The sequence below is a fragment of the Cetorhinus maximus genome, unplaced genomic scaffold, assembly GCF_964194155.1.
Source record: "Cetorhinus maximus unplaced genomic scaffold, sCetMax3.hap1.1 HAP1_SCAFFOLD_1661, whole genome shotgun sequence".
NCBI lineage: Eukaryota > Metazoa > Chordata > Chondrichthyes > Lamniformes > Cetorhinidae > Cetorhinus > Cetorhinus maximus.
This window is the reverse complement of record NW_027597601.1, coordinates 1-70,932: the sequence shown is the minus strand read 5'-3', so window position 1 is coordinate 70,932 and position 70,932 is coordinate 1. Positions and strand designations below refer to the sequence as shown.

The 70,932-nt window shown below is 54.6% G+C and overlaps 1 protein-coding gene and 1 non-coding gene across 2 annotated transcripts; both read left to right on the top strand.

Moving 5' to 3' along the window:
- Positions 1-16,558: 16,558 nt before the first annotated feature.
- On the top strand, positions 16,559-16,726 carry LOC144676521 (U1 spliceosomal RNA). The gene has a single exon (XR_013575360.1). It is a non-coding gene; the product is annotated as a U1 spliceosomal RNA (small nuclear RNA).
- Positions 16,727-29,305: 12,579 nt separating this feature from the next.
- Positions 29,306-69,821, top strand: LOC144676520 (kinesin heavy chain-like). Its single transcript, XM_078536917.1, has 15 exons — positions 29,306-29,474; positions 46,693-46,780; positions 47,496-47,569; positions 48,931-49,035; positions 49,132-49,180; positions 50,332-50,387; positions 50,938-51,025; positions 53,075-53,199; positions 55,181-55,285; positions 57,078-57,226; positions 58,335-58,483; positions 63,413-63,573; positions 65,310-65,378; positions 68,151-68,357; positions 69,642-69,821. The coding sequence occupies exons 1-15, from the start codon at positions 29,346-29,348 to the stop codon at positions 69,819-69,821; spliced, it is 1,734 nt and encodes a 577-aa protein (XP_078393043.1). The 5' UTR covers positions 29,306-29,345.
- The last annotated feature ends 1,111 nt before the right edge of the window (positions 69,822-70,932 follow it).

Here is a 70,932-nt window from a genome sequence, read left to right as displayed (position 1 = left end):
ACAACCTCACATTTTGGGTACCACATGTGTAAAGCCTTTTTTGGGTTTGGCCCTTCCCCAGAGCATCTACTCGTCCCAGCGGTGCCAATACACACGTATCTAACGCGTGTTACACCCGACGCGCGGGACTCCAGGGCGGGTCAGGGTGGGGATGACAGGCGAAGATGCGATTCCAGGCTCCCTCGTCAGTGGCCAATCCCGCCTCTTCCAGCACCCAAGGCAGAAACCGATCTCCTCACAGAGAGAGGGAGTCCCGAGCGGGCCGCAAAACTCCGGGGATGAGGGAAGCGGTCGGAAAGCGTCACACGAAACGTCTCACCGTCACGACCCTCACTCAAAACACTTCCTTCTAAATTAATTCTAGGGCGGTGGGCCGCACCGTGGTGGTGGGTGGGTGGGGGGAGGGGGGAGAGTGGGGGACCACCAGCAATTATTGCTCATTCCCCCGATTGCCCATGAGGGGGCGGTGGTGGTGAAGGCAGAGAGAGCAGCGCAAGGTGGGATGGGAACCGGGGAAAAGCCCGGGGGACAACCGTACAGATCTGTGTAGAGGGAGCGAGGCAGGCGGCGAGGGGGCAAGGAAGAAAGAGACAGAGAGCAAGAGCGAGAGAGCGAGGCAGACGGCGAGAGAACGAGCAAGAAAGAGACAAAGAGCAAGAGCGAGAGAACGAGGCAGACGGTGAGAGAACGAGGCAGACGGTGAGAGAACGAGGCAGACGGTGAGAGAACGAGGCAGACGGTGAGAGAACGAGGCAGACGGTGAGAGAACGAGGCAGACGGTGAGAGAGCGAGCAAGAAAGAGACAGAGAGCAAGAGCGAGAGAACGAGGCAGACGGCGAGAGAACGAGGCAGACGGCGAGAGAACGAGGCAGACGGCGAGAGAACGAGGCAGACGGCGAGAGAACGAGGCAGACGGCGAGAGAACGAGGCAGACGGCGAGAGAACGAGGCAGACGGCGAGAGAACGAGGCAGACGGCGAGAGAACGAGGCAGACGGCGAGAGAACGAGGCAGACGGCGAGAGAACGAGGCAGACGGCGAGAGAACGAGGCAGACGGCGAGAGAACGAGGCAGACGGCGAGAGAACGAGGCAGACGGCGAGAGAACGAGGCAGACGGCGAGAGAACGAGGCAGACGGCGAGAGAACGAGGCAGACGGCGAGAGAACGAGGCAGACGGCGAGAGAACGAGGCAGACGGCGAGAGAACGAGGCAGACGGCGAGAGAACGAGGCAGACGGCGAGAGAACGAGGCAGACGGCGAGAGAACGAGGCAGACGGCGAGAGAACGAGGCAGACGGCGAGAGAACGAGGCAGACGGCGAGAGAACGAGGCAGACGGCGAGAGAACGAGGCAGACGGCGAGAGAACGAGGCAGACGGCGAGAGAACGAGGCAGACGGCGAGAGAACGAGGCAGACGGCGAGAGAACGAGGCAGACGGCGAGAGAACGAGGCAGACGGCGAGAGAACGAGGCAGACGGCGAGAGAACGAGGCAGACGGCGAGAGAACGAGGCAGACGGCGAGAGAACGAGGCAGACGGCGAGAGAACGAGGCAGACGGCGAGAGAACGAGGCAGACGGCGAGAGAACGAGGCAGACGGCGAGAGAACGAGGCAGACGGCGAGAGAACGAGGCAGACGGCGAGAGAACGAGGCAGACGGCGAGAGAACGAGGCAGACGGCGAGAGAACGAGGCAGACGGCGAGAGAACGAGGCAGACGGCGAGAGAACGAGGCAGACGGCGAGAGAACGAGGCAGACGGCGAGAGAACGAGGCAGACGGCGAGAGAACGAGGCAGACGGCGAGAGAACGAGGCAGACGGCGAGAGAACGAGGCAGACGGCGAGAGAACGAGGCAGACGGCGAGAGAACGAGGCAGACGGCGAGAGAACGAGGCAGACGGCGAGAGAACGAGGCAGACGGCGAGAGAACGAGGCAGACGGCGAGAGAACGAGGCAGACGGCGAGAGAACGAGGCAGACGGCGAGAGAACGAGGCAGACGGCGAGAGAACGAGGCAGACGGCGAGAGAACGAGGCAGACGGCGAGAGAACGAGGCAGACGGCGAGAGAACGAGGCAGACGGCGAGAGAACGAGGCAGACGGCGAGAGAACAAGGCAGACGGCGAGAGAGCGAGCAAGAAAGAGACAGAGAGCAAGAGCGAGAGAACGAGGCAGACGGCGAGAGAGCGAGCAAGAAAGAGACAGAGAGCAAGAGCGAGAGAACGAGGCAGACGGTGAGAGAGCGAGGCAGACAGCGAGAGAGCGAGCAAGAAAGAGACAAAGAGCAAGAGCGAGAGAACGAGGCAGACGGCGAGAGAACGAGGCAGACGGCGAGAGAGCGAGCAAGAAAGAGACAAAGAGCAAGAGCGAGAGAACGAGGCAGACGGCCAGAGAGCGAGGCAGAAGGCGAGAGAACGAGCAAGAAAGAGACAGAGAGCAAGAGCGAGAGTACGAAGCAGACGGCGAGAGAACGAGGCGGACGGCGAGAGAACGAGGCAGACGGCGAGAGAACGAGGCAGACGGCGAGAGAACGAGGCAGACGGCGAGAGAACGAGGCAGACGGCGAGAGAGCGCGCAAGAAAGAGACAGAGAGCAAGAGCGAGAGAACGAGGCAGACGGCCAGAGAGCGAGGCAGACGGCGAGAGAACGAGCAAGAAAGAGACAGAGAGCAAGAGCGAGAGAACGAAGCAGACGGCGAGAGAACGAGGCAGACGGCGAGAGAACGAGCAAGAAAGAGACAGAGAGCAAGAGCGAGAGAACGAGGCAGACGGCGAGAGAGCGAGCAAGAAAGAGACAGAGAGCAAGAGCGAGAGAACGAGGCAGACGGCGAGAGAGCGAGCAAGAAAGAGACAGAGAGCAAGAGCGAGAGAACGAGGCAGACGGCGAGAGAGCGCGGCAGACGGCGAGAGAACGAGGCAGACGGCGAGAGAGCGAGCAAGAAAGAGACAGAGAGCAAGAGCGAGAGAACGAGGCAGACGGTGAGAGAGCGAGGCAGACGGCGAGAGAGCGAGCAAGAAAGAGACAAAGAGCAAGAGCGAGAGAACGAGGCAGACGGCGAGAGAACGAGCAAGAAAGAGACAGAGAGCAAGAGCGAGAGAACGAGGCAGACGGCGAGAGAGCGAGCAAGAAAGAGACAGAGAGCAAGAGCGAGAGAACGAGGCAGACGGCGAGAGAGCGAGGCAGACGGCGAGAGAACGAGCAAGAAAGAGACAAAGAGCAAGAGCGAGAGAACGAGGCAGACGGCAAGAGAACGAGCAAGAAAGAGACAAAGAGCAAGAGCGAGAGAACGAGGCAGACGTCGAGAGAGCGAGACAGAAAGAGACAGAGAACAAGAGCGAGAGAACGAGGCAGACGGCGAGAGAGCGAGACAGAAAGAGACAGAGAGCAAGAGCGAGAGAGCGAGGCAGACGGTGAGAGAGCGAGACAGAAAGAGACAGAGAGCAAGAGCGAGAGAGCGAGGCAGACGGTGAGAGAGCGAGACAGAGAGCAAGAGCGAGAGAAAGGGGACAGGAAAGGGTCCATAAGGGGAAACGTAGCCAAGTTCGCTCCACCAAACCACCTGAATGGAAAGGGTGTGGATACGCAGAATGAACATGGACACCCAGGAGCGAGTTACAGACTGGAACCTCATCGAGCATTCGGGCGAGCGAGAGGGTTTCGCCTGTGTGTACGTTCAAGGGGGTGGGAGGGGGTCGGTGACATCGAGTTACAGGAAGACTGTACCCACGGAGTGCCGGCATTGCATGGCACCCAGCGGCAGGCCGAAGACTTCCAGAATCATCCACACAGCGCTTCCCCGAACGGTTGGAGGCTGTGATCGGAGGGATCGGGACTCCTCCTCTCCTTGGAGAGGAGGCGGCTAACAGGAGGTCTGATAGAGGTGCTCAAAATCATGAGGGGGCCGGACAGGGTAGATGGGAAGAAGCTGTCCCCGTTCGCAAAAAGGATCGAGAACCAGAGGGATCAGGTTTAAAGGGATTGGAGAAAGAAGCAAATGCAAGGTGAGAAAAAACTGTTTCACACGGCGGGTGGTTAGGGTCTGGAATGCGCTGCCTGAGAGTGTGGGGGAGACAGGGTCAATCGAGGCGTTAGGATCTGGAATGCGCTGCCTGAGAGTGTGGTGGAGACAGGTTCAATCGAGGCGTTAGGGTCTGGAATGCGCTGCCTGAGAGTGTGGTGGAGACAGAGTCAATCGAGGCATTAGGATCTGGAATGCGCTGCCTGAGAGTGTGGTGGAGACAGGGTCAATCGAGGCGTTAGGATCTGGAATGCACTGCCTGAGAGTGTGGGGGAGACAGGGTCAATCGAGGCGTTAGGGTCTGGAATGCGCTGTCTGAGAGTGTGGGGGAGACAGGGTCAATCGAGGCGTTAGGGTCTGGAATGTGCTGCCTGAGAGTGTGGGGGAGACAGGGTCAATCGAGGCGTTAGGATCTGGAATGCGCTGCCTGAGAGTGTGGTGGAGACAGGGTCAATCGAGGCATTAGGGTCTGCAATGCGCTGCCTGAGAGTGTGGTGGAGACAGGGTCAATTGAGGCGTTAGTGTCTGGAATGCGCTGCCTGAGAGTGTGGTGGAGACAGGGTCAATCGAGGCATTAGGGTCTGCAATGCGCTGCCTGAGAGTGTGGTGGAGACAGGGTCAATCGAGGCGTTAGTGTCTGGAATGTGCTGCCTGAGAGTGTGGTGGAGGCAGGTTCAATCGAGGCGTTAGGGTCTGGAATGCGCTGCCTGAGAGTGTGGGGGAGACAGAGTCAATCGAGGCGTTAGGATCTGGAATGCGCTGCCTGAGAGTGTGGTGGAGGCAGGTTCAATCGAGGCGTTAGGGTCTGGAATGCGCTGCCTGAGAGTGTGGTGGAGACAGGGTCAATCGAGGCATTAGGATCTGGAATGCGCTGCCTGAGAGTGTGGGGGAGACAGGTTCAATCGAGGCGTTAGGGTCTGGAATGCGCTGCCTGAGAGTGTGGGGGAGACAGGGTCAATCGAGGCATTAGGATCTGGAATGCGCTGCCTGAGAGTGTGGTGGAGACAGGGTCAATCGAGGCGTTAGGGTCTGGAATGCGCTGCCTGAGAGTGTGGTGGAGACAGGGTCAATCGAGGCGTTAGGATCTGGAATGCGCTGCCTGAGAGTGTGGGGGAGACAGGGTTAATCGAGGCGCTAGGGTCTGGAATGCGCTGCCTGAGAGTGTGGTGGAGGCAGGTTCAATCGAGGCGTTAGGGTCTGGAATGCGCTGCCTGAGAGTGTGGGGGAGACAGGGTCAATCGAGGCGTTCAAGAGGGGCATTGGATGATTATTTGAATAGAAACAATGTGCAGGGGGTACACTGGTGGGGAAGGCAGAGCGATGGCACGAGGTCACAATGCTCATTTGAAGAGCCAGTGCAGACACGATGGGCCGAATGGCCTCTTTCTGTGCCCTTAAAATTCCGTGATTCAATCGGCGGCAGCAGTGAACTGCTTTCGTTCAACGGAGAGAAACCACGCCACGGGGGACCGTCGAAGTTTGCCAGTGCTGCGCGAAACAGAGTTAGACCAGGGCCTGTGCTCGCACAGCATCACGGACCAGACAGAAACTCGACGTGCTGTGTACAGCTCTATAAATAACCTCACAAGGGCCCCGAGGGCCTCACCTGTTTAGCAGAAAGTGGCGTCTGAACGGAAACATTCGCAGAACCTGACAGCGCGGGAGGAGGTCATTCAGCCCATCGTGCCTGTGCCAGCTCATTGAGAGAGCTATCTAACTTAGTCCCCCCCACTCCCAGCTGTTTTGTCACTCCACCCACCCACCCCCACCTCATGAGAAACCTTGAAAAAAACCTCTTCAGCCAGATAAAAGCTCCTTCGTGGGATGTCGTGGGGAGTTACTGGCAAGGACGGCATTTATTGGTTGCCCTCACCCCACTCCGGTTGTCCTGAGGAGGCAGCGGTGGTGCAGCAGGTTTTGATGCATCCACAAGATCCAAATGCTGTTACGTAAACTCCCGATGAGGCAAAAGCTCGATAAATAGATTATGGCCACTATGCTGCCACCCTTTTCCCTCCCTCTCTCTCTCTCCTGACAATCAGGAAGGTCAATAGGAAGCTACAGTCTGCCTTTTTAATGGCATGTTAATTATATTAAGATACGCAGGTGAAGGACATTGTTTAATTAAGTACCTAGAGTACTTGTAAAGAGAGACCGGACCTGCCCCTTTTGCGGTCTTGTGGAGTCCGCGGGCCACGTATATGTAGGGTGTTGTAGGCTGCACTCCCTTTTCAGTTATTTAAAGAACCTTTTACTGATGTTCTGTTTGCACTCCAGCCCCACGCTCCTGATTTACGGACACCCGGTGCGGAGGGGAGCCGGGAGGGAGGAGGACCTCCTGGTGAACCTGCTCCTGGGCCTGGCCAAGTTAGCCATTAACAGGTCCAGGCAGCGGGCGATCGAGGGGGCGTCATCCGACCCGACTGTCTGCCCCTCTTCCGCGGCTATGTTTGCGGCCGGGTGTCCTTGGAGAGGGAGCAGGCAGTGTCTGCCAGCACCGTCGAGGCCTTCCGCGCCCGGTGGGCACCACGGGGACTGGGGTGTTTTATTGACCCCCCGCCTTCATCACATTTTGATTTGATGTTTGTAAGTTCCCTTTCAATTTTGTCTTCGGTTTGGCAGTTCCCTAATTTAAAGGGCTGTGTTTATTTTGTCCCTGATTTTGTTGATTTAGTTTAATTGTCTGACTCCCAAAAGAGTTAGCGAGAGACCGGCCTTGAGGGGTCAGTGTTCCTCGTGCATATGGAATGTGAAAGGTTGTTGCCCCTCTTTCCGCTATTTGAGGGGGCTTTACATTCGTGGGGTGTGGGCTGTCTGCGCTTCAGCCCCTCACTCCTGATCTTTGGCCACCCGGTGCAGAGGTGGGGGCAGATCGGAAGGCCGCCTCATCAGCCTGCTCCCGGGCCTGGCCAAAGTGACCATAAACAGGTCCAGGCAGTGGGCGGCCCACTGCCCCTCTTCCACAGTTACGCCCGGGCTCCCGGGCGTCCACTGACACCCTCGAGGGCTTCCTCGGCCGGTGGACCGCGCAGGGGCTGGATTTCATCGTCGGCACCTCGGGAAGGTTACTTTGAACTCGGTGTAATGTAACTTCTTTTGCAGGTTTGAGTTAAGAGTTAGGGTAACCCTTTAAAGGAGGGGGGGCTGGTTAGCTCAGCTGGCTAGATGGTTAGCGCGTGGTTCAGAATAATGGCAACAAGCGCGGGTTCGATTCCCATGCCGGCTGAGGTAGATTGGAGAGCTCTGCCTCTGCATAATTCAGACTGGGCAGTTAACTGGCCCATTCTGCATTCTCTAAGGCTAGGCTTCCACTAGAGTCCACTTGCCTTCCAGTCAGCACTCTCATCCCATGCAGTATAAATTGTTGCTCCCCCCATCACTGTTTCTAAGTTTTATTTAAACTTTGTCTTTGGTTTTACGGCTATCCTAATTTAGGGGCTGTGTTTATTTTATCCCTCATTTTGTCCATTTTTGACTCCAAGAGAGTTAATTTCTTGCAGGCTATCCTGACGAGTGGTAACATGAGAAGCTTTGATAGCAGATCTCTATTCTCAGCAATATTTCTGATCGCTTCTGGGAATATTTCACCGCATCACAAAACGATTGTGTCATTTTTTTTTTTACACGATACATGAAATGCGCATCAGAAATTTGAGGAACATATTTAACGTGCAGGATGGAGAAATAAGAGTCAGGAAACACGTGCCAGACGTATTAACACTTGAAGATCACCCTCGCTGATGCGCACAGTAAAAGCCACATGAAAGACAAGGACAGGGAGTAGGGTATCTTCTTAGGCACGAGGTTATTGTGCTGCTTCAGTGGTCAGGATCAATGGCTCTTGAATTTCACAAATCATCATCATCAAACAAACAGAATCTCAGGTGGACTGCAATTGGTAACCCAGCAGTGTGAGGGGAGGTCATAGGAACAGGAGGAGGCCATTCAGCCCCCTTCCTCCTCGAGCCTGTTACACAGGAACAGGAGGAGGCCATTCAGCCCCCTCCTCCTCCTCGAGCCTGTTACACAGGAACAAGAGGAGGCCATTCAGCCCCCCTCCTTGAGCTTGTTACACAGGAACAGGAGGAGGCCATTCAGCCCCCTTCCTCCTCGAGCCTGTTACACAGGAACAGGAGGAGGCCATTCAGCCCCCTTCCTCGAGCCTGTTACACAGGAACAAGAGGAGGCCATTCAGCCCCCTTCCTCCTCGAGCCTGTTACACAGGAACAGGAGGAGGCCTTTCAGCCCCCCCTCCTCGAGCCTGTTACACAGGAACAGGAGGAGGCCATTCTGCCCCCCTCCTCGAGCCTGTTACACAGGAACAGGAGGAGGCCATTCAGCCCCCCTCCTCCTCGAGCCTATTACACAGGAACAGGAGGAGGCCCATTCAGCCCCCCTCCTCCTCGAGCCTGTTACACAGGAACAGGAGGAGGCCCATTCAGCCCCTTCCTCCCCCTCCCTGTCTCCCTCTCCCTCCCCCCACAAAGCCTGTTACACAGGAACAGCAGAGATGGGAGGGAGAGTTCCAGATTCCCAGTGCTTCCTGACATCACCCCTGGCTCGGACTTTAAGGTTCTGTGCCAAAGGGAGAAGACCGTCTCCCGCATCCCTTTGTCATTTTGTGCACTTGGATGAGATCACCCCCCCCCCACCCCCCCAACCCTTCAACGCCCACGAGTATACAACACGAGCTGCTTCAAAATTACGCAATTTAACCGGCGAGACCCTGGCATCACTCTGGCAAGGCAGGGCTGTGCACACTCTTCCTGCAGGCACAGCATCTTAAAGCAGGGCACGGCAGCAAACTCCACAGGCTGAGCAGCAGAGCCCAACAGCTCACCAGGGACGAGATTAAAGGCGCAACAAGAGCTCAGCTGACAAGACAATGCCCTGCTCCCGCAAGCCGAAATCCGGCAAGCAAAAAACTGCAGGGAAACAAAATAAATGACTCCCTTGTGAGAAATGAGAGTGTGTGCGATTCAGCCCTCAATAAGTGACGTGTAAAACACATAAAATCTTAAACACGATCAAACCGTGGGCTTTTACGGGGAGGCGCCAGGCCCCTCTCTCACACTCAGTTATCGGCAAGAAACAAATGGATGATCAAAGCTTAAAAAAATACTTCAAATTGTGATTTTTTTTTCTTTTTAAATGGTTTTAAAAATTAAACATTAGTGGCCTCAGAAAGAATGCGGTTTTAAGTCTCTCACGAGCTGACAATGTTTCGTATGAATGAGGGAGAGAGAGAGAAAGGTCGACACAGAGGGAGAGGGGGGCGAGGCAGAGGGATAGGGGGGCACAGAGGGAGAGGGGGCGAGGCAGAGGGATAGGGGGGCACAGAGGGAGAAGAAGTGGGGCGGGGGGTAGAAGAGAGAGAGAGACACACACACACACAAAGGGGAGATGCAATTACTGTATAAGAGGTTATATCTGCTTCAAACGACAACGCCCTCGAGTTCCCAAAGGAGCAGAATCAAATCGGAATATCTCTTTTCAACAATTAAATAACACTTCAGTGCGGTCGCAAAGGAATAGGTCTTAAGGAGGGTAGGTGGAGATGGCAATCTGTCAGAGGGAGACTGTGTGTGGGGGATGAGGGGGGTCAAGTGGAGGCACTGCTCATCTCCTTAGAGACAGGGAGACAGAGACAGAGAGAGACACAGTGAGAGAGAGTGAGGAACAGAGAGGGCAGGAGACAGAGAGAGAATGAGGGGGGTAGTGACAGAGAGACTGAGGGCAGGTGTCCACTAGTAATGTCCCACAGGGAGAGAGTGAGGGGGATGGTGGGGGGTCAGTGTCCACAAGCACGAGGCGGGGGAAAGGGGAAGAGACATGTTAGAGGGTAGGGTGGGGACCAGCTGGCTGCTGGGGCCAGGGGGACAGCGGTCGGGGCTGGAGCGTGCAGATTGTGGGGTTGGGTGGGGGGCAGTTCGGGAAGGGGGGCAGCCTGGGAGCGGTGGGACCAGAGTGGGTAGGGTCCAGAGACAGGGCGGGGCCAGTCGACAGGGTCAAGGGACCACAGACGGGGCAACGGGAAACCAGTCAACATCAGGCAATAGGGTGCGGTGAGGGAGGGAGCACAGGGTGGGGCCAGGGGGCAAGGGGGTGGGGCCAGAGGGTGAGGGGGTGGGGCCAGAGGGTGAGGGGGTGGGGCCAGAGGGTGAGGGGGTGGGGCCAGAGGGCAACCAATCAACATCAGGCAATAGGGTGCAGTGAGGGAGGGAGCACAGGGTGGGGCCAGAGGGCAAGGGGGTGGGGCCAGAGGGCAAGGGGGTGGGGCCAGAGGGCAAGGGGGTGGGGCCAGAGGGCAAGGGGGTGGGGCCAGAGGGCAACCAATCAACATCAGGCAATAGGGTGCAGTGAGGGAGGGAGCACAGGGTGGAGCCAGAGAGCAAGGGGTTGGGGCCAGAGGGTGGGACCAGAGGGCAAGGGGGGTGGGGCCAGAGGGCAACCAATCAACATCAGGCAATAGGGTGGTGAGGGAGGGAGCACAGGGTAGGGCCAGAGGGCAAGGGGGTGGGGCCAGAGGGCAAGGGGGTGGGGCCAGAGGGCAACCAATCAACATCAGGCAATAAGGTGCAGTGAAGGAGGGAGCACAGGGTGGGGCCAGAGAACAAGGGGGTGGGGCCAGAGGGCAAGGGGGTGGGGCCAGAGGGCAACCAATCAACATCAGGCAATAGGGTGCGGTGAGGGAGGGAGCACAGGGTGGGGCCAGGGGGCAAGGGGGTGGGGCCAGAGAGAAAGAGGATGGATGAGGGAACAAAGGGGTGGGGCCTGAGGACAACCAATCACTGACAGGCAATGAGGGTGGAGTGAGGGAAGGAACGGGGGGGGGGGGGGAGGGCGAGGCCAGGAAACAACCAATCACTGACAGGCAATGAGGGTGTGGTGAGGGAGGGAGCAGGGGGGTGGGGCTAGAGGGCAACCAATCACTGACAGGCAATGAGGGTGCGGTGAGGGAGGGAGATAGGGCGGGGCCAGAGGGCATCCAATCAGTGACAGGCCATGAGGGTGTGGCAAGGGCGCAGGCAGGGGGCGGGGCATCGTGCAACCAATCGTCAGGCACTCGGGGTTCATTGGGCGGGGCCAAATAACAAAGGGGCGGGGCCTTGTCCAATACCTGCGGGGGAGGGGTGGGCGGTTGAGCTGAGGCCTAGCAGACGGTCATCAGGCCTAACGCTTAGCTTGTCAGCAGCAACGCCTTAGGGGATTCTGGAAGGTTCCGGACCCACCACCCGCCAGAGACCACCCGCTACTTACGATGCCCGGCAGGTTGGCGTATTTAGGATCCGCCATTGCGCTCAACCGGACCGTCGTCTTCGAGCCTTCTTTTAAAATCGGCCGAAAAAAAAAATTCCCTCACCAACCTTCAACGGCCGCCGGTTGGGGGAACAAGGCCGCGAGTTCTCGCGGGATTTGGCGCACGCCCTTTAAAGCTGACGTCACCGCGTTCCCCCTCCTTACGTCCCCTCCTACCCGCCTACATCAGCACGTTCGCCGACAACGTCATCGCATCCGCCGCTACGCCCGCTGGGAGTTGTAGTTTCTTTCATCCCCCCTCCCAATCCTCTTGCATTGCAATGGGTCAATCCACATAAGACAGTCAATGCTAAATCCAAGAAGGGGATTCAGGAGAAAACTCTTTACCCAGAGAGTGGTGAGAATGTGGGACTCCCTACCACAGGGAGCGCTTGAGACCCTTTCAAAAGGAAGATAGATGAGTACATGAGAGAAGAGGGGATAGAAAGCTCAGCTGAGAGGCTGGGATGAGGTCGATGGGATTGGAGGGGAGGTGAGCGGCGTGGTGTATAAGCCCCAGTACAGACTAGTCCGGCCGAACGGGCCTGTTTCTGTGCTGTAAGTGTGTGCAGGGGTGTCCTCCTACACAGAACATGCAGTTATAGCAAGTGATTGGGCAAACGAAATGCTGGCCTTTATTGCAAGAGGGATGCAGTTCAAAGGGAGGGAAGACTTGTACAGGGCATTGGTGCGACCCCACCTGGATTACTGTGTGCAGTTTTGGTCTCCTTAACTTCGGGAGGGATTATACCTGCATTGGAGGCCGTTCAGAAAAGGTTCACTCGGCTGATTCCTGGGGCGAAGGGGGTTTGCCTTATGAGGAGAGGTTGAGCAGGTTGGGCCCTGTACCCATTGGGAGTTTAGAAGAATGAGAGGTGATCTTGTTGGAACGTGTAAGATTCTGAAGGTGGGGGGGCTTGACAGGGTGGATGCTGAGAGGATGTTTCCCACCACCCCCCCTCACCTCGTGGGGGAATCTAGAACTAGGGAGCACAGTGGTTAATAGAATCCAAGCCAGTCGGTGAAATCAAAACCGAGACACAGAGCTGTTCTTTACTGAGATAGTTTACTGACTTTGTTCAGCCTGATGGCTCTCCCCTCACCCCCTCTTTATACCCTTTTGAGCACATACATTAAACCAAATGGAACAAAGTGAAAATGAGGGGGGGTAATCCCTTAAAGGGACACTGTAACTAAAAACAAAATCCTAAAGGAGAATTATCAAATCAAAATAAAATGCTGATCTGGGGGGTCAATAATGCCCCCCCACACACCCCACACCAGGGTCCCTTATTTACAGACTCATTTTGAGAAATGAAAATCAATACATTAAACTAAAAATCAAAAAGGGGGCTAACAGCCTCTGGTGGGGGCACTGTAACTAAAATAAAAACAAGAAAGAAAACTTACAAAATCAAATCAAAATGTCATTTCCCAGGGTGGGGTGATGATGCACCCCAGCGGTGCCCACCAATCGTGGAAGGCCGGTCCCCTATTTATAACTCTTTTGAGTACATTCACAGTTCTTGGTTTCCGGGAGTGGGACATGAACCCACAACCTTCTGATTCAAAGGCGACGGTGCTATGAACTGAGCCACAGCCTATTTATACGTGCTCAAAGTACTTAATTAAACAATGCCCTTCACCTGTGTACCCTTGCAATATAATTAACATTCCATTAACAGATTCCCCTTTCGTTCTTTAAACAATAATTTTTATCACATTCACCATTTCAAAACGAATCAAAGAGGAAAAGAATGATTTTCCACACTTGTAAAACCCTTCGTAATACAAGACCCGCCCACTTCCAGGATTCCAGCAATTTGCCCAAGCAGGCGTTCTTTTTCGTAAAACAGTCTGAAAATTAGTGACTTGCGTCGACCCGTTTTATCTCAGATATCCCTTTTCCCTCTCACGTTCCTTTTACGCTAGCACAGGTCAATCCCTAACCTTTTCTCAGTCACACTCTTTGTTGAATGCACTTTACCCCATAGAGGATGGTTACCCACCTAACATTCAGTGGGCAAACTCTTTTCGGGATGCCCCTCGCATCGGATTTTCTTCATAATGTTTGATAAATAAAATCCCATATCTATCGCTGCCACTAGAGCCAGCGTTTCCGCAGCCAAAGCGCTTTTAACTACCCTTTTTTATTTTCTTCGCCTCCCAGGCCAATGGACAACATTTGCTGTTCTTTCCCGCCAAGAATATGATAAACCCTGCTGTACTGGGATATCCATCCGGAAGATTGGCACGTGAAGCATCGCTAAAAATGGCTAACTTCACAACTTCTGGACCACAAGAGGCTGGGAACCTGAGTGCGCAGTTCTCTGAATTTATTTCTTTAACCTTTTATTTGATCCCAGGACTTCCTCAACTGTAGCGTGTTTCACTGTAGTACTCAGATCTAATACATCATAACTAGCATCAGATCTAGTCTGAGTGCACAACCAGATCAAACTTCCCAATTGGTCTACGTCTCCCTTGGATGCGGGATCCTCCTTATCTGAGGACCTGGCCCAATTGACTGGAATATGATTTTTTTTTCATTCGTGGGATGTGGGCGTCGCTGACTTAGGCCAGCATTTATTGCCAATCCCTAATTGCCCATGCTCAGAGGGCATTTTTTAAGAGTCAACCACATTGCTGTGGGTCTAGGCTCACATGTAGGCCAGACCAGCCGAGGACAGCAGATTTCCTTCCCTAAAGGACCATCGTGAACCAGGTGGGTTTTTAATGACGATGGACAATGGTTTCATGGTCATCATTAGACTTTTAATTCCAGATATTTATTGGATTCAAATTCCCCCATCTGCCATGGTGGGATTCGAACCCGGGTCCCCAGAGCATCACCCTGGGTCTCTGGGGTCTCTGATTGACATTTTCTATTGAGTCAAGGTCAGCCCTGACTTATTCTGCTTAGTGTCAACCTGATGTACTTAAAGGCACCCAGTGCCTGACTTCCAGTCTTAAACAACAACTTTATTTTATCTATCACCCATTGCTTAAATTCTGCAGAAACTCACATCACTAAGGAGACTTTCCACTGCTGTGTTCATTACTACGATGGTCATATTTTCACATACACTCTTAAATTCATCGTTGGCAAATTGCCCCCCATTGTCAGTTAGGAATTTAGCCTGTTCTCCCAGTCCAGTTCCTATCCACTATCTTGTCCACCATTGCCTTTTTTTGCCTTTACTATATGTTACTGTTGACAGACTGAATCTACGGAGCATAAAAGAAAGACGTTTTTGTCCTTATCCCATACCTTCAAGTCCATTGCTACAACTTCATCAAAGTCTCTTGCTAACAGGGGACTCACCATGGACCCTGATGGTGTCCTCCTATATTTTTTTTTTACATATATCACATTTCTCACTGACCTCTTCCACAAGTTTAGTATATTTGCCATCCATCACCCCTGCATCCTTTAGTGGGATTTTTAACCTACGCCAAGTTGGATGGGCAAACTGACGACGTAGTTTTTTAAAACAGTTTGTCTTTTTTTTTCCTTTAAACCCCTACTCCCTGATGTCGTCATCACTTCTTTAACATCGTCATTCGAAATGTTGGGACTTGTTAAGGGGGGATCCAGAAATGTCCCAATTGTGTGAACTGTGAAGCTACAGATTTTCCCAAACAACTGCCTTATCGTGTTCCATATCTAACTTCATTTGAGCCTTTTTCACAGATGTCTTAATCAACGGTGAGGGTATTTCACTGGATGCGACATCTGTGCTGATAAAATGGTTTACCCCGGCTATTTAACACGGAATCACCATTCTCTTCCGCGACTTTAACGCGTTATCATCCCTGAACCTGAAGTAAGTAGAACTTTGGCAGCATCTGCGGAGGGGAGCACAGTTAACGTTTCAAGTCCATATGACTCTTCAACAGAACTAAGTAAAAATAGAAAAGAGGTGAAATATAAGCTGGTTTAAGATGGGGGGCGGTGGGACAGGTAGAGCTGGATAGAGGGCCAGCGATAGGTGGAGATAGCCAGAAGATGTCACAGACAAAAGGACAAAGAGGTGTTGAAGGTGGTGATATCATCTGAGGAATGTGCTAATTAAGGGTAGAAAGCAGGACAAGCAAGGTACAGATAGCCCTAGTGGGGGTGGGGTGGGGGGGAAGGGAAGGGATCGAAATAGGCTAAAAGGTAGAGATAAAACAATGGATGGAAATATATTTAAAAATAATGGAAATAGGTGGGCAAAGAAAAATCTAGATAAATTATTGGAAAAAAAAGGGGGCCTGGTCCACTCCTCCATCACCCCCTACACCTCAACCCCCTCCCACGGCACCTTCCCATGCAACCGCAGAAGGTGCAACACCTGCCCCTTTACTTCCCTTCTCCTCACCGTCCAAGGGCCCAAACACTCCTTTCAAGTGAAGCAGCATTTCACTTGCACTTCCCTCAATTTAGTCTACTGCATTCGCTGCTCCCAATGCGGTTTCCTCTACATTGGAGAGACCAAACGCAGACTGAGTGACCGCTTTGCAGAACACCTTCAGTCTGTCCGCAAGCACGACCCAGACCTCCCTGTCGCTTGGCCATTTCAACACACCACCCTGCTCTCTTGCCCACATGTCCGTCCTTGGCCTGCTGCATTCTTCCAGTGAAGCTCAACGCAAACTGGAGGAACAGCACCTCATCTTCCGACTAGGCACTTTACAGCCTTCCAGACTGAATATTGAATTCAACAATTTTAGATCATGAACTCTCTCCTACATCCCCACCCCCTTTCCGATCCCCCCCTTTTTTCCCGATAATTTATATAGATTTTTCTTTTCCCACCTATTTCCATTATTTTTAAATGTATTTCCATCCATTGTTTCATCTCTACCTTTTAGCCTATTTTGATCCCTTCCCTTCACCCCACCCCCACTAGGGCTATCTGTACCTTGCTCGTCCTGCTTTCTGCCCTTAATTAGCACATTCCTCAGATAATATCACCACCTTCAACACCTCTTTGTCCTTTTGTCTGTGACATCTTTTGGTTATCTCCACCTATCACTGGCCCTCTATCCAGCTCTACCTGTCCCACCCCCCTCTTAAACGAGCTTATATTTCACCTCTTTTCTATTTTTACTTGGTTCTGTTGAAGAGTCATACGGACTCGAAACGTTAACTGTGTTCCTCTCCGCAGACCTGCTGAGTTTTTCCAGGTATTTTTATTTTTGTTTTGGATTTCCAGCGTCCGCAGTTTTCTGCTTTTAAGTAGAACTTTCTTGTTCCTCAATCTTACTTAACTGGGCGGGGGAGAAACCACGATCATGAAGGCGGTTCTCCCAGGATGAGGCTAGCCCATTGAGCGTCGGGCGTGCTGACAACTGCGATGTCCCCAAACCACGGGATACTCAACTGCAAAGTTTGTGGTCGTGGGCGGGACACTGTTCGCGCTCCTTCCCTGGGAAAAAAACTCACTTCGGTCTTTACTATTTAGAGAACCCAGGCCACCCTTTAACCAGCCCACTCCCACACACTGGGGATGTGCACCCACTGCCGAGCACAGCACGATTGAATGAGTCTGCGGCAAGAACGCCCATTGCCAGGCGAAAGCTTCTGGTGACACAATACAACTCTTTCTGACTGATCAGTATCGTCATCTCCCCCTCCTGATCCTTCCAAGTCATGCGTCATTTTAAAAAAACCCTGCTGTTGTGTTTGGGACGATGCATCACCTGATGATACTTCGAGTCACATCAGAAACAGCTGTTGACCATTCCGCGTTTACTCCTGGGCTTCCTTCTCCTGCCATAGTTAGCCAATTCCTGCCGTCTGCTAGAGCTACCACAAAGGTCCCTTATCCTCGTTTCTTTTGTTTGCGGCCCTTCTTTCGTACTGACGCTCGTGCCCCACATCGAAACGATCTCGAAATGCTGCCAGCATTGAACCCGCCATCTTTTGTGTTAACGCCGAATGTTATGGCACAGCTGATGGTAAAATGCTGAGCTGCTCAAATCCCAACGGGAAACTTGAAACAACTGCCACGACTGTTTTTGCAATTTGTGTGAATTTCGAGATGCATGCCTTGAATTCTGTAGTAATAAGACTGCCCAGTCTTATAGGATTCTTCTTACAAAACTAAATTAGACCTTTCTTAATAGAAGAAATGATTTTAAGCACGCACATAAATCTACAAGTTACTACTATGATAATTTCTGAATCCCCTAGTTAATCTAACTCCCAGTTACACTTTTGTTAAGGCAGCAAACAGGAAGCCACGTAGATTTTAAAAGACCCAGGCAAAGTAACACACAACACTCTGAAATGGTTGAATTCAACTTCAGTTCTTTGTAGACAGCAGTTTGAGGTTTAGATGCTGAAGGCTTTTCACACTTGTTAGATCTTAGAATGCCTTCCCTTACACACAGCCTTCTCTCCTTTATCCATATTTTCCCCTTTGAATGCAAATTCCCATTGTTTCACTATGTCTTTAGACTTTATCTCCCTAATAATATAAAGATCTCTCATAGTACCAATTTTACCAGTAATCTTTGGGGAAAAATAAACACACTGGGCAGGATTTTCGGCTCCTTGGGCAGGCCTGGGAGCGGCCGGGAAACGGTCCACCGCCTGCGATCAGCCCCCAATTAACGGCCAGCCGGCGTGAAAGGCACACCGAGAAGCTCAGCGCTACCGTAGACAGATTAAAAATTCTGCCCAAAAGTTTGCATTTTTTAAAAATTAATTGTGGAAACCTCATCCCGCCCGTGGATGAGGTTTCCTAAAAAAATCAAAAGGCTGCCGACTCTCTCTTGCGCCCACCGACCGAAATATCGCGCGCGTGCGCGATGATGTCAGGACGCTCGCCCGACGTCATCGCGCGCTATTTTACGCCCCATCAGGTCGACCCGCGGGACGTTAAAATCCTGCCCACTGTTTCTTAACTTCCCCTGACTAGGTGGCACGTTTCACCCCCTCCTTTGAAATCAACCCAGTCTGGCTTACTTAAAAATGCAAACATTCCCTTTCCACCTGTTTACCCACTTAACACTTCAAACCAAACTTATCTTCTGTTACATCGAAGCCTTCAGACCAGCTAGCTGCCTTGAATTCAATCAAGTCTCACACACACACACACACACACACACACACAGACCCCACTATTACTCTTTTTAAAATAAATTCCAATAACATTATGGAAAGTATTATATCTTCCTGACATGAATGGTGCTTTGAAAGTGGCTGGAAACAAATGTCTCCCCAGAAATACTTATTACAGCTTCAGACACATGTTCCATAAGAGTATCTCTTTCTGACAACCGAACAGCCTTAGTTCAAACATGGACAAAAAAGCTCAGCTCCCAAGGTGAGGTGAGAGTGACTGCCCTTGACATCAAGGCAGCATTTGACCAAGTGTGGCATCAAGGAGCTTTAGCACAATGAGAATCAGGGGGAAAACTATCCGCTGGTTGGAATCATACCTAGCACATAGGAAGATGGTTGTGGTTGTTGGAGGTCAGTCATCTCAGCTCCAGGACATCACTGCAGGAGTTCCTCAGGGCAGTGTCCTCAGCACAACCATCTTCAGCTGCTTTATCAGTGACCTTCCATCATAAAGTCAGAAGTAAGGGATGTTCGCTGATGATTGCACAATGTTCAGCACCATTCACGACTCCTCAGATACTGAAGCAGCCCATGTCCAAATGCAGCAAGACGTGGACAATATCCAGGCTTGGGCTGACAAATGGCAAGTAACATTCGCGCCACACAAGTGCCAGGCAATGACCATCTCCAACAAGAGAGAATCCAACCATCGCCCCTTGATGTTCAATGGCATTACCATCACTGAATTCCCCCACTATCAATATCCTGGGGGTTACCATTGACCGGAAACTGAACTGGACCAGCCATATAAATACTGTGGCTACAAGAGCAGGTCATAGGCTGGGAATCCTGCAGCAAGTAACTCACCCCTTAGACTCTCCAAAGCCTGTCCACCATCTACAAAACACAAGTCATGAGTGTGATGGAATACTCTCCACTTGCCTGGATGAGTGCAGCTCCCACAACACTCAAGAAGCTCGACACCATCCAGGACAAAGCAGCCCCGCTTGATTGGCACCCCATCCACAAACATTCACTCCCACCATCCCCAACGCACAGTGGCAGCAGTGTGTGCACCATCTACAAGATGCACTGCAGCAACTCACCAAGGCTCCTTCAACAGCACCGCCCAAACCCATGACCTCTACCATCTAGAAGGACAAGGTCAGCAGACACATGGGGAACACCACCACCTGCAAGTTCCCCTCCCAGCCACTCACCAACCCGACTTGGGAATATATCGGCCGTTCCTTCACTGTCGCTGGGTCAAAAATCCTGGAACTCCCTCCCTAACAGCGCTGTGGGTGTACCTACACCACACGGACAAAATCCTGGAACTCCCTCCCTAACAGCGCTGTGGGTGTACCTACACCACACGGGGACTGCAGAGGTTCAAGAAGGCGGCTCACCCCCCACCTTCTCAAGGAGGGCAATCAAGGGATGGGCAATAAATGCTGGGCCCAGCCCAGCGACGCCCGCATCCCAAGAACGAATTTGAAAAAAACTCCGATCAGGACCAGGAGCCCTACCCGCGTTGGACACTCCAGCACAATCCAACAATTGGAAAGCAAGCACTGAATTAGGGATCCCCCAGGTAGAATTTCTGCAATCTGCTACATGGGCCGTTAAACTCCGTGACATATTCTTCCGTGGAATAGCCGTCCGCCCTTCTAAATTTCTCGGGGTCTGACCACGTCCTCACGTGCCCTCGTCCGATCACCTTCCTTATAAGTTCGGCCCATAAATTATCCGGGTGCCCAAGTAGTGAGCCTGGACCTCCGAAAATGCTCTACGCCTGATCTGACCTTGCTCCTGTGGGGGAAGCCCATGTAGCAGGCCGTGGCAAGGGATTAACTCGCCTCGTGGACCCCGGAATCGTGACCGCTGACCACCCAGGACAGGTACAGGTGCTCGTCTTTGGCGCCTGATCGAATTTATTGAGTAAAACAGTCATACAGACGCTCGAGATGATAGTACTTAACCCGGGCGACAGGACACAGTCGGTGCGATCGAGCCCATCCAGGTTACCGCAACGCTGGCTCTTGGGATTTCCTCTTGACTCCCTCTTTCTTCTCTCTGGACTGCACGACGAGGGCCCCAAGATCGTCCTCTTTATACCCTTTCCTGGGTTTAGCCCTACCTTAGATAAGGTGACTGATTAGCTTAACCCTTGAGTCGGGTAAGATCTCACCTGTTAGCGGTCCTGACTAGGTTACTGTAAGCTCTTTGTCCACCTGATCGGTTTGCTATTATTTTGTTGTGGGCTTGATTGGCTTATATTTGCCATGAAGCCTTTACTCATTGACCAGGCGCCGTAGTCAGCATTCCCTTACCTTAACTGTCACTTAACAAGGGCATTTAACATAAACACTTTATTAGCACAGCCTCAGAGTAAAGGGAAGACCTTTTAAAACAGAGATGAGGAGAAACTTCTTTAGCCAGAGAGTGGTGAATCTATGGAATTCATTGCCACAGAAGGCTGTGGAGGCCAGGTCATTGAGTGTATTTAAGACTGAGAAAGATTAGGTTCTTGATTGGTAAGGGGATCAAAGGTTGCGGGGAGAAGGCGGGAGAATGGGGTTGAGAAACTTATCAGCCATGATTGAATGGTGGAGCAGACTCGATGGGCCGATTGGCCTAATTTCTGCTCCTATGTCTTATGGTCTTTTGTCACAGGAAATGGTTCATCTTCAAAGACTAAGAACATCCTGGAAGCATTTGTGTTTTTTTTTAAAAATGACCCTGTCCCTTAAAGGGTTGACGCAGGGACTCTGGTGGCTGCTGTTCCGGGAAAAGACAGCATTTTACAGGAAAAGGTAATCGAGCGGTTTTAAAGGAGCTTGAAACCTCTTGACCCCGGGCGGACTGTTTACATAAAGGGTCACACGGCGGTTTTAGGCTTTGAGAGAGAAAAAAACCATGCCTGGGAAACGGGTGTTTATAAAGCTGGCTTGGGTTTGGGCTTCGGGGAGAAAATGGGAAGGACCAACCGCTTGAGTAAAGAAGACAGCAGCTCCCAAAACTCGAGACCCCAGTCCCAAAGCAGAGAGCGAATGGAAGTCGCTCCACGTTCTGAAATCGACTGACTGCAAGTTTTCCTCGAGTCCACCTGAAAAGTAGCGCAAGGGTCATCGATTGTACCACAGGCCAGCGCTGAGAGACCAACCCTATAACCCGGACACCATTTCAAGGACTCCACCATCTATCCTCTTCCCTCGAACCACCGACTTTTAACCTTTTGGCAGAGTTCCTGTATTTTATTTTATTATTGTGTGTGTGTGTGTGTGAGAGTTAGGGTATGTAAGGTGGTGGCATTGTCACTGGACTAGAGACCCAGGGTAATGCTCCGAGGGCCTGGGTTTGAATCCCACCACGGCAGATAGTGGAACTCGAACCCAATAAAAGCGCGGAATTAAAAATCTAATGATGACCCTGAAGTTGATTGTCGGAAAAATCCATCCAGTTTTACTAATGTCCCCAAGGGAAGGGAATCTGCTGCCCTTACCTGGTCTGGCCGACGTGTGAGTCGGGGTCCACAGCAATGCGGCTGACCCTTAACTGCCCTCTGAAATGGCCTGGCAAACCACTCAGTTCCTGGATGATAAGTGCTGGCCCTTGTCCCACAAATGAATAATTAAAACAAACACTGCACGTTAACAAGCTTTGTCTTTCTGGTTTTATAACACACTAATAATTTAATTGAAGAAACCTTGGCCTTGGGCGGTGACTCTAAGGTTCACGGGTAAAGCACAGGTTTGGCCATACAGAGAGCTGGAGAAACTATTTAAATATACGTTGTGACCCGTGGGGTAGTGGGGACCAGAGACAGACGGCGCGCTCCTCCCATCCCGGTCGTAAGACATTACAGAACATGTCCGTGACTAACGGCCACAATCCACTCGGTCACCAGTTTGTACAACGCGCACCAGTCTCACTTCTCGAATCTCACTGAGTCATGACTAACAATTTGAAGGACTATTAAGAGAAGCTATCACAAGGAATTAATTCATAGGGTGCTAATTCTAACAAAGGAAAAGTGCCGGGCCCACACATTGCTTTTCCTTTGGCAGGGACTGTCATGAAGATATTAATGTGTCTTAATTGGATTAAAGCCAGCTAAGTCGTGGCACTTTGATGGATAATAGTTTTGAGATGTTAAACAGTAAGGCAAGAGGGTACGTTTGCATTTTGCTGAATAAACCATTCAAAGACTGGGGGGGTGAAATCTTGCGCCTGGCTAGGAGACACCAAGCAATATGTTGAACAAAAACAGAAACAGAAATACCTGGAAAAACTCAGCAGGTCTGGCAGCATCGGTGGAGGAGAGCACAGTTGACGTTTCGAGTCCTCATGACCCTTCGACAGAACTCTGTCAATATGTTGATATTACTAATAAAACTGGCGCTATGAAAGGGGGTTTTTATTGTTAGGAGAGGTGGAGTTCAAAGGGCCTGGTGATACAATGAGAATTTGCATTCAAAGGAAAGGCTAGGTATAGACAGAAAAGAGTCTTGTGTGAGTGTAGAAGTCAGAGGCATGTGAGATCTAAGCCACCTGTAAGCCTGTGCAAAGGAACCAAATAGGAAGGAACCTCGTTTGGAATTTGTAAGGTCAAATGAGCTTTGCCTGGTGTCTGTTTAAAGTCTATGGGTTACTGTTACCTTGGGGAAGATTCACCTGGGAGTGATTATTTTGGGGATTTGTTTAATAGTTTTTAACGGTCGTCATTTGTAGGCATGTGTATGTGTTTAATTTCTTGCTAAATTAATAAATGTTTAATTTATTTTATATAGAACACCTCTTGAGGCTCGGTGGTTTCACTTCTGAATTCGGGGCTGCATCTCCAACATACCCATTGAAAATATAGGTTATGACAGTTGTTTAAAGTGTCCCTCTGGGATTTTTAAATAACTCAGGTCTTTACCAACTGCTGTGTCACAACAGGGATGTAACCCGTGGCCCATATGTCCACTTCATTCCTCCCCTGGGTCATCAGGTCCCAGCTTCGCAGAATAATGGCGGAAAGTACTTTGCAACTTGGTTTCTCTATCCTTCTCCAAATGTCTGAACATGAGTCTTAGTTTCCAATGTTCACCTTGAGGCCAGCCATCCCTTGCCACCAATGTTAACAGAATCCAAACTGGTTGCTGAAGCTAAAACCAAAACACAGAGCTGATCTTTACCGAGAGAGTTTATTGCTGTTGTTCAGTCCTAGAGGTCTGCCCTCACTTCCAGCTGTTCCTTATTTATACGTGCTCAAAGTACTTAATTAAACAACGCCTTTTCACTTACAATATCATTAACATACCGCTAATAACTCCGTTTCAGAATAAGGGGTTGAAGACGGAGACGAGGAGGAATTTCTTCCCTCAGAGGGTGGTCAACCTGTGGAATTCTCTCCCCGCCACCTCCCCCCACCCAGAGAGCAGCGGAGGCCGGGTCAGTGAATATATTCAGACAGATGATTTGGACAGATTTCTGATCAACAAGGGAGTCGAGGGTTATGGGGGCCGGGAGGGGGAGGGTCGTTGATGCCGGGGGGAAGGTGCAGGCGGAAGAGGGGAGTTAAGGCCACAATCAGATCAGCCATGATCTGATGGATCCGATCCATGGCTGGCCAAGGTCGGATGGGCTGGGGGGTGTCCTCCTCGGAGCAGACAAGGCCGAGGGGAGATTGGATTGAGGCGTACGAAACTGTGAGGGGCCTGGACAGTGAGGATGGGAAGAGCCTATGTACTTTAGCAGAGAGAGGTCGGCGACTAGGGGGTGTAGATTGAAAGTGATTGGCAGAAGGATTAGAGGGGGGAGAAATGAGGAAAACCTTTTTCACCCAGAGGTTTGTGGAGGTTGGGGGGGTTCTGGAACTCACTGCCTGAAAGGGTTAGTAGAGGCAGAAACCCTCAACTCATTTAAAAGGTGTCTGGACGTGCACCTCAATGGACCACATGCTGGAAAGTGGGATTGGGCTGGGGGGGACCCAAGACATGATGGGCCAAGTGGCCTCTTTCTGTGCTGTAAGCTGTTTATGATCTTATCGAATGGGGGAGCAGGTTTGAGGGGCTGAATGGCCTGCTCCTATATTTAAGGGGAAACTGGATAAGTACGAGGGAGTAAGGAGCAGTAGACCATTCGGCCCCTCGAGCCTCTTTTATCTATTTTTTGTTCATGGGGTGTGGGTGTTGCTGGCTAGGCCAGCATTTACTGCCCATCCCAAATTGCCCCTTGTTCAGAGGGCATTTAAGAGTCAACCACATTGCTGTGTGGGTCTGGAGTCACATGTAGGCCAAACCAGGTAAGGTCAACAGAATTGCCTTCCCTAAAGGGGACATTAGTGAACCAGATGGGTTTTTACAACATGGTTGTAAATGGTTTCACAAGTCATCGTCAGATTTTTAATTCCAGGTTTTTATTCAATTGAAATTCCTCCACCTGATGTAGCGGGGGTTTCCCAGAGCCTTACCCTGGGTCTCTGGATTACTAGCCCAGTGACAATACCACAACACCATTGCCTCCTCCGCCCCTGCTCTGCCATTCACATAATAAAAAGCCCCAGGTCGCTCCACAGAGGCATTACAAAACAAAACATTAACCCCCCCGAGCCACATATCAGGGACACATGACGAGAAAGCTTGGTCAGAGATAGGCTTAAAGGAGCGCTCTTGAGAAGGAAGGAAGCAAGATGGGAGAGGTTTAGGGAGGGGATTCCGGGAGTTAAGGGCCCCAGGCAGCTGAAGGCACGGCCGCGCCAAAGGTGGGGCGACGGGAATCGGGGGGTTGTGCGGGAGGTCAGGATCGGAGGAGCCCAGGGAGCTTGCAGGGTCGTGGGGCTGGAGGAGGTCACAGAGATACGGAGGAGGCGAGGGATTGGAGCAGGGGAATTTTGAAATCGAGGCGCTGCTTGAGCGGGAACCAGCGCTGGTCTGCGGGGACAGTGGGCGATGGGGGAATGGGATTCGGTGTGAGCTGGGATGGGGGGGACAGGAAAGTTTTAGATGAGCTGAGGTTTTACAGAGGGTAGATTGCAATTCACCAGCTAGGACCGTATTGGAACAATTAGATCTGGAACCGACATGGTCAGTATAGGTTCCATAGAATTACAGGATGCATTCCAGACCCTAACGCCTCGATTGACCCTGTCTCCCCCACACTCTCAGGCAGCGCATTCCAGACCCTAACGCCTCGATTGACCCTGTCTCCACCACACTCTCAGGCAGCACATTCCAGACCCTAACGCCTCGATTGAACCTGTCTCCACCACACTCTCAGGCAGCGCATTCCAGACCCTAAGGCCTCGATTGACCCTGTCTCCCCCACACTCTCAGGCAGCGCATTCCAGATCCTAACGCCTCGATTGACCCTGTCTCCCCCACACTCTCAGGCAGCGCATTAAAGACCCTAACGCCTCGATTGACCCTGTCTCCCCCACACTCTCAGGCAGCGCATTCCAGACCCTAACGCCTCGATTGACCCTGTCTCCACCACACTCTCAGGCAGCGCATTCCAGACCCTAACGCCTCGATTGACCCTGTCTCCCCCACACTCTCAGGCAGCGCATTCCAGATCCTAACGCCTCGATTGAACCTGTCTCCACCACACTCTCAGGCAGCGCATTCCAGACCCTAACGCCTCGATTGAACCTGTCTCCACCACACTCTCAGGCAGCGTATTCCAGACCCTAACTCCTCGATTGAACCTGTCTCCCCCACACTCTCAGGCAGCGCATTCCAGATCCTAACGCCTCGATTGAACCTGTCTCCCCCACACTCTCAGGCAGCGCATTCCAGATCCTAACGCCTCGATTGAACCTGTCTCCCCCACACTCTCAGGCAGCACATTCCAGATCCTAACGCCTCGAGTGACCCTGTCTCCACCACACTCTCAGACAGCGCATTCCAGATCCTAACTCCTCGATTGAACCTGTCTCCCCCACACTCTCAGGCAGCGCATTCCAGATCCTAACGCCTCGATTGACCCTGTCTCCCCCACACTCTCAGGCAGCACATTCCAGACCCTAACGCCTCGATTGACCCTGTCTCCCCCACACTCTAAGGCAGCGCATTCCAGATCCTAACCACTCGCCGTGTGAGAAAGTTTCTCCTCAAGTCTCCATTGCTTCTTTTACTAATCACCTTAAATCTGTGTCCCTCTGGTTCTCGATCCTTCCCCCCCAATGGGAACAGTCTCTCCCTGTCCACTCTGTCCCAGACCCCTCGTGATTTTGAACACCTCGATCAAATCTCCTCTCGACTTTCTCTTCTCCGAGGAGAACAGTCCCAGTTTCTCCAATCTGTCCACGTCACCGAAGTTCTTCATCCCTGGAACCATTCTCATGAATCTTGTCTGCACCCTCTCTAAGCCCTTCACATCCTTCCTAAAATGCGATGCCCAGAACTGGATGCTGGGTCAAAATCCTGGAACTCCCTTCCTAACAGCGCCGTGGGTGTACCTACACCACACGGGACTGCAGCGGTTCAAGATGGTGGCTCACCCCCCACCTTCTCAAGGGGTAATTAGGGATGGACAATACATTCTGGCCATTCCAGCAACACCCCACATCCCGTGAACGAATGAATAAAAAACAATATATCCTTTATCCTTATTGTGCACAGAAATATTGTTGTTGCTTCTCTCATGAACTCAGGAGTGTGATGGGACACTCTCCACTTCCCTGGATTGCTCCCACAACATTCAAGAAGCTCGACACCGTCCAGGACAAAGCAGCCCCGCTCGATGGGACACCCCATCCACCAACATTCACTCCCTCCACCACCACCGACGCACAGGGGCAGCAGTGTGTGTACCATCTACAAGATGCACTGCAGCAACTCACCAAGGACTCCTTCGACAGCGCCGCCCAAACCCACCACCTCTACCATCTAGAAGGACGAGGGCAGCAGACACATGGGGAACACCACCACCTGCAAGTTCCCCCTCCCGAGCCACTCACCATCCCGACTTGGGAAATATATCGGCCGTTCCTTCACTGTCGCCGGGTCAAAATCCTGGAACTCCCTCCCTAACAGCGCCGTGGGTGTACCTACACCACACGGGCAAAATCCTGGAACTCCCTCCCTAACAGTGCTGTGGGTGTACCTACACCACACGGGACAAAATCCTGGAACTCCCTAACAGCGCCGTGGGTGTACCTACACCACACGGACAAAATCCTGGAACTCCCTCCCTAACAGCGCTGTGGGTGTACCTACACCACACGGACAAAATCCTGGAACTCCCTGCCTAACAGCGCTGTGGGTGTACCTACACCACACGGGACAAAATCCTGGAACTCCCTAACAGCGCCGTGGGTGTACCTACACCACACGGATAAAATCCTGGAACTCCCTCCCTAACAGCGCCGTGGGTGTACCTACACCACATGGTCAAAATCCTGGAACTCCCTGCCTAACAACGCTGTGGGTGTACCTACACCACACACGGGGACTGCAGCAGTTCAAGAAGGCAGCTCACCCACCCCCCCCACCTTCTCAAGGGGGCAATTAGGGATGGGCAATAAAAGTCCAGCGACGCCCACATCCCCTGCCAACCAATGGAAGCTTCACTCCCCAACTGGGTGGGGGGTAGGAGGTGGGCTTAGGTTCTGCTGGAGGCCTGGACCTTGTCCAAGCAAGTCCAGCCACTCAAGAGTGTCCATTGCCACCAGCGAGCCAGTGAATGGCGAGAGGGGTGTTCTTCCCCCAGCAGCTGGTGTACTCTGAGAAGGCAAAAGGCTGTGTGTGTGTGTGTGTGCATGAGAGAGGCTAGGCTGAGGGTGAGTCTGATCCAAAGAAAGACCAGGGGCTCCGGCTGGAATTTGACTCTGCTCTCGCTGCCCTGCAAGATACAGAGACGGATTTGGCCCCAAGGGGCAAGTTGGGCGGGGAAGAAGAGAGAGAGAAATTGGAAAAAATAGAAATCGAGCAGGTTTTCCTCTCCGTTTGCAAATTGGTTTATTTAAACGGTGCGAATTGTAAATCGCCAGCCTGGCCTATCTGGGAGAACTGATGTCTGTGATGTAGTTTGCAAAGGAGGGTGGCTATAGGCATCCCTGTTCAGCACTGCACAGTGGGAAGCATCGAGATACCCAGCCCGCTCCTGTCCTCTGTTTCTCCCTCCCTCCATATTTCCCTTTCTCTCTATTTCTCACTATCTCTCTCTCACTATTCTCCCCCTCTACTTTGCTCTATTTCTCTCTATTCTCTCTTTAATTCTCTCTATTCTCCCCCTCTATTTCACTCTCTCTATTTCTACCCTCTCTATTTCTATCTATTCTCTCTCTAAATCTCTCTCTCTCTCTATTTCTCTCTCTCTATTTCTGTTTCTCCCCCTCCGTCTCTCTCTGTTTCTTCCCTTCTGTCTTTATCTCTCTATTTATCTCTCTCTGTTTCTCCCCCTGTCTCTGTCTCTCTCTCTCTATTTCTCCCCACTCCATTTCTGTTTCTCCCCCTCTCTGTCTCTCTGCTTCTCCCCTTGTCTATCTCTCTCTATTTCTCTCTCTCTCTCTCCCTGTTTCCCCCTCCCTCTGTTTCCCCCTCTCTCTATTTCTCTCTGTTTCCAACCCCCTCTCTCTGTTTCTATCCCCTCTCTATTTCTCCCCCCCTCCCCTCTCTCTGATTCTAACCCTCCTCTTTCTCTCTCTTTGTTTTCCTCCCTCCCTCTCTGTTTCTAACCCTCCTCTCTCTCTCTTTGTTTTCCTCCCTTCCTCTCTGTTTCTAACCCTCCTCTCTTTGTTTTCCTCCCTCCCTCTCTCTGTTTCTAACCCTCCCTCCCTCTCTGATTCTCCGCCCCTCTCCCTCTCCCTCTCTGTTTCTATACACCCCCTCCCTCTCTCTCTCTCTCTCTCTGTTTCTCCCTCCCTCCTCTCTCTCTCTCTCTCTCTTGTTTCTAACCCTCTCTCTCTCTCTCCGCCTCCACTGCTGCTGTTTCCCCTTTGCTTACTCTCTCCTCTCCCAACAGCCCAGCCAACAACCCCCTGTGTAACATGACGGAGCAACTGAACGAGTGCAACATTAAAGTGATGTGCAGATTCCGGCCCCTGAATCACTCGGAGACCGTGAGAGGGGACAAGTTCATCCCCAGGTTTCAGGAGGACGATACGGTGGTGATTGCGGTGAGTGAGCTGGGGTTTAATTTTGCCCACCCACGTACCTGTAAATTTTAGTATAAAAATAGAAATACTAATGAAAGCCTTTGAATTAGCTACCGATCCCTTGATGGAACCCGGAATTGTTTTTAACAGACGATTAGCCATTTATTGACTATCTTTCTCACTGTTACAATCATATGAGCTGGTGTGTGTCTGTGTGTGTGGATATGGTCTATTCATCCTCCCTCTGCCAAAGCACAGCAGCAGACAACCGCCCCGGGGGTCTAAATTATAGTAAAAGCGAAAGACTGCGGATGTTGTGTGAATGTCTAATGTTGCATTTCATTGTTGGGCTCCCCTCTTTTGCTGTGCCTGTTTTCATTCTTTTGCAAAAGAGGTGGTGGTTGGTGTCGGGGGTGGTGGTGGCGTTGGGGGAGAAGAGGGAGAGGAAAAGGGCACCTCTCTTGCCGTCAGCAGATAGAATTTTCCCGTCTCGCCACCGTTCACAATTCAGAGCCTGCGCTCCACTCCACTCACCCATTCAGTCAGTCAGTCACCCCCTGTCACGTTCAGACAACCGCACATGTGTCATTCTCAGCCCGAGCTGCGTCGACCCTGCCCACACAATGCCCAAAGTAGCCTGAATGAAAACCCATCACCTCCCCTCCCCACACCTCCCTGCAGCACCATGCAAGTGGGGTCAAATTAAAGCAAAAAAGAGAGAGAGATAGTTTGTCTGGGCGGGGAAAGGCGAATTCTGCTTGAATCTTATAGTTATTGTCCCTCTGGGGTGCGGGTGGTGGAAGGGGTTTATTTTTTTGAGGGGGGGTGGTGGGTGTGTGGAAATAGCTTTCTCTTTTGTCTCCCCCCCCCCCGACCCTCTTAATTTAAGGGGGCGTTAGCTTGGGGAGTTTTAACTAGATAGGGAGGGTTTGTCAGGGGGTTGGAGGAGGTGAGAGAGAGAGGGAGGGTTTGTCAGGGCTGGAGGAGGTTACAGAGATAGGGAGGGTTTGTAAGGGGGTTGGAGGAGGTTACAGAGATAGGGAGGGTTGTAGGGGCTGGAGGAGGTTACAGAGATAGGGAGGGATGTAGGGGCTGGAGGGGGTTACAGAGATAGGGAGGGATGTAGGGGCTGGAGGGGGTTACAGAGATAGGGAGGGTTTGTAAGGGCTGGAGGGGGTTACAGAGATAGGGAGGGGTGTAGGGGACTGGAGGAGGTTACAGAGATAGGGAGGAGTGTAGGGGCTGGAGGGGTTACAGAGATAGGGAGGGTTGTAGGGGCTGGAGGGGGTTACAGAGATAGGGAGGGTTGTAGGGGCTGGAGGAGGTGATGGAGATAGGGAGGGGTGTAGGAGCTGGAGGAGGTGATGGAGATAGGGAGCGTTGTAGGGGCTGGAGGAGGTGATGGAGATAGGGAGGGTTGTAGGGGCTGGAGGAGGTTACAGAGATAGGGAGGGGTGTAGGGGCTGGAGGAGGTTACAGAGATAGGGAGGGGTGTAGGGGCTGGATGGGGTGGCGGAGATAGGGAGGGGTGTAGGGGCTGGAGGAAGTTACAGAGATAGGGAGGGTTGTAGGGGCTGGAGGGGAGTTACAGAGATAGGGAGGGGTGTAGGGGACTGGAGGAGGCTACAGAGATAGGGAGGAGTGTAGGGGCTGGAGGTGAGTTACAGAGATAGGGAGGGTTGTAGGGACTGGAGGAAGTTACAGAGATAGGGAGGGTTGTAGGGTCTGGAGGAGGTTACAGAGATAGGGTTGTAGGGGCTGGAGGAGGTTACAGAGATAGGGAGGGTTGTAGGGGCTGGAGGAGGTTACAGAGATAGGGAGGGTTGTAGGGGGCTGGAGGAGGTTACAGAGATAGGGAGGGGTGTAGGGACTGGAGGAGGTGACGGAGATAGGGAGGGTTGTAGGGGCTGGAGGAGGTGACGGAGATAGAGAGGGTTGTAGGGGCTGGAGGGGAGTTACAGAGATGGGGAGGGTTGTAGGGGCTGGAGGAGGTGACGGAGATAGGGAGGGGTGTAGGGGTGTGTACGTGTGTGTCTGTTGAAAAGGTGCAGTCTTTGCAGGGTGTATATAGGGTGTGATATAATTGTCAGCGTCATTGACACAGAGACAGAGAGAGAGAGAGAGAGATGACACACAAACAAAAACAAATAGCAGAAATGTGCATTCTCATTTTCGAGAATTACCTGGGCTTGGGGGTGGTGAGAGGGAGGGGGGAGGGAGGGGAAGGGAGGGGGGGTGTAATCCTTTATTTTTCAAGTGAATGGTGAAATTTTAAGATGTGCAGTCCCTTGGCAGACAATATTGCAGGTTTGTTTTAAATAGATCCTGACAATGAAAGACGCATTAATCCAAGTGTGTCTCTCCCGTGTCAATATCCCTGCATCAATTGCAAAGCGTGTGTTGTGTCCAGGGTGGGTTTTTTTTTTCCCCCATCCCCCACCCCTTTTCCCACCCCACCCGAAAATAAAGGATCAGCATATTTGCAGGTCTGAGGAGCATTTTTAATAGCAGGACAAGAGGGTGTCTCTGTCTGTCAGGGTGACATTGCCTGTCTCCTACCCCTTAATCTCTCTCTCTCTCCCTCTCTCCTTCTCTCTCTCTCCTTCTCTCTCTCTCTCTCTCTCTCCTTCTCTCTCTCTCTCTCTCTCTCTTCTCTCCTTCTCTCTCTTTCCTCCTGATGTGCTCCTGTTAAGCCGGTGAGAGATGCGCAGTGCACCACACCTCTCGGGCTGTACCAGTCCTACTTTCTGCTCGGTACCTGCAGTACTGAGTTACTGCTGTTGAGGAGCGTGCAGATCATTCCCCCCCCCCCGCCCCGCCCCCATCACCACCACCCACCCCGTCTCTCTCTCTCTCCCCCCCCTTCCCCCACCCCCTCCCATCCCACTCGAAATGAATTGCAAACTCCTGTAGGCAGGAGCCCAGATTCTGATGCACCTGTTTACACAACCACTCACTTGCTTTCGGAGACAACTTAATTATCTGCACCGCTCTCTTCCCTCCCCCACCTCCAAATCTCCCCCCATCCCCCCAGCCCCACCGCATTTCAGGTATTTATCCCATTCCCCCCCACCTCCTATTGAATCTGCTCCCACCGCCCTTTCAGGCAGCGCCTTCCAGATCACAACAACTCGCTGTGTTTATAAAAAATAATTCTCCTCATCTCCCCCTCCCCAACCCACCCCCACCCTCTGGTTCTGTTCCCGATTCTCTTCAATCTGTGTCCCCTCTGGTTACCGACCCTCCCGCCAACTGGGAAACAGTCTCTCCCTCTCCTACTCTACCCCAAACCACCCCCCACTTCGTGATTTTGAACCCCTTGATTCAATCTCCCCTCCCTCCCCCCCTCAACCTTCTCTGCTCTAAGGAGAACAATCCCAGCTTCTCCAGTCCCTCCACGTGAACTGAAGTCCCCTCATCCTCCCTCCCTTAACCTTCTCTGCTCTAAGGAGAACAATCCCAGCTTCTCCAGTCCCTCCACGTGAACTGAAGTCCCCTCATCCTCCCTCCCTCCCTTAACCTTCTCCGCTCTAAGGAGAACAATCCCAGCTTCTCCAGTCCCCTCCACATGAACTGAAGTCCCCTCATCCTCCCTCCCTTAACCTTCTCCGCTCTAAGGAGAACAATCCCAGCTTCTCCAGTCCCTCTCCACGTGAACTGAAGTCCCCTCATCCTCTCCCTCCCCCTTGTTCTGGTAAATCTCCCTCCGCACCCTCTCCGAGACCCTTGACATCCTTCCCAAAGTGCAGGGGCCCGGGATTGGGGACCTGGGGTACTCCAGCTTGGCAGGGTGGGAGGGAGGTGGTGGAGGGGAAGGGGGAGTGAACCGGTGTTTTATGAAGGTTTAGGAACAACTTCCTTGCATTTTTTTCCCCCCCTCCCCCAACAAAATAGTTATCCAGTTACTATCCTTCCACTGCTCTCCCAGGCAGCACAAGCGCCCCGTGGGCGTCCTGTTGCTGTCGCTACGGAGAATTTCCTGGGGAGCCTGTTCCCAGAAGCCCTGGCTCATGGTCGAATAGCTCGTCGGAACGTGAGATGCGTTGGCGAGAGAGGTCTCTGCACCCCCCTGGCCTCCGCTCCCAACTCCGCAAATGACTGGACGCCCCCCCTCTGGTCCCACCAACTCCCTCCGAGTCGATCTTCAAATGCTAGGGGCAGGAAGGGACCTCGTTTCTCTGCGGGTCCCTGGCTGAGTTTCCCTCGGGGGCCCCCGTGTCTGCCAAAGCCCAGGCCTCGCTCCCCAGGTTTTCCCCCCCCCCAACCTCGAGGGCTTCGCCAGTTAGAACTGGACGAGAGGTCCTCACGCAGGCCCCCCTTGCCTCTCGCCGCCGCTCCCCGTCACATCGCAGTGATCTCCGGCCGAGGGGCACACACTGAGCCCGGACTGACCGGAGGGACCCCCGGTTCCGGAGATTTCAGGCGAGGCCTACACTCTCGCTGTGGCGACAGCAGGAAAATGGGGCCCGACCCCAGGCCCCACCCACCATCCCATCCCTCTGTGCTGACTGCATCCCCGGGTCAACCCCCAATCCAAAAAAAGTTCTCCTCCTCGTCTTCCGATCCCTTCGCAGCTTCCTCGCTGCCTCCCTATCTCTGTCACCTCCTCCAGCCCCTACAACCCTCCCTATCTCTCTCACCTCCTCCAGCCCCAACTACCCTCCCTATCTCTGTAACCTCCTCCAGCTCCTACAACCCTCCCTATCTCTGTAACCCCCTCCAGCCCCTACAACCCTCCCTATCTCTCTCACGTCCTCCAGCCCCACAACCCTCCCTATCTCTGTAACCTCCTCCAGTCCCCGACACCCCTCCCTATCTCTGTAACCTCCTCCAGCCCCTACACCCCTCCCTATCTCTGTCACCTCCTCCACTCCCCTAAAACCCTCCCTATCTCTGTAACCTCCTCCAGTCCCCTACAACCCTTCCTATCTCTGTAACCTCCTCCAGCCCCTACAACCCTCCCTTTCTCTGTAACCTCCTCCAGCCCCTACAACCCTCCCTATCTCTGTAACCACCTCCAGCCCCTACAACCCTCCCTATCTCTGCAACCTCCTCCAGTCCCTACAACCCTCCCTATCTCTGTAACCACCTCCAGCCCCTACAACCCTCCCTATCTCTGTAAGCACCTCCAGCCCCTACAACCCTCCCTATCTCTGTAAGCTCCTCCAGCCCCTACAACCCTCCCTATCTCTGTCACCTCCTCCAGTCCCTACAACCCTCCCTATCCGTGTAACCTCCTCCAGCCCCTACAACCCTCCCTATCTCTGTAACCTCCTCCAGCCCCTACAACCCTCCCTATCTCTGGAACCCCCTCCAGCCCCTACAACCCTCCCTATCTCTGTAACCTCCTCCAGCCCATACACCCCTCCCTATCTCTGTCACCTCCTCCACTCCCCTAAAACCCTCCCTATCTCTGTCACCTCCTCCAGTCCCCTACAACCCTCCCTATCTCTGTCACCTCCTCCAGTGCCCAACAACCCTCCCTATCTCTGTAACCTCCTCCAGTCCACTGCAACTCTCCCTATCTCTGTAACCTCCTCCAGTCCCCTACAACCCTCCCTATCTCTGTAACCTCCTCCAGTCCACTGCAACTCTCCCTATCTCTGTAACCTCCTCCAGTCCCCTACAACCCTCCCTATCTCTGTAACCTCCTTCAGTCCCCTACAACACTCCCTATCTCTGTAACCTCCTCCAGTCCCTACAACCCTCCCTATCTTTGTAAACTCCTCCAGTCCCCTACAACCCTCCCTATCTCTGTAACCTCCTCCAGCCCCTACAACCTTCCCTATCTCTGTCACCTCCTCCAGTCCCCTACAACCCTCCCTATCTCTGTAAACTCCTCCAGTCCCTACAACTCTCCCTATCTTTGTAAACTCCTCCAGTCCCTACAACCCTCCCTATCTCTGTAACCTCCTCCAGCCCCTACAACTCTCCCTATCTCTGTAAACTCCTCCAGTCCCTACAACTCTCCCTATCTTTGTAAACTCCTCCAGTCCCCTACAACCCTCCCTATCTCTGTAACCTCCTCCAGCCCCTACAACCCTCCCTATCTCTGTAACCTCCTCCAGTCCCCTACAACCCTCCGAGATCTCTGCGCTCCTCCAATTCCAGCCTCCCTCACATCCCCTCTCCCCGATTCCCATCGCTCCACCATCAGCGGCCGTGCCTTCAGCTGCCTGGGGGACCCCGAACTCTGGAATCCCCTCCCTAAACCTCACTGGGGCCAGAGGAAGGAGATTGACGGGAATCTATCGTCCGATTTACCAGTGACCCTCTTACGTTGACCAACCCGAGCCCCGGTCCTTGCCACACGCGCGGGACCATCCTCTTCACCCAGGGCGTGACCTGCTGGTTCTGATCCCCGGAGAGCGTTGGAAAAGCTGCATTTTCCAGGTGCCGTACCTGGGATTATCTGCCTCTCTCTGGGGGATTAGAGGAGACCCCAGGAGGGGGCTGGGAAGTGTCTGGTCTTGAAGTGCCAGGCAACACGATGGTGAGGCAGGTGGTTACCTACCTGTTGTTTGCTTGTGAGATTACAGGGCCTCCCCTGGGCGTTGAGCTCAGTGTGTGTATGTGTGTGTGTGTGTATGGGGAGGGTGGTTTTGGTCTGATGGAAGACGGAGGGAGAATTGTTGAGTCGGGTGGAAGGGGGAGGATTGGGGTTGGGCTCGGGGAGGTTAGTAGAGAAGGGCTGTAACTTCCTAGAGATGTCACTGGAAACTGGAGATCCGGTTGGGTCCCACCGAAGCAGCCGAGGGTCGAGATGGTTTCTCGTGATGAACATTCAGCAAGGTCAGCGCTTGCTCTCCTCATCCCTCCGGTCCAGAATCTTTCCAGATTCTCATCCTCCCGTTCAAATACCTCCAGGGCCCCCTCAGCACCCCCTATCTCTGTAACCTCCTCCAGCCCCCTACAACCCTCCCTATCTCTGTAACCTCCTCCAGCCCCCTACAACCCTCCCTATCTCTGTAACCTCCTCCAGCCCCTACAACCCTCCCTATCCCTGTAACCTCCTCCAGCCCCTACAACCCTCCCTATCTCTGTAACCTCCTCCAGACCCTACAACCCTCCCTATCTCTGTAACCTCCTCCACCCCCCTAGACCCCTCCCTATCTCTGTAACCTCCTCCAGCCCCCTACACCCCTCCCTATCTCTGTAATCTCCTCCAGCCCCTACACCCCTCCCTATCTCTGTAACCTCCTCCAGCCCCTATGACCCTCCCTATCTCTGTAACCTCCTCCAGCTCCTATGACCCTCCCTATCTCTGTAACCTCCTCCAGCCCCCTACACCCCTCCCTATCTCTGTAAGCTCCTCCAATCCCTGCACCCCTCCCTATCTCTGTAACCCCCTCCAGCCCCTACAACCCTCCCTATCTCTGTAACCTCCTCCAGCCCCCTACACCCCTCCCTATCTCTGTGACCTCCTCTAGCCCCCTACAACCCTCCCTATCTCTGTATTCTCCTCCAGACCCCCATAACACTCCCTATCTCTGTAACCTCCTCCAGACCCTACAACCCTCCCTATCTCTGTAACCTCCTCCAGCCTCCTACACCCCTCTCTATCTCTGTAGCCTCCTCCAGCCCCCTGCACCCCTCCCTATCTCTGTAACCTCCTCCAGACCCTACAACCCTCCCTATCTCTGTGACCCCCTCCAGACCCTACAACCCTCCCTAACTCTGTAACCTCCTCCAGTCCCTACACCCCTCCCAATCTCTGTAACCTCCTCCACTCCCCTACAACCCTCCCTATCTCTGTAACCTGCACCAGACCCTACAACCCTCCCTATCTCTGTAAACCCCTCCAGACCCTAGAATCCCCCCTATCTCTGTAACCTCCTCCAGCCTCTACAACCCTCTCTATCTCTGTACCCTCCTCCAGCCCCTACAACCCTCCCTATCTCCGTAACCTCCTCCAATCCCTGCACCCCTCCCCATCTCTGTAACCTCCTCCAGCTCCCTACACCCCTTCATATCTCTGTAACCTCCTCCAGCCCCCACAACCCTCCCTATCTCTGTAAACTCCTCCAGTCCTCACAACCCTCCCTATCTCTGTAACGTCCTCTAGTCCCTACAACCCTCCCTATCTATGTAACCTCCTCCAGTCCCCTACAACCCTCCCTATCTCTGTAACCTCCTCCAGTCCCTACAGCCCTCCCTATCTCTGTAACCTCCTCCAGTCCCTACAACCCTCCCTATCTCTGTAACCTCCTCCAGCCGCTACAACCCTCCCTATCTCTGTCACCTCCTCCAGCCCCTACGACCCTCCCTATTTCTGTAACCTCCTCCAGCCCCTACGACCCTCCCGATCTCTGTAACCCCCTCCAGCCCCTACAACACTCCCTATCTCTGTAACCTCCTCCAGCCCCTACGACCCTCCCTATCTCTGTAAACTCCTCCAGCCCCTATAACCGTCCCTATCTCTGTAACCTCCTCCAGTCCCTACGACCCTCCAAGATCTCTGTGTTCCTCCAATTCCCCCTCGCCCGCTCTCCCTCCCCCTCTCCTGCTTTGAGACTCTCATTAAAACCAACTCTTTTGACCAAGCTTTTGGCTCGGCGTCAAATTTTCCATCTGATATGCACTCGGGTGAGCACTTTGGGATGTTTGTCTGCGCTGAGGGCACGAGAGATGTACAAGCTATTGTTGACATCTTAATGATAGCCAGGGGTTATGGAACCGAGGAGTGTAGTTGGAGATAAATTGGAGCCCTGACCGTTGTTCAGGGGGGGGCGGAACAGGCTTGTAGGGCTGAATGGCCCCCTCCTGTCCCCATGTTCGATGCCGACCGAGGCTGAGGGATGGAGCCCAGTCCACGTACCCAAGCGGAATCCCCGCGTAATTGACTGCCAGGAGTGTCTCTCCACAGCGCTCTCGCCCCCGGAGCAGTTTGATGGGAAATAATTGGACTCGCATTGATGTTGATTTGAAATAAATTGAACACTACTGACTGTTCACAGGCCAAACACTCCGGAGTGCCCTGCGATGGAGAGGCGCTTTATTGTTTATACTCCCACTGAGGTCCAAGTTAAGGGAACGAGGCAGAATGTGACCTCTGAAGGAGGCCATTCGGCCCATCGTCCCTGTGCCGGCTCTTTGAAAGATCTATCCAATTGGTCCCCACTCTTTTCCCCCAACCCTGCTCTTCCCCCCACCCCCCCAATCTCCCTACAATTTTTTTCCCCCTTTGAGTATTTATCCCATTCCCCCACCCCCCACTTTGGAAAGTTCCTATTGAATCTGCTTCCACCGCCCTTTCAGGCAGCGCCTTCCAGATCACAACAACTTGCTGTGTTTATAAAAAATAATTCTCCTCATCTCCCTCCCCCCACCCACCTCCCACCCTCTGGTTCTGTTCCCGATTCTCTTCAATCTGTGTCCCCTCTGGTTACCGACCCTCCCGCCCACTGGGAAACAGTCTCTCCCTCTCCTACTCTACCCCAAACCCCACCCCTTCGTGATTTTGAACCCTCGATTCAATCTCCCCCTCCCTTAACCTTCTCTGCTCTAAGGAGAACAATCCCAGCTTCTCCAGTCCCTCCACGTGAACTGAAGTCCCCTCATCTCCAACCCCCTGGTCCCGTTCTGGTAAATCTCCCTCCGCACCCTCTCCGAGACCCTCGACATCCTCCCTAAAGCGCGGGGCCCGGGATTGGGGACAGGGTACTCTAGCTGGGGGACTAACCAGTGTTTTATAAAGACTTGACGTGTTTTCCATTACTCTATTCTCTATTAATTAAGCTCAGAATCCTGTATGATGTCAGAATGACCATCCCAACTCATGCTGGTTCTGGAAATAAAACCATCACAGAAAAGTAAGGGTTACGAACAGAGGGACTAGGAACAGGAGGAGGCCACTCGGCCCCTCGAGCCTGTTCCGCCGTTCAATAAGATCGCGGCTGACCTGAACGTAACCTCAACCCCACATTCCTGCCCGTCCCCCCCCACCGATAACCCATCGCCCCCCTTGTCAACCAAGAACATATCCACCTCTGCCTTAAAAAATACTCAAAGACTTTCGAGGAAGAGAGTTCCAGAGACTCGCCCACCCCCCCCTCGGAGAGAGAAACCATTTCTCCTCGTCTCTGTCCTAAATGGGCCACCCCCTTATTTTTAAGCAGTGACCCCCCCACCTCGATCTAGGTTCTCCCACAACAGGAAACATCCTCTCCACATCCCCCCTGTCGAGACCCCCCCCCTCAGGATCTTATAGGTTTCGATCGAGTTGCCTCTCACTCTTCTAAACTCCAGCGGATACAAACCCAACCTGTCCGACCTCTCCTCATAAGACAACCCGCCCGTTCCAGGTGTTAGTCTGGTTCAACCTTCTCTGAACGGCTTCCAATGCGTTTACACCCTCCCTTAAATAAGGGGACCAGCGCCGTACACAGTACTCCAGATGTGGTCTCACCAATTCCCTGTACAACTGAAGCATAACCTCCCTACTTTTGTCATCAACTCCCCTCCCAATAAACAATAACATCCTATTAGTTTTCCCAATTACCTGCTGTACCTGCATAATAACCTTTTGTGATTCATGCACTAGGACACCCAGATCCCTCTGCACCTCAGAGCTCTGCGATCTCTCACCATTTAGACAATAAGCTTCTCTTTATTATTCTTCCTGCCAAAACGGACAATCCCACATTGGTAATGCAGGAAATGCGGCAGCCGATATACGCACAGCAAGATCCCGCAAACAGCCGTACGAGAGGCGACCGGGTCGTTTGTTTTTAGTGGTGGTGTCGGTTGAGGGATAAGTATGGCCCCTGGACACCGAGGAGGACTCCACCCTCCTCTTCCTCCCATAGCGGCCGCGGAATCTGTTGTGTCCACCTGAGAGGAGAAGACGGGTTCAATGTGAGTTTAACATCCCACTGACATGGTCCCATCGAAACCTACAAGATCCCGAAGGGGGTTTGACCGGGGTGGACGCTGAGAGATCGTTCCCGCTGGTCGGGGGGAATCTAAAACACGGAGTGGGTGGGGGGGGCAAGAGAGAGAGGGGGGCACAGTCTCAGGATAAGGGGCCAGTCGTTTAGGACTGAGATGAGGAGAAATGTCTTCGCTCAAAGGGTTGTGAACGTTTGGAGTTCTCTACCCCAGAGGGTTGTGGATGCTCCGTTGGTGAATATGTTTAAGGCTGGGGTAGACAGAGTTTTAGACTCTTGGGGAATCGAGGGTCACGGGGAGCGAGCGGGAAGATGGAAGCAAAGCCCAAGATCACCCATGATTGCACTGAATGTCGGAGGTTGCTTGATGGGCCGAATGGTCGTCTCCTGCGCCGATTCCATGTCTATTGGTGAAAGCCTGCAGGTCAGACAGTGCAGCACCCCCTCAGCACTAACCCTCTAACAGTGCGGTGCTCCCTCAGCACCAACCCTCTAACAGTGCGGCGCTCCCTCAGCACTGACCCTCCGACAGCACGGCGCTCCCTCAGCATTAACCCTCCGACAGTGCGGCGCTCCCTCAGCACTGACCCTCCGACAGTGCGGCGCTCCCTCAGCGCTGACCCTCCGACAGTGCGGCGCTCCCTCAGCACTGACCCTCTGACAGTGCAGCACTCCCTCAGCACTGACCCTCCGACAGCGCGGCGCTCCCTCAGCGCTGACCCTCCGACAGTGCGGCGCTCCCTCAGTACTGACCAAGAGGCGCAGAGGCAGAGAGAGAGAGAGAGAGAAAGGGAGGCAGAGACTCTGCGGGACAGCCTGAGACTGAGACTGACGGAGTTGGAGAGAAAAAGATCAGACACGTTGAGCTCTTGTGGGATAATTCCAGGCACGGATACTCTGGCAAGACAAAAAGTGACAGCGATAATCCCGAAATCTTCTCCTCAGCCGTTCAAGTGAACAATGAGCTCAGGGTATTATATCTGGCCTTGGTGGTGTTGGATTAACTGCAGATTTATCTCTGCGGATGTGCCCTGCATAGTTAACGAATCAGTTAAACGGTGGTGGGGAGGGGGAAGGGACAATTCCAAGATGGCACTGGGAGTCTGTGACACAGCACGCTCACCCCTGAGCTATCCAGGGAACCCCACAGCCCGCTAGTGAGATCAACGCCCCACCCACCAACACCCACCCGTATCCTCGGAAGGCAGCCGGTGATTCAGGAGAGCGAGCACCGAGTCGCCGTCAGCTTGCCAGGAAAAGAGGGGGGCGCCTGACCTCAGGATGCCCCAGAGCGATGGAGCGCTTTTCATTCGAGGCCCCCCCCGCCAACAGCAACATGGAGTCTCTGATCGGACGACCTCTACTTTTGCCCCTCCAGCGACGTGGTCTGAGCAGTGGAGGCTCACGCAGTGCCTGCTTTCACCCTCCCCACAGTGATGATACCACTGCACCACCGTCTCCCTCAGATTGAACTGCAACAGGTTACTCCATAATGATCGAGATGGTCGGTTTTATTTATTCATTCATGGGATGTGGGCAACCCTGGACTAGACCAGCATTTATTGCCCATCCCTAATTGCCCCCTAGAGAAGGTGGTGGGTGGTGAGCCGCCTTCTTGAGCCGCTGCAGTCCCCGTGTGTGGTGTAGGTACACCCACGGCGCTGTTAGGGAGGGAGTTCCAGGATTTTGTCCGTGTGGTGTAGGTACACCCACGGCGCTGTTAGGGAGGGAGTTCCAGGATTTTGTCCGTGTGGTGTAGGTACACCCACAGCGCTGTTAGGGAGGGAGTTCCAGGATTTTGTCCCGCGTGGTGTAGGTACACCCACGGCGCTGTTAGGGAGGGAGTTCCAGGATTTTGTCCGTGCGGTGTAGGTACACCCACGGCGCTGTTAGGGAGGGAGTTCCAGGATTTTGTCCCGTGTGGTGTAGGTACACCCACAGCGCTGTTAGGGAGGGAGTTCCAGGATTTTGTCCATGCGGTGTAGGTACACCCACGGCGCTGTTAGGGAGGGAGTTCCAGGATTTTGTCCGTGTGGTGTAGGTACACCCACGGCGCTGTTAGGGAGGGAGTTCCAGGATTTTGTCCCATGTGGTGTAGGTACACCCACGGCACTGTTAGGGAGGGAGTTCCAGGATTTTGACCCGGTGACAGTGAAGGAACGGCCGATTATATTCCCAAGTCGGGATGGTGAGTGGCTCGGGAGGGGGAACTTGCAGGTGGTGGTGTTCCCCGTGTGTCTGCTGCCCTCGTCCTTCTAGATGGTAGAGGTCGTGGGTTTGGGCGGCGCTGTCGAAGGAGCCCTTGGTGAGTTGCTGCAGTGCATCTTGTAGATGGTACACACGCTGCTGCCCCTGTGCGTCGGTGGTGGTGGAGGGAGGGAATCTTGGTGGATGGGGTGCCCCATCGAGCGGGGCTGCTTTGTCCTGGACGGTGTCGAGCTTCCTCAATCTTACAGCCAGCACTGATGGGGCCCAGTAGCACAGTGGTTAAGTTACTGCTCTTATGCTCTGTAGATAACTCTTCAAATCCCATCTTGACCGGCAAAGGAATTTGAATTCAATTAAATAATTAATCTTCAACTAAAAGCTAGTGTCAGTCATGGTAACCATTAAACTGCCAAACGGTAAAGACCCATCTACTTTCACTAATTCAACATTGAGTGTTAGTTAGTTCGTTAATTAGTTAATGCACCCATCCACAAACATTCACCCCCTCCACCACCGACGTGTGTACCATCTACAAGATGCACTGCAGCAATTCGCCAAGGGCTCCTTCGACAGCGCCGCCCAAACCCACGACCTCTACCGTCTAGAAGGACGAGGGCAGCAGACACATGGGGAACACCACCGCCTGCAAGTTCCCCCTCCCGAGCCACTCACCATCCCGACTTGGGAATATATCGGCCGTTCCTTCACTGTCGCCGGGGTCAAAATCCTGGAACTCCCTCCCTAACAGCGCTGTGGGTGTACCTACATCACACGGGACAAAATCCTGGAACTCCCTCCCTAACAGCGCCGTGGGTGTACCTACAACTCACGGGACAAAATCCTGGAACTCCCTCCCTAACAGCGCCATGGGTGTACCTACACCACACGGGACAAAATCCTGGAACTCCCTCCCTAACAGCGCTGTGGGTGTACCTACATCACACGGGACAAAATCCTGGAACTCCCTCCCTAACAGCGCCGTGGGTGTACCTACACCACACGGACAAAATCCTGGAACTCCCTCCCTAACAGCGCCGTGGGTGTACCTACACCACACGGACAAAATCCTGGAACTCCCTCCCTAACAGCGCCGTGGGTGTACCTACACCACACGGACAAAATCCTGGAACTCCCTCCCTAACAGCGCCGTGGGTGTACCTACACCACACGGACAAAACCCTGGAACTCCCTCCCTAACAGCGCCGTGGGTGTACCTACACCACACAGACAAAATCCTGGAACTCCCTCCCTAACAGCGCCGTGGGTGTACCTACACCACACGGACAAAATCCTGGAACTCCCTCCCTAACAGCGCCGTGGGTGTACCTACACCACACGGACTAAATCCTGGAACTCCCTCCCTAACAGCGCCGTGGGTGTACCTACACCACACAGACAAAATCCTGGAACTCCCTCCCTAACAGCGCCGCGGGTGTACCTACACCACACAGACAAAATCCTGGAACTCCCTCCCTAACAGCGCCGTGGGTGTACCTACACCACACGGGACAAAATCCTGGAACTCCCTAACAGCACCGTGGGTGTACCTACACCACACGTACAAAATCCTGGAACTCCCTCCCTAACAGCGCTGTGGGTGTACCTACACCACACGGACAGAATCCTGGAACTCCCTCCCTAACAGCGCCGTGGGTGTACCTACACCACACGCACAAAATCCTGGAACTCCCTAACAGCGCTGTGGGTGTACCTACACCACACGTACAAAATCCTGGAACTCCCTCCCTAACAGCGCTGTGGGTGTACCTACACCACACAGACAAAATCCTGGAACTCCCTCCCTAACAGCGCTGTGGGTGTACCTACACCACACGTACAAAATCCTGGAACTCCCTCCCTAACAGCGCTGTGGGTGTACCTACACCACACAGACAAAATCCTGGAACTCCCTCCCTAACAGCGCTGTGGGTGTACCTACACCACACGGACAGAATCCTGGAACTCCCTCCCTAACAGCGCCGTGGGTGTACCTACACCACACGGACAAAATCCTGGAACTCCCTCCCTAACAGCGCCGTGGGTGTACCTACACCACACGGACAAAATCCTGGAACTCCCTCCCTAACAGCGCCGTGGGTGTACCTACACCACACGGACAAAATCCTGGAACTCCCTCCCTAACAGCGCCATGGGTGTACCTACACCACACGGACAAAATCCTGGAACTCCCTCCCTAACAGCGCCGTGGGTGTACCTACACCACACAGACAAAATCCTGGAACTCCCTCCCTAACAGCGCCATGGGTGTACCTACACCACACGCACAAAATCCTGGAACTCCCTAACAGCGCCGTGGGTGTACCTACACCACACGGACAAAATCCTGGAACTCCCTCCCTAACAGCGCCATGGGTGTACCTACACCACACGGGACAAAATCCTGGAACTCCCTCCCTAACAGCGCCGTGGGTGTACCTACACCACACGGACAAAATCCTGGAACTCCCTCCCTAACAGCGCCGTGGGTGTACCTACACCACACGGGACAAAATCCTGGAACTCCCTCCCTAACAGCGCTGTGGGTGTACCTACACCGCACGGACAAAATCCTGGAACTCCCTCCCTAACAGCGCTGTGGGTGTACCTACACCACACGGGGACTGCAGCGGTTCAAGCAGGCGGCTCACCCCCCACCTTCTCAAGGGGCAATTAGGGATGGGCAATAAATGCTGGGCCCAGCCCAGCGACACCCACACCCCGTGAATGAACTGAAAAACCACCCGTGGCTGATGCCATGGTTCACTCGCATGGTTGTTCCTTTGTCTGTAACACACAGACACTAAAGAGACAGCTGAGGTAGTCATTTCCCTCCGGAGTCTCGGTATCGTCCTGTTTAATCTTGCATAAACCCTGCTGCCCTAAAAACCGTCCACTAACCCTACACTCTCCGGCAGGTCCTGCAGCAACAGCCAGGAGGAATCTGATGGGACTTGGGTCTGTCTTCATCGTGTGAATCTTGTGGTCTGAGACCTTTTGCTATTTCTCTCTCTCTCCTTGCAATTTGACTCTAACTCTCTTTTTCTCTCTTTCTCGTTCTCTTTCTTTCTCTCTCTCTCTCTTTCTCTCTCTCTCTCTCTCCCTTTCTGTCTCTCTTTCCGACTCTATATCTCTCTCCTTCTCTCTCTACACTTTCCCTCTCTCTCTTTCCCTCTCTCTCTTTCCCTCTCGCTCTTTCCCTCTCTCTCTTTCCCTCTCGCTCTTTCCCTCTCGCTCTTTCCCTCTCTCGCTCTTTCCCTTTCGCTCTTTCCCTCTCCCTCTTTCCCTCTCCCTCTTTCCCTCTCCTCTTTCCCACTCTCTTTCCAACTCTCTTTCTCTCTCCCTCTTTCCCTCTCCCTCTTTCCCTCTCCTCTTTCCCACTCTCTTTCCAACTCTCTTTCTCTCTCTCTCTTTCCCTCTCTCTCTTTCCCTCTCTCTCTTTCCAACTCTCTTTCTCTCTCTCTCTTTCCCTCTCTCTCTTTCCCTCTCTCTCTTTCCCTCTCCCTCTTTCCCTCTCTCTCTTTCCCTCTCCCTCTTTCCCTCCCTCTCTTTCCCTCTCTCTCTTTCCCTCTCTACTCTTTCCCTCTCTCTCTTTCCCTCTCTCTCTTTCCCTCTCCCTCTTTCCCTCTCTCTCTCTCTCTCTACTCTTTCCCTCTCTACTCTTTCCCTCTCTACTCTTTCCCTCTCTCTCTTTCCCTCTCCCTCTTTCCCTCTCTCTCTCTCTCTCTACTCTTTCCCTCTCTACTCTTTCCCTCTCGCTCTTTCCCTCTCTCGCTCTTTCCCTCTCTCGCTCTTTCTCTCTCCCTCTTTCCCTCTCCCTCTTTCCCTCTCCCTCTTTCTCTCTCGCTCTTTCTCTCTCTCACCCTCTCTCCCACCCTCTCTCCCACTCTCCCTCTCTCTTTCTTTCTCTCCCTCTCTCTTTCTTTCTCTCACCCTCTCTCTCTCTCTCTTCCCCTCTCTCCCTTTCCCTCTCTCTCTTTCCCTCTCTCTCCTTCTCGCCCCTCTATCTCGCCCTCTCTCGCCCCCTCTTTCTCGCCCTCTCTTTCTCGCCCTCTCTCTCCCTCTTTCCCACTCTCTCTCCCTCTCTTTCTCTCCCTCTCTTTCTCTCTCTCTCTCTCCCTCTCTCTTTCTCTGTTCTGTTCCAGGGTAAGTCGTATGTTTTCGACCGTGTCTTCCCCACCAACACCACGCAGGACCAGGTCTACAATGCCTGCGCCAAGCAGATCGTCCGAGGTGAGGAGGCTCTCGGAGCCGGTCACTCTGGCTGGTGTGGGAGGGAGGGACGGACGCTGGCCAGGTTTGGTGAGGGGTGGGGGGTGGTGTGCGAGCGCAGAGTTGGCGCCGGGATTGGGGCTCAGGACCCCTCGAAGATGAAGGAACGCGTCGAGTGAATGAAGAGCCCAACGCCCCTCACCCCACAACTGCCCGAAGAGCGTCAGCCTCATGGTCGGCGACTAGAAACCATAACAAGATGGATTTGCAGGTTGTCCAGCTCCTTCCACCTCCCCCCCCGCCACCTCGGGACACATCCCGAAGGGCTTGGCAGCCCCTGTCGCAATTGCAGGAAACGTGGCACAGCCAGTCAAGCGCACAGCAAGCTCCCACGAGCAGCAATGGGACGAATGACCGGGTGACCTGCCGCGTCCAGTGGCCAAAGCGAGGGGGAAGACCTCGTCACCATCAGGGAAGCGGGGAGGAAACCGGGGCCCCTCCCGCTCTCCTGACCCAAGTCCGGTGTTCCACCTCCGCCGGAGAACGGGGTCTTGGGAGAGACAGCACCTCCGGCAGAGTGGCACTCCCCACCCTCGCGATGGGGTACCGCTCTCCCTCCCCTACGAGGGGGGTGGGGGTGGGGGGGTTGGGTGGGGAGAGCAGGAGCCGGACGCCTGGGTGGGTGTTCTCCGCAGCCTCCAGCCGCTCGCTCAGACGCTGTCTCTTGTCTCCCCAGACGTCTTGGGCGGCTACAATGGCACCATCTTCGCCTACGGACAGACGTCTTCAGGGAAGACCCACACCATGGAGGTAAGGGCATTCGCGGGGTAAGGGTGGGGGGGGCTGGATAGGGAGGGGGGGCTTCTGCTGTCGGGATTGGGGACGTCCCTCCCCTCCCTCCCCTTCCCCTCCCCTCCCCTCCCCTCCGCTGCCCTCCCAGATCACAACAACTCGCTGTGTTTATAAAAAATAATTCTCCTCATCTCCCTCCTCACCCACCCCCACCCTCTGGTTCTGTTCCCGATTCTCTTCAATCTGTGTCCCTCTGGTTACCGACCCTCCCGCCCACTGGGAAACAGTGTCTCCCTCTCCTACTCTACCCCAAACCACCCCTTCGTGATTTTGAACCCCTCGATTCAATCTCCCCCCTCCCTCCCTCCCTTAACCTTCTCTGCTCTAAGGAGAACAATCCCAGCTTCTCCAGTCCCTCCACGTGAACTGAAGTCCCCTCATCCCTCCCTCCCCCCGCAGGGCTCCCGTTCTGGTCAATTTCCCTCCGCACCCTCTCCGAGACCCTCGACATCCTTCCTAAAGTGCGGCAGGCAATTAACGCACTGCAAGATCCCACGAGCAGCAATGTGATAAATCGCCCCCATAACCTGTAATTTCAGTGATGTTGGTTGAGGGATAACTATTAGCCCCAGGACAAGGGTTGGGGGTTGGATGGGGTGGGGTGGAAGACCCCCACTCCTCATACTGGAAATAGTGACCCATCCGACAGTGCGGCGCTCCCTCAGCCACTGACCCTCTGACAGTGCGGCTCTCCCTCAGCACTGACCCTCCGACAGCGCGGCGCTCCCTCAGCACTGACCCTCCCACAGCGCGGTGCTCCCTCAGCGCTGACCCTCCCACAGCGTGGCGCTCCCTCAGCACTGACCCTCCGACAGCGCGGCGCTCCCTCAGCACTGACCCTCCGACAGTGCGGTGCTCCCTCAGCGCTGACCCTCTGACAGTGCGGTGCTCCCTCAGCACTGACCCTCCGACAGTGCGGCGCTCCCTCAGCGCTGACCCTCCGACAGTGCGGTGCTCCCTCGGGGCTGACCCTCCGACAGTGCGGCACTCCCTCAGCACTGACCCTCCGACAGTGCAGCGCTCCCTCAGCGCTGACCCTCCGACAGTCCCTCAGCGCTGACCCTCCGACAGTGCGGCTCTCCCTCAACACTGACCCTCCGACAGTGCGGCGCTCCCTCGGCGCTGACCCTCCGACATCGCGGCGCTCCCTCAGCACTGACCCCTCCGCCGATGGGCTGCGAGATCCTGTGGTGTGGGTGGGAACGGGCGGGGAATGGGTGGGGATTGGGGGGGAGGTGGTGGAGGTTGGCAGGGGTCCTGTCCATGCTCGGACAGGTGGGCAGTCGGTCTAACCGCACGAGCGGCCTTTCTGTTCCCAGGGCTTGCTGCACGACACCCACCTGATGGGGATCATCCCCAGGATCGCACACGACATCTTCGACCACATCTATTCCATGGACGAGAACCTGGAGTTCCACATCAAGGTGAGACTCCGGCCAGGAGACGGACATCACCTTTACCGGCTCCCGTCCATCCCCCTCCGTCTCACTGCTCTCCTCTTCCCGTCTTCTCTCCCTCAGGTGTCCTACTTTGAAATCTACATGGATAAGATTCGTGACTTGTTGGACGGTAAGTCTCGTCGCGTGGCCCAGCGGAAGGACAGAGCAGCAGGGAGGAGGCCGCTCGGCCCATCACCCCCGTGCTAGCACTGTAGAAAGACCTGTCCCGTTAAGTCCCCGCTCTCCCCCACCGCACTGCTCTTCCCCTTCCCCCCCCCAACCCCCCCGGCCACCACCCTCTCACCCACCCCCCCGCCAATATCCCCGCAGATATTTCCCCTTCCAGTATTTATCCGATTCCCCCCTCCTATTGAATCTGCTTCCACCGCCCTTTCAGGCAGCGCCTTCCAGATCACAACAACTCGCTGTGTTTATAAAAAATAATTCTCCTCATCTCCCTCCCCACCCACCCCCACCCTCTGGTTCTGTTCCCGATTCTCTTCAATCTGTGTCCCCTCTGGTTACCGACCCTCCCGCCCACTGGGAAACAGTCTCTCCCTCTCTACTCTACCCCAAACCCTCCCCTTCGTGATTTTGAACCCCTCGATTCAATCTCCCCCCCTCCCTCTCCCTCCCTTAACCTTCTCTGCTCTAAGGAGAACAATCCCAGCTTCTCCAGTCCCTCCACGTGAACTGAAGTCCCCTCATCCTCCACCCCCACCGCAGGGGTCCCGTTCTGATAAATCTCCCTCCGCACCCTCTCCGAGACCCTCGACATCCTTCCTAAAGTGAGGGGCCCAGGACTGGGGACACGGGGTACTCCAGCTGGGGTCCAATCTACCATCTAGAAGGACGAGGGCAGCAGACACATGGGGAACACCACCACCTGCAAGTTCCCCCTCCCGAGCCACTCACCATCCCGACTTGGGAATATATCGGCCGTTCCTTCACTGTCGCTGGGTCAAAATCCTGGAACTCCCTCCCTAACAGCGCCGTGGGTGTACCTACACCGCACGGACAAAATCCTGGAACTCCCTCCCTAACAGCGCCGTGGGTTTACCTACACCACACACGGGGACTGCGGTGGTTCAAGAAGGCGGCTCACCCCCCACCTTCTCAAGGGGCAATTAGGGATGGGCAATAAATGCTGGGCCCAGCCCAGTGACACCCACATCCCCGAGAATGAATAAAAAAAGCCTCAGACTCGCCAACGCGCACGGCCGCTCACAATCCAGGTGCATGTTTTTCCACATTGAACTGGATTTGTTTTGTCTCTCCCAGTGGCCAAGACCAGCCTGTCTGTTCACGAGGACAAGAACCGGGTGCCCTTTGTGAAGGTGAGAAATAGAGAATCTCAGGGGGAGCTTTAGTCTGTATCTAACCCCGTGCTATACCTGTCCTGGGAGTGTTTGATGGGGACGGTGTAGAGGGAGCTTTACTCTGTATCTAACCCCGTGCTGTACCTGTCCTGGGAGTGTTTGATGGGGACGGTGTAGAGGGAGCTTTACTCTGTATCTAACCCCGTGCTGTACCTGTCCTGGGAGTGTTTGATGGGGACGGTGTAGAGGGAGCTTTACTCTGTATCTAACCACGTGCTGTACCTGTCCTGGGAGTGTTTGATGGGGACGGTGTAGAGGGAGTTTTACTCTGCATCTAACCTTGTGCTGTACCTGTCCTGGGAGTGTTTGATGGGGACGGTGTAGAGGGAGCTTTACTCTGTATCTAACCCCGTGCTGTACCTGTCCTGGGAGTGTTTGATGGGGACGGTGTAGAGGGAGCTTTACTCTGTATCTAACCCCGTCCTGTACCTGTCCTGGGAGTGTTTGATGGGGACACTCACCTTCACACCCGGTCAGTAAATTTGAGTGGTTGTACGTTGTGTTGCAGGGCTGCACAGAGCGTTTCGTCTCCAGCCCGGAGGAGGTGATGGACGTCATTGACGAGGGGAAATGCAATCGCCATGTTGCGGTCACAAGTACGTGAACAAAGTATTGTCCAGTCGGCAAAGGGGAGCCGGTTCCCCATCTGATCCCGATTTTATTTCACCGCCTTTCCTACCCACCCCTCGCCCGAACCACCTTCCCGGACCTCACGTCGCCATCGTCCTCCACGCCTGGCTCCCGGACCGTTGCCGTCAGCAGGGATATTCGACTGCGCAGGCGTCGTCGTATACAGATCTCCATCCCTGCCCGCGCACAGCGTCCAACGTGGTTCGCCAGTTTGGTTCACTGGGCAGTGGCCAGAGTTGTGAAACCATTTCCACTTTACCCCGGGGGAGGGGAGGTGATAGCACATCCCCCACACCCCCCCACTCCATTCCCAGCCCTGGCAGACATCGGGCAAGTCTCCAACTCCTCCCTTGGACGACCACGTCGAACCTGTTTCACCAGCTCGGTCGTTCGGGAAATGATTCTGGGTGTCTGCCTCGCTCCCTCGTTGGCAGTGAAGATCCACAGCTTGTTCACACCTTTCTGAAGGGTGTGAGCTTTCTGTTCTGGTATCGTTCTATTCTACTATACACCAGCTTTCTGTGCCAACTCTGGTGCCTCTGTATTTTTTTTATAATGTGGAGACCAGAACAGACCAGAGCTCCGAGTGTGGTCTAACCCAGGGATACGGAGACCGGAACTGTGCACAGTGCTCCGAGTGTGGTCTAACCCAGGGATACGGAGACCGGAACTGTGCACAATGCTCCCAGTGTGGTCTAACCCAGGGATACGGAGACCGGAACTGTGCACAGTGCCCCGAGTGCGGTCTAACCCAGGGATACGGAGACCGGAACTGTGCACAGTGCTCCCAGTGTGGTCTAACCCAGGGATACGGAGACCGGAACTGTGCACAGTGCTCCGAGTGTGGTCTAACCCAGGGATACGGAGACCGGAACTGTGCACAGTGCTCCGAGTGTGGTCTAACCCAGGGATACGGAGACCGGAACTGTGCACAGTGCTGCCAGTGTGGTCTAACCCAGGGATACGGAGACCGGAACTGTGCACAGTGCTCCCAGTGTGGTCTAACCCAGGGATACGGAGACCGGAACTGTGCACAGTGCTCCCAGTGTGGTCTAACCCAGGGATACGGAGACCGGAACTGTGCACAGTGCTCGGAGTGTGGTCTAACCCAGGGATACGGAGACCGGAACTGTGCACAGTGCTCCGAGTGTGGTCTAACCCAGGGATACGGAGACCGGAACTGTGCACAGTGCTCCCAGTGTGGTCTAACCCAGGGATACAGAGACCGGAACTGTGCACAGTGCTCCCAGTGTGGTCTAACCCAGGGATACGGAGACCGGAACTGTGCACAGTGCCCCGAGTGTGGTCTAACCCAGGGATACGGAGACCGGAACTGTGCACAGTGCTCCGAGTGTGGTCTAACCCAGGGATACGGAGAGCGGAACTGTGCACAGTGCTCCCAGTGTGGTCTAACCCAGGGATACGGAGAGCGGAACTGTGCACAGTGCTCCGAGTGTGGTCTAACCCAGGGATACGGAGACCGGAACTGTGCACAGTGCTCCGAGTGTGGTCTAACCCAGGGATACGGAGACCGGAACTGTGCACAGTGCTCCCAGTGTGGTCTAACCCAGGGATACGGAGACCGGAACTGTGCACAGTGCTCCCAGTGTGGTCTAACCCAGGGATACGGAGACCGGAACTGTGCACGGTGCTCCGAGTGTGGTCTAACCCAGGGATACGGAGAGCGGAACTGTGCACGGTGCTCCGAGTGTGGTCTAACCCAGGGATACGGAGACCGGAACTGTGCACAGTGCTCCGAGTGTGGTCTAACCCAGGGATACGGAGACCGGAACTGTGCACGGTGCTCCCAGTGTGGGTCTAACCCAGGGATACGGAGACCGGAACTGTGCACGGTGCTCCGAGTGTGGTTTATGGAGGGTGGAAGTTGGGGAAGCCGGGAAGGGTCGGTGGTTGGGGGGGGTGGGGAGAGGCTGAGGGGGGGGGATTGGACGGGTCGAACGTGGAGACGACAGTTAATCGGACCTGCCTCTCTCTCTCTTGCCTTGTCCGCTCAGATATGAATGAACACAGCTCACGGAGTCACAGTATCTTCCTCATCAACATCAAGCAGGAGAACATGGAGACGGAGCAGAAGCTGAGTGGGAAGCTCTACCTGGTGGACTTGGCCGGCAGTGAGAAGGTTGGGGGAAGGAGCGGGGTCCGGGTTTGGCGGTGGGGGCGGGGGGGAGGTGCGGAGGGTCATGGTCGGACTCCGGTGGGCGGTGGGCGGGGTATTGGGTGGGATAGGTGGGCAAGGGGTGGCCCCTCTATGTCCATCTCTTGATCCCAACCTTCTTGTTGCCCAACGTCTCTCCATCTGGCTGTGATGGCGGGTTCCTCGAGGGTCCTCCCGAGCGTCTAATATCCGCGCGTAACTCCCCAGCCCGCCCACAGCGGAAGGCGGTGGTCCTGCTTGGCCTTGGCCCCCACTCCCACCCTCCTCACCCCACCTGGGGAGGGCTCCCTCGTCCCAGATCCGGGTGGGGTGGGGGTGGGTTTGGGGTGAAGAGTCAAAGGAATGGCTGTGGGACCCGGTGTCAGGTGTCTCCCTCCTCTGTCCTTCCGGGGTTCACACAATTGTAACGTGGCAGAAGGAGAGCCATTCGGCCCATCGTCTCTGTCCGTGTCGGCTCTCCGAATGAGCAAATTCCTGAGTCCCGCTACCCCCCACCCCTCCCACCCCCAACCATTTCTCCCCATGACCCTGCACATCCCTCCCTTTCAGATATCAGTCTAATTCCCTCTTGAACGCCTCAATTGACCCTGTCTCCCCCACACTCTCAGGCAGCGCATTCCAGACCCTAACGCCTCGATTGACCCTGTCTCCCCCACACTCTCAGGCAGCACATTCCAGACCCTAACGCCTCGATTGACCCTGTCTCCCCCACACTCTCAGGCAGCGCATTCCAGATCCTAACGCCTCGATTGACCCTGTCTCCCCCACACTCTCAGGCAGCGCATTCCAGACCCTAACGCCTCGATTGACCCTGTCTCCACCACACACTCAGGCAGCGCATTCCAGACCCTAACGCCTCGATTGACCCTGTCTCCCCCACACTCTCAGACAGCGCATTCCAGACCCTAACGCCTCGATTGACCCTGTCTCCACCACACACTCAGGCAGCACATTCCAGATCCTAACGCCTCGATTGACCCTGTCTCCACCACACTCTCAGGCAGCGCATTCCAGACCCTAACGCCTCGATTGACCCTGTCTCCCCCACACTCTCAGGCAGCGCATTCCAGATCCTAACCACTCGCTGTGTGAGAAAGTTTCTCCTCGAGTCTCCATTGCTTCTTTTACCAATCGCCTTAAATCTGTGTCCCTCTGGTTCTCGATCCTTCCCCCAATGGGAACAGTCTCTCCCTGTCCACTCTGTCCCAGACCCCTCCTGATTTTGAACACCTCGATCCAATCTCCTCTCGACCCTCTCTTCTCCGAGGAGAACAGTCCCAGCGTCTCCAATCTGTCCACGTCACTGAAGTTCCTCATCCCTGGAACCATTCTCGTCAATCTTTTCCTCTCTCTCTGTCTCTCTCTCTCTCTCTCTCTGTCTCTCTCTCTGCCTCTGTCTCTCTCTCTCTCTCTCTCTGTCTCTCTGCCTCTCTCTCTCTGTCTCTCTCTCTCTGTCTCTCTCTCTCTGTCTCTCTCTCTCTGTCTCTGTCTCTCTGCCTCTCTCTCTCTCTCTCTGTCTCTGTCTCTCTCTCTCTGCCCTCCTCTCGCGCCAATGGGGTTTCGGAGCTGATGGTGTCCACAATTCGTACATGGGGGCCTCGCCTTCCAGGGTCTGTGCAGGGGGGGGTGGAGGGGTCTGTGCGGGTGGGAGGTGGGAGTGGTGGGGGGTCTGTGCCGGGGGGAGTGGGGGGGGTCTGTGCGGGGGTGGGAGTGGGGGGGATCTGTGTGGGGGGAGTGGGGGGGTCTGTGCGGGGGGAGTGGGGGGGGTCTGTGCGGGGGGGAGTGGGGGGGGTCTGTGCGGGGGGAGTGGGGGGTCTGTGGGGGAAGTGTTGTCTCTGCGGACAGCGGGGGTTGGGGTTTCTGCGGGCGGTGTGGGTGGGGGGTTCTGTTGTGCGGTTATGGGAGCCGGTTGCCCTGGTAACGCTGCCCCTCTCCCCTCGGACAGGTCAGCAAGACCGGAGCAGCGGGGGCGGTGTTGGATGAAGCCAAGAACATCAACAAGTCTCTGTCGGCGCTGGGCAACGTCATATCGGCCCTGGCAGAGGGAACGGTGAGTCCACGGGGGACCCTCACCCCCACCTAACGAAGGGCGTCACCGTCTCCCCCGACAGTCACCACTTCCAGTAGAAACAGGGAGCAGGGGTCGACCATTCTGCCCCTCGAGCCTGCTTCCCCCGTCCCCTAAGATCATGGCTGATCTCCCAACCTCGACTCCGCTTTCCCCGCCCTCTCCCTCGACTCCCTCGGTGCCCGAAAATCTATCGCTCCCTCAGTCCCGGATATACTCGTCAACGGGGCATCCACCGGGGTAGAGAATTCCAAAGATTCGCCAACCCTCCCGAGTGAGATCGCCCCTCGTTCTTCTAAACCCCAGGGAGTATCGGCCCGTTCTACTCGACCTCTTACCCGCCCCCGTAGGACAATCCTGCTCATCCCGGGAATCAGTCTCGTGAACCTCCACTGCCCCCGCCCTCGAAGGCAAGGACATCCTTCCTGAGGTAAGGAGACTGAAACTGCGCACAGTGCTCCGGGAGTGGCCTCAACAAAACAGAGACAGGCCATTCGGCCCATCTGCCCCGTGCCGGTGTTTCTGTTCCACACGAGCCTCCTCCCACGCCCCCCTCCCCACCCCCCCACAACTTCATCTTACCCCCATCACCATATCCTTCTATTCCTTTCCCCCTCGTGAGTTTATCCAGCTTCCCCCCCACCTTCAATTCGCCTCGACCACTCCCTGTGGTAGAGAGTCCCACATTCTCATCATTCTCTGGAACACCGTCCAGGACAAAGCAGCCCCCGCTCGATGGGGCACCCCATCCACCAACATTCACTCCCTCCTCCACCACCGACGCACAGGGGCAGCAGTGTGTGTACCATCTACAAGATGCACTGCAGCAACTCGCCAAGGGCTCCTTCGACAGCGCCGCCCAAACCCACGACCTCTACCATCTAGAAGGACGAGGGCAGCAGACCCACGGGGAACACCACCACCTGCAAGTTCCCCTCCCGAGCCACTCACCATCCCGACTTGGGAATATATCGGCCGTTCCTTCACTGTCGCCGGGTCACAATCCTGGAACTCCCTCCCTAACAGCGCCGTGGGTGTACCTACACCTCACGGGACCAAATCCTGGAACTCCCTCCCTAACAGCGCCGTGGGTGTACCTACACCACACACGGGGACTGCAGCGGCTCAAGAAGGCGGCTCACCCCCCACCTTCTCAAGGGGCAATTAGGGATGGGCAATAAATGCTGGACCCAGCCCAGCGACGCCCACATCCCGTTAATGAATAATAAGTAAAAGTGTTTGTTACCATAGCTGTCGAAGGAGCCTTGGTGAGTTGCTGCAGTGCATCTTGTAGATGGTACACACACTGCTGCCCCTGTGCGTCGGTGGTGGTGGTGGAGGGAGTGAATGTTGGTGGATGGGGTGCCCCATCGAGCGGGGGCTGTTTTGTCCTAGACGGTGTCGAGCTTCTCGAGTGTTGTGGGAGCTGCACTCATCCAGGCAAGTGGGGAGTGTCCCATCACACTCCTGACTTGTGCCTTGTCGATGGTGGATAGGCTTTGGAGGGGGGAGTCAGGAGGTGAGTGACTCTCCGCAGGATTCCCAGCCTCTGACCTGCTCTTGTAGCCACAGTGTTTATATGGCTGGTCCCAGTTCAGTTTCTGGTCAATGGTAACCCCCAGGATGTTGATAGTGGGGGATTCAGCGATGGTGATGCCATTGAATGTTAAGGGGCGATGGTAAGAGTCTCTCCTGTTGGAGATGGGCATTGCCTGGCACTTGTGTAGCGCGAATGCTATTTAAGGAATCCATATACCACCTGTCGCTCTTACAGAAAACCCACGTACCCTATCGGGATAGCAAGATGACACGAATTCTTCAAGACTCTCTGGGAGGCAACTGTAGAACCACCATCGTCATCTGCTGCTCTCCATCAAGTTTCAACGATGCAGAGACAAAGTCAACGCTAATGTTTGGCCAAAGGTGGGGAACAAAGCAAGTGAACAGTGCCATGTTCACCCAAGGTGACCAACATACCAGCCCTTGAAATGTTCACAGACCGATTGCACATGTCCCATGCCTCAGGCTTGGAGGATTGTGAGTTCCAGCCCCCGGTCTGCAGACTGGAGCCCCATAATCCAAGCTGACATGGCCCAATGGCAGCACTGACCCTCCGAGAGTGCGGCACTCCCTCAGCGCTGACCCTCCCACAGTGCGGCGCTCCCTCAGCGCTGACCCTCCCACAGTGCGGCGCTCCCTCAGCACTGACCCTCCGACACTGCGGCGCTCCCTCAGGGCTGACCCTCCGACAGTGTGGTGCCCCCTCAGCACAGACCCTCTGACAGTGCGGCACTCCCTCAGCGCTGACCCTCCGACAGTGCGGCGCTCCCTCAGCGCTGACACTCCGACAGCGCGGCACTCCCTCAGCACTGACCCTCAGACAGTGTGGCTCTCCCTCAGCACTGACCCTCCGACAGTGCGGCACTCCCTCAGCACTGACCCTCCGACAGTGCGGTGCTCCCTCGGCGCTGACCCTCTGACAGTGCAGCCCTCCCTCAGCGCTGACCCTCCGACAGTGCGGCGCTCCCTCAGCACTCACCCTCCGACAGTGCGGCTCTCCCTCAGCACTGACCCTCCGACAGTGTGGCGCTCCCTCAGCACTGACCCTCCGACAGTGTGGCGCTCCCTCAGCACTGACCCTCCGACAGTGCGGCGCTCCCTCAGTGCTGACTCCCCCACAGTGCGGCGCTCCCTCAGCACTGACCCTCCGACAGTGCGGCGCTCCCTCAGCGCTGACCCTCCCACAGCATGAGCCTGGATTACTGACTCCTGGTTATAGGAGTGGGGCCCGAGCCTCCCCAACCAGAGTTGACCCGTTGAGCCAAGACTAGCGCCCGCGACCAGTCAGGGTTGGGGGTGACTCGGGACCCTCCGCTCAACAACGGCTCCTTCCTCCCCAGGATTTAATCCCCGGTTACCTGGAGGTCGGGCTGGGAGCTCAGACCCTCCCGTTGGACGCGGCACATCCCTGCACCCTGACCCTAATCTGTGGCCCTCCCTCCCTCCCTCCCTCTCTCCCCTCCCTCCCCAGGGCCAAGACCATCAGGAACACGGCCTCTGTCAATCTGGAACTGACAGCGGAGGAGTGGAAGAAGAAATACGAGAAGGAGAAAGAGAAGAACAAGACTCACAAGGAGACCATTCGCCGCCTGGAGACCGAACTCAACAGGTGGCGGAACGGTGGGTAGCACTGCCCCCCTGCGTAACCCCCCAGCCCCCTCACACCACCCCACACACCCCCCCACACCCCCCCACCCCCCTCACACCACCCCACACCCCCCCAGCACCCACACACCACCCACACCCCCGTGTCCCCCTCACACCACCCCACACCCCCCCAGCACCCACACACCACCCCACACCTCCCCAGCACCCACACACCACCCCACACCCCCCCAGCACCCACACACCACCCCACACCCCCCCAGCACCCACACACCACCCCACACCCCCCAGCACCCACACACCACCCCACACCCCCCCAGCACCCACACACCACCCCACACCCCCCCAGCACCCACACACCACCCCGCACCCCCCCAGCACCCACACATCACCCCACACCCCCCCAGCCCCCTCACACCACCCCACACCCCCCCAGCACCCACACACCACCCCACACCTCCCCAGCACCCACACACCACCCCACACCTCCCCAGCACCCACACACCACCCCACACCCCCCCAGCACCCACACACCACCCCACACCCCCCCAGCACCCACACACCACCCCACACCCCCCCAGCCCCCTCACACCACCCCACACCCCCCCAGCCCCCTCACACCACCCCACACCCCCCCAGCCCCCTCACACCACCCCACACCCCCCCAGCCCCCTCACACCACCCCACACCCCCCCAGCCCCCTCACACCACCCCCCAGACCCCTCACACCCCCCCCCAACAGCCCACACCCCCCCAGCCCCCTCACACCACCCCACACCCCCCCAGCCCCCACACAGCACCCCCCAGCCCACTCACACCAACCCCCAACACCCCACACCCCACTACCCCCTCCCCACCCCCGTGTCCCCCTCCGCCCAGCGTGGAGAGAGGGCGTTGCCTTACACTCGCCATACTGAGGCCCCAGGCAGTGGGGGTGATCGCTGACCCCTCACCGGTTCCCAGACCTCATGGCTTTCAAATCCCCCCATGTACTTCCCCCTCCCAACACCACCACCCTCCCCGGCATCTCTGTAACCTCCTCCAGGCCCCTACAACCCTCCCTATCTCTGTAACCTCCTCCAGCCCCCTACCACCCTCCCTATCTCTGCAACCTCCTCCAGTCCCCTACAACCCTCCCTATCTCTGTAACCTCCTCCAGCCCCTACCACCCTCCCTATCTCTGTAACCTCCTCCAGCCCCTACAACCCTCCCTATCTCTGTAACCCCCTCCAGCCCCTACAACCCTCCCTATGTCTGTAACCTCCTCCAGCCCCTACCACCCTCCCTATCTCTGTAACCTCCTCCAGGCCCTACAACCCTCCCTATGTCTGTAACCTCCTCCAGCCCCTACCACCCTCCCTATCTCTGTAACCTCCTCCAGTCCCTACAACCCTCCCTATCTCTGTAACCTCCTCCAGCCCCCTACAACCCTCCCTATCTCTGTAACCTCCTCCAGTCCCTTACAACCCTCCCTATATCTGTAACCTCCTCCGGTCCCTACCACCCTCCCTATCTCTGTAACCTCCTCCAGCCCCTACAACCCTCCCTATCTCTGTAACCTCCTCCAGCCCTTACGACCCTCCCTAACTCTGTCACCTCCTCCAGCCCCTACGACCCTCCCTATCTCTGTAACCCCCTCCAGCCCCTACAACCCTCCCTATCTCTGTAACCTCCTCCAGCCCCTTACAACCCTCCATATCTCTGTAACCCCCTCCAGCCCCTACAACCCTCCCTATCTCTGTAACCTCCTCCAGCCCCCTACAACCCTCCCTATCTCTGTAACCTCCTCCAGCCCCTTACAACCCTCCCTATCTCTGTAACCTCCTCCAGCCCCTTACAATCCTCCCTATCTCTGTAACCTCCTATCCTAGTTGGATAGACTTGGGTTGTTTTCGTTGGAGCAGAGAAGACTGAGGGGCGACCTGATCGAGGTGGACAAGATGATGAGGAGCATGGACAGGGTGGATAGGGAGCAGCTGTTCCCCTGAGTTGAAGGGTCAGTCACGAGGGGGGCATAAGTTCAAGGTGAGGGGCAGGAGGTTTAGGGGGGGGAATGTGAGGTAAAACTTTTTTACCCAGAGGGTGGTGAGGGTCTGGAATGCGCTGCCTGGGAGGGTGGTGGAGGCGGGTTACCTCACATCCTTTAAAAAGTACCTGGATGAGCACTTGGCACGTCATAACATTCAAGGCTATGCGTTCCAAACGCTGGGTAAATGGGATTAGGGAGGTAGGTCAGGTGTTTCTCACGTGTCGGCGCAGACTCGATGGGTTGAAGGGCCTCTTCTGCACTGTGAGATTCTGTGAACCCTCCGAGATCTCTGCGCTCCTCCAATTCCAGCCTCCCTCACATCCCTCCCCGATTCCCATCGTGGCCGTGCCTTCAGCTGCCTGGGGCCCCGAGCTCTGGAATTCCCTCTCTAAGCCTCTCTATCTATCTCTCTCTCACCCTCTCTCCTCCTTTAAGATGCTCCTCAAACCCGACCTCTTTCACTAAGCGTTTGGTGACGTGTCCCTAATACCTCTCTCTCCGTGGCCCGGGGCTGGGTGTGTTTTGATTCACGCGTTGTGAAGTGCCTCGGGGGCGTTTTATTCCAGTGAGGGCGCTATATAAATGCAAATTGATGTCACATAGAATTGGGTAGGGTCTGGGTTGCAGGCACTGCTTTCCTGACGATTGTGACCATTATTTAATTGTAGCAGGATTTTTTAAAAATATAATTAGTGGGAGACTATTATGTGCCTGTGTGAAATTTGCACGCTCCTCGTACATGAATCTGTTAACCTTCGGACTGAGAAGCTGTTTTCCCCCTTCCCACCCACCCCTGGCTGGAGAGTCTAGAACGAAAGCTGTGGTCAGCGGGTGGCGGGGGGTGGTGGGTGGTGGGTTACAGTCTCAGGGTAAGGGGCCGGCCGTTATGAACTGAGACGAGAAGAAATTCGGAGGGTTGATGAATCTTTGGAATTCTCTACCCCGATGGATGCCCCGTTGACGAGTATATCCAAAACTGTGGAGAGCGATAGATTTTCAGGCACCAAGGGAATCGAGGGATAGGACAGGGAAAGTGGAATGGAGGAGGAAGATCAGACATGACCTTTGATTGTTCCAACGGAGATGGGAGGAGTGCAGCGTCTGTCTCTGGTCTCATGACTCCATGGGTCACAACATGTACTGAAATGATTTCTCCAGCTTGCTAGACGGCCAAATCTGTGCTTTACCTGTGAATCTCAGAGTGACCTCTCAGTGCCCAGGTTTCTTCAATAAACAACAAAATTATTAGTTTATTATGAAACTAGTCTTTTCAAGTAGAAAGGCAAAGCTTATTAACATGCAGCATGAACTATGAAAGTATAACAATCACTCTTTCCAAATACCTCGCTCACTGTCTCTCTCGTTCTCACACACACACAATAATAAAATAAAATAGAGGAATTCTGCCAAAAGGTTAAAAGTCAGTGGTCGAAGGGAAGAGGATAGATGGTGGAGTCCTTGAAATGGTGTCCGGGTTATATGGTTGGTCTCTCAGCGCTGGCCTGTGATACAATCGATGACTCTTGCGCCACTTTTCAGTGGACTCAAGGAGAACTTGCAGTCAGTCAATTTCAGAATGTAGAGTGACAGCCATTCACTCTCTGCTTTGGAACTGGGGTCTGGAGCTTTGGGAGCTGCTGTCCTCTTTACTCAAGCGGTTGGTCCTTCCCGATTTCTCCCAAAAGTGAAACCCAAGCCAGCTTTATAAACACCCATTTTCCAGGCATGGTTTTTTCCTCAAAGCCTAAAACCGCAGTGTGACCCTTTATGTAAACAGTCTGCCCGGGGTCAAGAGGTTCCCAGCTCCTTTAAAACTGCTCGATTAATGTTGTCTTTTCCCGGAACAGCAGCCACCAGAGTCCCTGCGTTAACCTCTTTAAGGGACAGGGTCTTTTAAACAAAACGCAAATCCTTCCAGAATGTTCTTAGACCTTGCAGATGACCCATTTTCTGTGGTTAAAGTGTTTATGACAAGATTAACAACCATTGCAACGGTGACTCTGCATTGGGAGAATTTCAAAGGCTTGCAAAGTGTGTGGAAGGTGCTATGTAAATGCTACATCAACTTGCATAAAATTATAAAATTCAGCCCCTCGGTCCTGCTCCCCCCCCATCAATAAGATCGGGGCTGATCCGATTGTGGCCTTAACTCCACTTTCCTGCCTGTCCCTCCTCCCCATAACCCTCGACCCCCTCCTCGATCAGAAACCCGTCTAACTCGGCCTCGAATATATTCACTGACCCGGCCTCCGCTGCTCTCTGGAGGGGGGGAAGAGAATTCCACAGACTGACCACCCTCTGAGAGAAGAAATTCCTCCTCGTCTCCATCTTCAATGGGAGACCCCTTATTCTAGAAACTGTGCCCCCCTCCTCCCTCCCTCGTTCTAGATTCCCCCACGAGGAGGTGGGGGGGAGGGAAACATCCTCTCAGCATCCACCCTGTCAAACCCCCTCCTCCTCTCCGAATTTGATCTGTCTCAATAAGATCACTTCTCGTTCTTCTAAACTCCCAATGGGGGACAGGGCCCCAACCTGCTCAACCTTTCCCCATGAGACAAACCCCCCCTTCGTCCCAGGGATCAGCCCCAGTGAACCTTCTCCCAACGGCCTCCAATGCCAGTACGTCCCCCTCCCTTAAGTAAGGAGACGGGAACTGTACACAGGGCTCCGGGTGTGGTCTCACCAACGCCCCGTACAGCTGTAGCAAGACTCCCCCCGGAATTTTATACCCCACCCCCCCCCTTGTAATAAAGGCCGACGTTCCCAATCACTCCCTGTATCGACACGCTGACTAATTGGGACTCATACACTAGGACGCCCAGATCCCTCTGTACCCCCACTCCATTTCCACCCTCCCACCAGCGATGACGAGCAGGCGTGATTAAGGTGTCCTTTGTTCCCCCGACCCCGTGCAGGGGAGAACGTTCCGGAAAACGAGCAGCTGCCCGAGAAGGAGGAGCCGCGCGAGGTGACCCCGGTGGCTGACAACTCATCCATCGTCATTCACATCTCGGAGGAGGAGAGGCAGAAGTACGAGGAAGAAATCCGAAAACTCTACAAATACCTGGACGACAAGGTACGGGGGGCAGAGACCCAGGCGTCCGAACGAGCCCCGAGCACCCCCACTCCCGCCCCCTCACCCCACCCCACTCCCGCACGCCCCGCTCCTCCCCCTCTCTGCTCGTCCGCTGCAGGAACCCTCGCCTGAACCTTGCTGCCCTCTGGACTCCAGTATTCCGACGCTCCCTTGCCGGCTGACCATCCCCTACCCTCCGTAAACTTCAGCCCGAACACAACCCTGCTGTAAACCCCGACCCCCGCCGTTCCCCCCACCCTCCGCACTGAGTTCCCTTCGCCTATCGACCGCCCCCCTCCGTGCTCCCTCGCTTACACCAGCTCCCCCATCCAGCATCGCCTCGGTTTCAAATCCCTCGTCCTCCTGTTCAAATCCTTCCATAGGTTCCTTGCTCACCTCCCTATCTCTGTCACCTCCTCCAGCCCCTATAACCCTCCCTATCTCTGTCACCTCCTCCAGCTCCTACAACCCTCCCTATCTCTGTAACCTCCTCCAGCACCCTACACCCATCCCTATCTCTGTAACCTCCTCCAGTCCCTCCAACCCTCCCTATCTCTGTCACCTCCTCCAGCCCCCTACAACCCTCCCTATCTCTGTAACCTCCTCCAGCCCCCTACAACCCTCCCTATCTCTGTAACCTCCTCCAGCCCCCTACAACCCTCCCAATCTCTGTAACCTCCTCCAGCCCCCTACAACCCTCCCTATCTCTGTAACCTCCTCCAGCCCCTACAACCCTCCCTATCTCTGTCACCTCCTCCAGCCCCTACAACCCTCCCTATCTCTGTAACCTCCTCCAGCCCCCTACAACCCTCCCTATCTCTGTAACCTCCTCCAGCCCCCTACAACCCTCCCTATCTCTGTAACCTCCTCCAGCCCTTACAACCCTCCCTATCTCTGTAACCTCCTCCAGCCCCCTACACCCCTCCCTATCTCTGTAACCCCCTCCATTCCCTACAACCCTCCCTATCTCTGTAACCTCCTCCAGCCCCCTACAACCCTCCCTATCTCTGTAACCTCCTCCAGCCCCTACAACCCTCCAAGATCTCTGCGCTCCTCCAATTCCGGCCTCTTGCCCATCCCATGATTCCCATCGCTCCACCATCGGCGGCCGTGCCTTCAGCTGCCTGGGGCCCCGAGCTCTGGAATTCCCTCCTTAAACCTCTCTGCCCCTCTCTCTCTCTCTCTATCTCTGCCTTTAAGATGCTACTTAAAACCTACTTTCTTGTCCAAACTCTTGGGTTGTAGTTGGAAGTGTTAATGCCTGGTGATACCCTGAACACCTCAGGTGGTAATACCGGAACACTAGGCAGTAGAAGTCAAGCTGTGGAATAGGCTCAAGGAGGGGGCTGAATGGCCTCCTCCTGTTCCTGTCAAAGAGGCACAGTGGGGGCTGAGTGGCCTCCTCCTGTTCCTGGGTAGCAGGCACACTGTGGGCTGAATGGCCTCCTCCTGTTCCTGAGTAACAGGCACACTGGGGACTGAATGGCCTCCTCCTGTTCCTGGGTAACAGGCACACTGGGGACTGAATGGCCTCCTCCTGTTCCTGGGTAACAGGCACATGGGGGGTTGAATGGCCTCCTCCTGTTCCTGGGTAACAGGCACACTGGGGGCTGAATGGCCTCCACCTGTTCCCACAGGGTTGATTCAGTAACAGCTACAGGGTAGTGTTAGCGGGTGCAGTGTGACTGTTGCTGGGGTGCTCTGACTTCCCTGTGTTGTCCTTTGTGTTCTCCCAGGATGACGACATCAACCTGCACAGCCAGATTGTGGAGAAGCTGAAGTGTCAGATGCTGGATCAGGACGAGGTAGGGAAGGTTCAGTCTCGGACGCGGCTGCGCTCGACCCCTGAGAGTCCATCAGAGAGGGCGGGAAGGGGTGGCACACAGAGGAACTGGGAATATTCTGTATTTATCCCATTCCCATTGGGTATCAAGTCTAAACAGTCCCTATCCCATTGGGTAACAAGGTGAGACAGTCCCTATCCCGTTGGGTATCGCATCTAGACAGTCCCTATCCCATTGGGTAGTGAGGCGATACAGTCCCTATCCCATTGGGTATCGAGGCGAGACACTCCCTATCCCATTGGGTATCGAGTCTAGACACTCCCTATCCCGTTGGGTATCGCATCTAGACACTCCCTATCCCATTGGGTATCGCATCTAGACACTCCCTATCCCGTTGGGTATCGCATCTAGACACTCCCTATCCCATTGGGTATCGCATCTAGACACTCCCTATCCCGTTGGGTATCGCATCTAGACACTCCCTATCCCATTGGGTATCGCATCTAGACAGTCCCTATCCCATTGGGTATCGCATCTAGACACTCCCTATCCTGTTGGGTATCGCATCTAGACACTCCCTATCCCATTGGGTATCGCATCTAGACACTCCCTATCCCGTTGGGTATCGCATCTAGACACTCCCTATCCCGTTGGGTATCGCATCTAGACACTCCCTATCCCATTGGGTATTGCATCTAGACACTCCCTATCCCATTGGGTATCGCATCTAGACACTCCCTATCCCATTGGGTATCGCATCTAGACACTCCCTATCCCATTGGGTATCGCATCTAGACAGTCCCTATCCCATTGGGTATCGCAACTAGACACTCCCTATCCCATTGGGTATCGCATCTAGACAGTCCCTATCCCACTGGGTATCGCAACTAGACACTCCCTATCCCATTGGGTATCGCATCTAGACACTCCCTATCCCATTGGGTATCGCATCTAGACACTCCCTATCCCATTGGGTATCGCATCTAGACACTCTCTATCCCGTTGGGTATCGAGGCTAGACAGTCCCTATCCCATTGGGTATCGAGGCGAGACACACCCTATCCCATTGGGTATCGCATCGAGATACTCCCTATCCCATTGGGTATCGCATCTAGACACTCCCTATCCCATTGGGTATCGCATCTAGACACTCCCTATCCCATTGGGTATTGCATCTAGACACTCCCTATCCCATTGGGTATCAAGGTGAGACAGTCCCTATCCCATTGGGTATCGAGGCGAGACACTCCCTATCCCATTGGGTATTGTGTCGAGACAATCCCTATCCCATTGGGTATCGAGTCTAGACAATCCCTATCCCATTGGGTATCGAGTCTAGACACTCCCTATCCCATTGGGTATCGAGGCGAGACACTCCCTATCCCATTGGGTATTGTGTCGAGACAATCCCTATCCCATTGGGTATCGAGTCTAGACAGTCCCTATCCAATTGGGTATTGCATCGAGACAGTCTCTCTCCCATTCCCAGTGGACAATGGGTTTGGCTGTTTAAAGTTCTGGGCAATTAACTGTGCTTCACAAGGTAGAACTCTCAACCACCTTGAGAGATACACCTTGGGGCTGATTGTGGAATGACCCCTCCATGAACACTGGCTCCTGGGACTACGAGCATTCGGGGAGGAATTGTTCCAACGGCGCAAGAGTTAGAAAGATTTGGTGTTCAATCCCAGGCCCCGCACTCTATGAAGGATGTCGAGGGTCTCGGAGAGGGTGCGGAGGGAGATTTACCAGAACGGGAGCCCTGCGGGAGGGTGGAATGAGGGGACTTCAGTTCACGTGGAGGGGACTGGAGAAGCTGGGATTGTTCTCCTTAGAGCAGAGAAGGTTAAGGGAGGGAGGATGAGGGGACTTCAGTTCACGTGGAGGGGACTGGAGAAGCTGGGATTGTTCTCCTTAGAGCAGAGAAGGTTAAGGGAGGGAGGGAGGGGGGGAGATTGAATCGAGGCGTTCAAAATCACGAAGGGGGGCGTTTTGGGGTAGAGTAGGAGAGGGAGAGACTGTTTCCCAGTGGGCGGGAGGGTCGGTAACCAGAGGGGACGCAGATTGAAGAGAATCGGGAACAGAACCAGAGGGTGGGGGTGGGTTGGGGAGGGGGAGATGAGGAGAATTATTTTTTATAAACACAGCGAGTTGTTGTGATCTGGAAGGCGCTGCCTGAAAGGGCGGTGGAAGCAGATTCAATAGGAGGGGGGGAATCGGATAAATTGCCGAAAAAAAGAGAGATGTCAAATCATTTCGTCTTGCACTCATCAGGACACTTTGCAAGAATATCAATATAAGGGGGGGAACAACAATTCGTACTGTGTGTGAAGAGAGTGCTGATTGGTTGGCAAGTGGACTCTGGTCCATTCTCCATGGCACTGCCTCCACCAATCAGATTCTGCTTGCCCACCGATCAGCACTCTCTTCACGTGCAGTATAAATTGTTGTTCTCCCGCTTATATTGATAATCTCGCTATGTGTCCTGACGAGTGCAAGATTGAAAGCTTAGACAGGTCTCTTTTTTTTTCCAACAATACTCAAGTCCTGTGCTGGAAGACGACTAATGGGATAAGTGCTCGAAGGGGAAAAATTTGCAGGGACACGGGGGCGAGTGCGGAGAGCGAGGGATGGGACAAATTGGATAGGCATGATGGGCCGAATGGCTGCCCCTTGTGCTGTAAGGCGCCCCTGCAGCCTCTTGCTTTTGCGTTCTGTAAGATGTGTCGCTGTGAGTTTAGTGTCTCCTCTCCTGCCTCATCCTCCTCCCACTGTCCCACTGCGACCCGGCAGCTGCTGGCTTCTACTCGAAGCGACAATGAGAAGATCCAGGAGGAGCTGAGCCGTCTGCAGATGGAAAACGACAGCGCCAAGGACGAGGTGAAGGAGGTTCTTCAGGCCCTGGAGGAGCTGGCCGTCAACTACGACCAGAAGTCGCAAGAGGTGGAAGAGATGAGCAAACAGAACAGGTTGCTGACCGACGAGCTGGCCAAGAAAATGGTGAGTGGCTCCTGCACACGCGCCGCGCTGTCGGAGGGTCAGCGCCGAGGGAGCACCGCACTGTCGGAGGGTCAATGCTGAGGGAGCGCCGCACAGTTGGAGGGTCAGCGCTGAGGGAGCGCCGCACTGTCGGAGGGTCAGTGCTGAGGGAGCGCCACACTGTCGGAGGGTCAGTGCTGAGGGAGCGCCGCACTGTCGGAGGGTCAGTGCTGAGGGAGCGCCGCACAGTTGGAGGGTCAGCGCTGAGGGAGCGTCGCACTGTCGGAGGGTCAGTGCTGAGGGAGCGCCGCACTGTCAGAGGGTCAGTGCCGAGGGAGTGTGTGTCGGAACTGTGTACATTGCTGGTCTCTATATACCTTACTCAGACCACACTTGCAGCACTGTGCACAGTTCTGGTTTCTATATTATAGAAAGGATACAGTGGCACTGATGAAGGGACAGTAATGATTCAGGACGAATAATACCAGAATTGAGAGGGTATAACGATGAGAGAAGTCTGAACAAACTACGGCCCTTCTATTTAGACAAGAGAAGGCTGAGGGGGTGACCTTACACAGGTCTTTAAAATTACAAAGGGGTTTCGATAGGGGAGACGTAGAGGGGCTGTTTCCACTTGTCAGGGGAGAGGGGGCAGAGAGAAACCAGAACTCGGGGGCCATCGATACAAGACGGTCGATAATAAACCCAATCGGGGGGATTCAGGAGAAACTTCTTTACCCAGAGAGTGGGAAGAATGTGGGACTCGCTCCCACGGGGAGTGGGGAGAATGTGGGACTCGCTCCCATGGGGAGCGGGGAGAATGTGGGACTCGCTCCCGTGGGGAGCGTGGAAAATGTGGGACTCGCTCCCACGGGGAGCGGGGAGAATGTGGGACTTGCTCCCACGGGGAGTGGGGGAGAATGTGGGACTCGCTCCCACGGGGAGTGGGGAGAGTGTGGGACTCGCTCCCACGGGGAGCGGGGAGAATGTGGGACTTGCTCCCACGGGGAGTGGGGGAGAATGTGGGACTCGCTCCCACGGGGAGTGGTCGAGGTGAATAGCGTCGATGTATTGAAGGGGGGGGAAGCTGGATAAACACACGAGGGGGAAAGGAATAGAAGGATAGGGTGATGGGGGTGAGATGAAACGGGGGTGGTGGGAGCCTCATGTGGAACAGAAACTCAGGCATGGAGCAGATGGAATGCGTGTAAATTCTTTGTGGCTTCTTTGGGATTGGATTGAATCTTCATATTGACAATCCTCTCTCTCTCTTGCCCCGAATCACACTCCTGTGCCGCGCCCCAGACAACACTGATAACACTGGAAGCCGAACTCCACCATGCTCAAGAGCTCAGTAACCACCAAAAGAAGAGGGTGGCTGAGGTGCTGAATACCCTACTCAAGGACCTGAGTGACTTCAACAATATCGTTGGAAACGCAGAGTGGAAAGTGGTCAGTAAAACGCTACTGGGGACCCCGCTGTAAATGCTGACACAGTCCCCAGAGACCCCCCTGTAAATGCTGACACAGTCCCCAGAGACCCCCCCTGTAAATGCTGACACAGTCCCCAGAGACCCCCCCTGTAAATGCTGACACAGTCCCCAGAGACCCCCCTGTAAATGCCTGACACAGTCCCCGGAGACCCCCCTGTAAATGCTGACACAGTCCCCGGAGACCCCCCTGTAAATACTGACACAGTCCCCGGAGACCCCCCTGTAAATACTGACACAGTCCCCAGAGACCCCCCTGTAAATGCTGACACGGTCCCCGGAGACCCTCCTGTAAATGCTGACACACTCCCCGGAGACCCCCCTGTAAATGCTGACACAGTCCCCGGAGACCCCCCTGTAAATGCTGACACACTCCCCGGAGACCCCCCTGTAAATGCTGACACAGTCCCCGGAGACCCCCCTGTAAATACTGACACACTCCCCGGGGACCCCCCTGTAAACACTGACACATTAACACCTCTCCCCGTCTCTCTCTCTCTGTGTCCCCGTCTCTCTCTCTTTCTCCCACTGTCTCCCTCTCCCCAAATCTTTCTTACCATACCTTCTCTCTTACTCTCTCCCTGGTGTCTCTCTCGCTCTCACTTATTCCTTTCTTTCTCTCTCCCCATTTCACTCTCTCCCTCACTTATTCCTCTCTTTCCCTCTCCCCATCTCTGTCTCTCTCTCCCTCACCGATTCCTCTCTTTCCCTCTCCCCGTCTCTCTCTCTCTCCCTCACCCACTCCTCTCTTTCCCTCTCCCCGTCTCTCTCTCTCCCTCATCCATTCCTCTCTTTCCCTCTCCCATTTCTCTCTCTCTCTCTCTCTCCCTCACCCATTCCTCTTTCCCTCTCCCCATCTCTCTCTCTCCCTCACCCATTCCTCTCTTTCCCTCTCCCCATTTCTCTCTCTCCCTCATCCATTCCTCTCTTTCCCTCTCCCCATCTCTCTCTCTCTCCCTCACCCATTCCTCTCTTTCCCTCTCCCCATCTCTCTCTCTCTCTCTCTCCCTCATCCATTCCTTTCTTTCCCTCTCCCCATCTCTCTCTCCCTCACCCATTCCTCTCTTTCCCTCTCCCGTCTCTCTCTCTCTCTCCCTCACCCATTC

Coding starts and splice junctions, on each gene's coding strand:
- LOC144676520 (XM_078536917.1), top strand. CDS start 29,346: ATGACGGAGCAACTGAACGAGTGCAACATTAAAGTGATGTGCAGATTC. Junction 46,781..47,495: donor CGCCAAGCAGATCGTCCGAG/GTGAGGAGGCTC, acceptor TTGTCTCCCCAG/ACGTCTTGGGCGGCTACAAT. Junction 57,227..58,334: donor ACGCTAATGTTTGGCCAAAG/GTGGGGAACAAA, acceptor CTCCCTCCCCAG/GGCCAAGACCATCAGGAACA.